This window comes from Gorilla gorilla, chromosome 5 (genome assembly GCF_029281585.2).
Source record: "Gorilla gorilla gorilla isolate KB3781 chromosome 5, NHGRI_mGorGor1-v2.1_pri, whole genome shotgun sequence".
Lineage (NCBI taxonomy): Eukaryota > Metazoa > Chordata > Mammalia > Primates > Hominidae > Gorilla > Gorilla gorilla.
Genome location: NC_073229.2, coordinates 192,503,877 through 192,564,824, shown reverse-complemented (window position 1 = coordinate 192,564,824; position 60,948 = coordinate 192,503,877). Strand labels below are relative to the sequence as shown.

Genomic DNA, 60,948 nt, shown 5'->3' with positions numbered 1-60,948 from the left:
GGGCAGGGCGGGGCTGGGACCTGTTCTTGTGCCAGGATGGGGGGCTCTTTGATCCACCCCTGGGCATTGTAAAGGGTGGGAGGGGAGTCTCTGGGCTTGGGTAAGAATGCTCCCGTGCGGGATCTGTGCCGGGTTTTCAGGAGACTGGTGACAGCTCAGTGGAGACTGGGGCGCTGTGCGCTGTGAAGGGAACCCGGCCCACCCCCCGCACCCAGCGGCTGTAAGTGTGGTTCCTCCCGTGGTGCTGGGCTGGGTGGAGCCAAGACGGCCAAAGCTGTGGAGAGAAGGGAGTGGCTCCCTCAGCAAGCCCTCTTTCTCCTTCCATTAGGCTCTCAGGGGGAACTAGGACAGTTGACGTTGAAACAAAATGCCAGGGTGAGTCTCCCCAGGCAGTCTGGAGGCTGCCTGCTCTTCCCAGGGTGGCAACTTCTGCTGAGTCCCGTGTCCCACCCCACACCCCCAACCAGGGCCCTGGCTGGGGGACATAGCCAGCGTGGACAGCGACGTGGGTGGGGACCCTGCATGCTGGCCTAGTTACCTCTCATTCTGATGTGGCATAAAAGAAAACTCTTGTTCCTGCTTTTGGATGGGAGAAGCAAAAGCAATTGCCTCTGTCCCCACAAAACATGAACATGAAACGTGAAGCAATCGGCACCATCCCCATGAAATGTGAACATGAAACACGAAGCAATCGGCACCGTCCCCATGAAACAGGAACTTGACTCTGAGCTGCAGGAGAGCTCTCGGTGGGGATCTTCCTCCTCCCGGAAGCCAGGGGACCCCACGGCCCAGGCCTAGCTCCTCAGGCATCAGCCCAAGGGCGGCTGTGGGGGTGGCTCCCCACACAGAAGTCCAGGCCCCCCCTTCTGTGGGCTGCAGAAATCTTTAAAGAACCCGTCCCAGTGTAGGACTCATTCACACAGAGGGCCAGGGGCGTTGGCTCTGGCGTTTTGGTGAAAGGAGAACCGGAGCAAACACCTTGCAAATCACACCACAGTTTATCACTTACAGGAAAATCCCTGAAGAAGAAAAGATGTCATCGCAGGAATGTCAAAACTGTTGTTATATAAATAAGAGATTTAGTGGAAATACCTTCTCCCTCTTAAGCCTCTGCACAGACTTGCTAATTTGACAGACAAGCCAAGCGTGAAGCCTTCTTGGATGCTTAGTAGAGGGTCACAGCTCTCATGGAAATGGAACAGGAACCTCCTCGGCACCATATTCTATTTTGACGTGTAATATGCCACTTAAATCTCCCGTGCAGTACTGTGAGACGAATTTCTGTAAGCTTTTTGTGTAAGGAGGGTTTCACACCTCACTTTAGTTTTTAAAAACACATTTACTATAAATGTGAGATTTTGGTTCTAAAAAAAACAGGATTTACTGTGCTTTGTCCATTCCCAAACTAATTTTGTGTGTTTGCTCCAGCAGCCAAGCAGTTAAGTTGTCCCATGAAAGGGGGCGAGATGCGCCTGCTGGAGTTTATCTCTTATCAGCTTCAACAGGGCGGCACGGACATGAATAAGCTGGTTTCTGCAGCTTTTAAACTTAGACGACTATGAAAAATTCTCTAGAATGGCAAAGAGTTGCAGGAGACAATCGGCTGGACTTTCAGCGAAAGGTTTTCCAGCCTCTAAAAGAAAGCAGGGACTAGTTTTCAGCTTGTAGAATAGTGCCTTTGCAGGGCTACTCCTAGTCAAACCGCATCACACGCGTTCCCGGCACTTCCTGTCAATCAGGGACCGCCTCCAGCAGGAGTGTTGGGTCCCCACAGGCAGAAAGCCAGGAGCAGCTCTGGGAGCATCTCTCAGGGATTTCCTCTAGGGCTTTACCTGTGGTTGTGTGTTTTGTTTTAGGGCTGAAACATTTAAATGTTTAAGGATGTTTGGGGAGGGCAGTGCACAGGCTGGAGTTGGAGTGTGAGGTAGACAAGCGAATGCAGACCTCATGTGTGTGAAGTCCAGTATTTTATTCCATTCAGCAAACAATAAAGTAAGAGACCTACTCTGTCTCCTGGAGCCACTGCTGATGCCTCCATTGAGAGGCATCGACATGAACAGATATCAATATCATGTCAATAAAAGGGGCAGAGCCACGTCCTTTCACTGCCTTCGCCTTCAGCCCACCCGAGCCAGCCCAGGCCTGCCTGCATTTGCCACACGCCTGTGGAGCTGGGTCGCCACCGCTGGGGCTGTCCCTGTGCCGCTTCCGTGTTGCTGCTGTGCGTGTCTAGACACTGTGGGATTCTGAGCGCTGGCGTTGGGCTCTGCTGGGCCTGTGAATGCGATTTCTCCAGAGCCAGCTGGGACCCCGTCCCGGGGTGCAGACAGTTCCAAGCTTTGTTTAGATGGGTGATAGGACAGCATTTCCACATTACGTGGATATGCTCGGATTGTCTCTCACTTCTGCTGTCCCGGGGCGAGGTACCTGGAGGGAGGGAGGATCCCTCGGCAAGACACCATCCTCCGGGTCCCTGCAGCCTGCACAGGAAGCGTGTGGCCGCCCAGGCAGATTTCAGCAGGAATGAGGATTCCAGCGTGTGTGCGTGGCCCTGTGTGCGTACCTGGTTGGGAAGTGGGTGGCTGCCCAGGGATTTCAGAGGGGAACGAGGATTCCAACATGTGTGTATGGCCCTGGCCCTCCAGCACCTGAGTCTCACCTGCCTTGTCTGGCTGCTTGGTCAGCCCAAGCAGAGCACAGGTCCTCTCAGTGGAAGGAATGGGAAGGTGAAATGGCCGGGCGCAGTGGCTCACGCCCGTAATCCCAGCACTTTGGGAGGCTGAGGCGGGCGGATCACCTGAGGTCAGGAGTTCGAGAGCAGCCTGACCAACATGGAGAAACCTGGTGTCTACTAAAACTACAAAATTAGCCGGCCATGGTGGCGCATGCCTGTAACCCCAGCTACTCTGGAGGCTGAGGCAGGAGAATCACTTGAACCTGAGAGGCGAGGTTGCAGTGAGCTGAGATCGCACCATTACACTCCAGCCTGGGCAACAAGAGTGAAACTCTGTCTCAAAAAAAAAAAAAAGAAGGAAGGTGAAGGCAGATGTGGACAAAGCGTCTTGCACCCTCCCAGAGGGTGGCCACCTCCCTTTATGAAGTACAGAGAAAATGTCAGCTTTCTACCTAGTGAAGCCCAGCTCGATGGGGACAGGCGACTCTGAATCCCCTCACCCTAGAATCAAGGACAAGCCCCATGCACTTGGCAGGAGGGAGCAGCCTCGTTGATCTGGGTTCTGTATCCCATAGCGAGAGCAGTCCCTCGGGCACGTGGACTGGGTGCGTGGGAGCCTGAGATCTGGATGAGAGGTTTGTTTTTTCCTGGAGGGTCAATGGTAGGAACCTCTATTGACCAGACCTGTGATGCCGGCTTGCGTTTTGTGTCGTTTGGCAGGGTTCCCACCTGTAGCTTGTCAGGCAGGGCTGGCCTGTGTGGGCTTTTGTGACCGCAGCTGATGGGAGTTGTGGGGCGCCCACTCAGAGGAGCCGGGGGCAGGAGGCACCTCCATCCCTGGCACGGAGCCTCCAGAGACAGAACAGCTTCCCCTCCTAGGACAGCTAGCACCCACTCGGGACGCTGTGAGATGGGTGGCCACTCGCTGGTCCCCCACAGCGGCCATGCCCTGCGACGATGCATGTGTGTGAGACAACACGGGGTGTACAGTGTGTGTGCATTATGTGTATCTGTGGTGTGTGCATATGGTGTGTACTATGTGTGTGTGTTGTGTGTGTATGTTGTGTCGAGTATGTGTGTTCTGTGTAATATGCGTGTGTATGGTCTGAGTTTTGTGTGTGTGTGTGTGTGGTGTGGTATACATGCTGTGTGTGGGGTATGTAGTGTCTGTGTGTGGTGTGCATATTATGCGTATCTACAGTGTGGTGTATATGGTGTGTGTAGTGTGTGTGGTGTAGCTTATATGTTGTGTGAGAGGAGTGTGGCGTGTGTGTGGAGTGTGTATTATGTATGCGTGGTGTGATGTATATGATGTGTATGGGGTGTATATGTGTGGTTTGGTGTATGTGATGTGTGTGAGGAGTGTGACGTGTGGGGTTGTGTATTATGTTTGTGGTGTATGGTGTGTATGGTGTGATGTGTATGCTGTGTGTGGTGTGTGTATATGATGTGTGGGGTGTGGTGTATTATGTGTATATGGTGTGTGTATGGTGTGGTGTGTGTAGTGTGGTGTGTATGTGTGTAGTGTGTGTATATGGTGTGTGGGGTGTGGCATATTATGTATATATGGTGTGTGTGGTGTGGGTGTGTGTGTGTGGTGTGTGTGGTGTGGCGTATTATGTATATGGTGTGTGTGTGGTGTGTGTGTGTGTGTGTGGTCTGAGTATATGGTATGTGGGGTGTGGTGTATTATGTATATATGGTGTGTGTGTGGTGTGTGTATATGGTGTGTGCGTGGTGTGCAGGGTGTGTGCACATGGTGTGTGCGCGTGATCCTGTGGTGTGCTGAACAGAGAGGCTGCTTAAAAGGGGGGGTGGGGAGTGAGGACTGCAGGGTCACTATGTTCACTGACGCTCACATGCTTAAGGCACAAAACAGATGGCCTGAGGAGTTGGCCCCTGAGTTCTTAAATAAGAGAACCAGGGAAGAGGTAGGGCAATTTATTAGGACAGTGTTTTTCCTAGGGAGGGAAAATAGGACCCAAGGAAAAAGAATCACAGACCGTCACACATGCTGCCATACGGCTGGCGAGGCTCCCTCCAGGAGGCACAGCACGGGTGTCAGCATGGACAAGGCTCCCGCTTCTCAGGACCGCAGCCTGCTGCCCGCAGCCTGCCAGGGAAAAGTGGGAACCAGGGAGGCCGGGCATAAAACACCTCGCCCGTGTCCCTGGATCTGGGGTCATGGCATGTTGTGTGGGTCCTTCCCTACTCTAATGTTAGCTGTAATTGGCTCTGAACTTCCACTTTCCTGCCCCAAATCAGCAATTCCTCATGTCCCCCATAATCCTCCTGTCCCTCCTAACACTTATGTCCCCCCTAACCCTCATGTCCCCCCAACCCTCATGTCCCCCGTAACCCTCATGTCCCCCCAACCCTCATGTCCCCCCAACCCTCATGTCTCCCCAACCCTCATGTGCCCCGTAACCCTAATGTGCCCCGAACCCTCATGTGCCCCCTAACCCTCATGTCCCCCCAACCCTCATGTCCCCCCAACCCTCATGTCCCCCTAACCCATCACTCTAGAATTTGGCCACATGCTTGACAGACCTCTCCTCCCAGAACATCCCAGGGACCCTCACCCAAGGCCTCCTGGGAGACCCAGCTCTCCTTTCCTGCATCACAGTCACCAGAGGGGCTGGGGGCTCCCTCACCCTCCTGGAGCTTGGGTCCCTCTCACTGTCCCTGGGGCTGGGGTCTCTGTCACCATCTTCAGGGCTGGGGTCTCTCTCACCATACTCAGGGCTGGGATCTCCCTCACTGTCCTTGAAACCTTCTGCATCAGCTCTGCCTCCCCCTGGTCTCTCTTCTGTCCCCAGGCAAACTCCTTGAAAATTGTGTCATTTTCACAGCCCACGTTTCCTCCCTCCCATTCACTGTTTGGTTTTGCTTTTCTTTAATGAGTTTTAACCAAATAAGCTATGCATAAACATCGTGACTCCACCACTACAAATGGCTTCAAGTGTGGCAGAAGACCAGGAATCCAGCACCTTGTCATCCCACATAAGAAGTGCTAGGCCCTGTAGGTCCTTCTGGAGGGACTCCCCTCTCTCCCCACCCCCAGTCCTGGCTGCTGCCCTCAACTATCCATCGATCTTCCCCAGCCTAAGCCCTGCCCTTCTAGGCCAAGGACTGGACACTCTCATTGGCCATGCACAGTTCTGTTGATCAGCATTTCCCACACTTGTAAATTTGGTCTTTTGATGTTGGACATTCTGCTGTCTCATTTTGGTTTTAACTTGCGTTTCCCTAATGACTGCTGACGTTGAGCTCCTTTTCATGTATTTGCAGGCCGTGTGGACAGCCTCTCTCACGCTGTTTCTGCTCAAGTTCTCTGCTGAGATTTTCTTTTGGTTTGTCTTACCAGTTTGTGGGAAATCTTGTTACATTCTTGGTGTGTGGGTATTTACTGAATGCATGGACTGCAAGTTGCCTTCACTATGCGGAGCTTGCCTCTTCCTCTCCTAACGGTGTATTTTGATGAACACAAATTATTAATTTTTCATAAAGTTCCATTTTTTTAAACTTATTTATGATTAGTGCTGTCTTTGTCCCATTTAAAAAATCTTTGCCGAATACTTTCACACTGTTGGTGGGAGTGTAAATTAGTTCAACCATTGTGGAAGACAGTGTGGCAATTCTTCAGAGACCTAGAACCAGAAATACCATTTGACCCAGCAATCCCATTACTAGGTATACACCCAAAGGAATATAATCATTCTATTATAAAGATACATGCAAATATATGTTCATTGCAGCACTATTCACAATAGCAAAGACATGGAACCAACCCAAATGCCCATCAATGATAGACTGGATAAAGAACATGTGGTACATATACACCATGGAATACTATGCAGCCATAAAAAGGAACTAGATCATGTCCTTTGCAGGGACATGGATGGAGCTGGAAGCCACTATCCTCAGCAAACTAACACAGGAACAGAAAACCAAACACCTCATGTTCTCATTTATTAAGTAGGAGCCGAACGACGAGAACATGTGGACACAGGAAGGGGAACAACACACACTGAGGCCTGTCAGAGGGGACAGAGGGAGGGAGAGCATCAGGAAAAATAGATAATGGATGCTGGGCTTAATATCTAGGTGATGGGCTGAGAGGTGCGTGAAACCACCATGGCACATGTTTACCTATGTAACAAACGTGCACCTTCAGCACTTGTACCCAGAACTTAAAATAAAAAATAATGTTTAAAAATCTTTGTCTGCCCATCTTCTTGAAGACAGGCCTGTGTTTTCTTCCTGATTCTTTAGTGTTTTACCCTCCACATTTACACCTTCAATCTACATGAAATCAACTTTCGGAATGGTAGTTTGAGGCAAAAGAAAATATTTATTTTTCCCCTAAAAATACGCAATTGATCCAGCCCTGGTGTTTTTGAAACTGTCTTTTCCTCAATCTGTTGCAGTGATCACTTTGTCATATATTAGGGGACGTGGGGGGTCTGTTTCTGGAGCTCTGGTTCCCTGCCTCGGATCTGTTTGTCTGTCTTCTAGCCTGCATCACGGAAGAGTCTGACTTCCAACCTTGTGATCTAAGGTCATTTATTGTCTGTAACTGGCCCTGTACATTTCAACATGCATCTTAAAATACTGGAGTCACCATGTCAATTTTAAAATGTGTGTCCCTCTCCCTGTCCCCTCCAAAAAATATCACTTGTGGATTCTTTGGAGGGATTCCACTGAATCTGAAGGTCTGTTTCTGGAGAATTGGCATTGTCAAGTGGTTGAGGGTCCCGCAGCAGCAGCAGCTGCTAGGCTGGGTGCACACACTTCCAGAGATGTGCCTGGCCTGGACACGAGAGCACCTGTGGTTTTAACATTTATTGCACACCCCGCGCACAAGCAAGATGGCATGCTGCAAGCTCTGTGTCTCTGGTCCCACAAGACAACACGGAACCAGAGCGCCCCCCTCACTGTAACCAAAAACCAGGTGAGTTGCTCGCCGCATGCAGAGTTCCATCAACAAGAGTGAGTTCTGATACAAAAACAGTGAATTTACTCTGAAGCTATAATTTGGGGAAGGGGCACAAGACATCCTGCCTTTAAATGTGCTGCTTCACCTTTGCAGCAGAAAGTGAACTCTTTTTTAAGCTAAGGGCAGGGGCCCTCTGCTAGCCTGGTGCCTTATCTACCAGACATCTGAGGTGGCACCTTCTTGGTGACTTGGACAGAAATAAGTTGTAAAAGTGGCCAGAGGGCCTTGCTTTCGCGATGCGCTCCTGGTGGAGGAAAATCCGGGGCAGCTCGCTGGAGGGTATGCTTTCCTCTGCAAATCCGGAGAGAACTGTCTGGGCACACAGGGTTAGAAGAACTTGCCCGCGGGGAATGTCTGGTGAGGAGGAGGTGAAAGGCTAGATTTGCATTTCTGAAGGTCTTAATAGGAAGTGAGCAACCAAGGAAAAGAAGAGAGAGAGGGAAAAACTAATAAACCACCTCTTAGAAAAAGGGGGGTACTCAGTTACCCCATGACTGCATGAGCAGCCATAGGCTCTGCTGTCGGGAAGTCCCCCCATTCTCCAGCAGCAGATTGGAAGCCTGCAGCTGTCTCCTGTGGGGTGAGGTGGAGACTCCCACCCTCATTAAAAGCAGGAGGCTACTCCTCCCACAATGTCCAAGGGTCACAGGCCACTTGCTAAGACCAGCCAGGAAACGGCAAGCCTGACCTGTGGCCGGTGTGGGTTCCTGCAAGGGTGTCAGGTGCCATGGCAGAGCCAATCCCCTACAGAGACCCTTCTGCACTGGTGAAGCTTCCATCCCCTCCGTCTCACCTGTCCCCCACTCACAGTGACCTTCCAAAGTTTGCTGACAGCGGGTCAGTCTCCAGACACAAAACATCTTTAATGTGCAACTCCTAACCCCATCAGGTCTCCTCCAACGAACCATCACTTCTGATCCATGGAGAATGTTAAATCCTAGTACAGATTTGAATCCACTTAGGTCGCGTCTATTCCACGACAATGGAAAGAACGGTGGGAAGGAGAGTGACGAATGAATTCCAGATGTAGCCATCCCATTGTCGGGTTTTCACGCATCCACAACTACCAGCCTGCACGCTTTTGCCTTTAGATTTGGGGCATTTGGGAAAGAGCCTTGGTCTTCAGATCTCCGTCTCCTCTCAAGCCACAGAGAGCAGGTGGGAGCGGAGTGCCGGGATGCACCAACCAGGGGTCCCACAGAGGCTCCGGTGTGTGATGGGGCGGGGGGGCCGCAGCGTTTCCTGATGTGCCCACATGTTCCTCACCATGTCCAGCATTGTCTCGGGTCAACATCCTTCATGATCCACATGGGACAGTCGCAACCAGAGCCCCTCCCATAACACAGAGCCTGAAGCTACTATCCCTGAGTCGAGATGGCCACATAGTGACGTCTCTAGCCCTGGTCTGCTGATGCCCAGGGGGTCTTCGTCTTAGGAAGGGAGGATTCTTCCAGAATCACAGTTCTCTGCCTTCAGGAAAAAGGGGCTGAGAAGGTAACAAAGCATAAAATGCAGTGTAAAGGTGCAGGAAAGCTTTGGGATTTAAAACAGAGGGAGAATTGGAGGAAGGATGTGAGCCAGGGTGTCAGTCCAGCGCCTCCCAGGAGGAGAGCCACTTGGCCTGGGGGGTGGGCCGGGCACCTCGAGCTCCTTATCTGGCTCAGGTGGGCGCATCCCTAATCCCCTAATCAATCAGTGTTTGAAGAGACAGTTTTCCTGCATGCTGTCTTCCCAAATGCCTTCAATTCCACAGCACTTTGGTAAATATGTTTAGCAATCCTCTCATCCAACCAGCATGTCAGGGCTTGGCACACAGGGGCAGGGACTGCCCAGAGTACGAGGAGCCTTTTTACATGGCCTGTCATGTAGATTTTAAAAAATCACTTGAGGTGGAAAGTGCTATATGGTTTCCAAAGACAAGTCCCAACACCTGACCCTTTCAGGAGCTGGAGGCGGATCTGTCAGGGCACCGGTGGTTAGGAGGCGAGGAAGGAACGGAGGCCTCTTCTCCGACCGTCTGCGTGTGCCCAGAACAGCTGTGAGTAAGTCAAAATAGACAACACGCAGGAAAACAAAGTCAGCCCCACAGTTTTGCGACCGCTATGGGGAGAGTCACGTGGCCAGAAGCCAGAGGTGTACTTTGGACAGCGTTATGCGTTCTGGGGCCTGTTTCATCACTTTTTTTTCAGTTATCCCTCACGTTTTTAGGATTTTTCCCCCTCCTTTACAGTATTCTAAGTGAGGAGAAACATTTGTGTTTTCTCTTGGTGGTGAATGCACACATTTCAAGTAATTTACAACTTAAAATCCTGGAGACTGGGGAGGGAAAGAGCTGAGGACAGGTGGGCTGCGGGTGAGGGGCACTGGTTCACGTGGGCGCCTTTAGGAGAATCCCAACGGCACTAACCTAAAGTGTCCGCATAATTAAATTAATGACTTTTAAAATGTTGGGGAATATATTGCTTATTACAGTTTTTTTCTCACTTTAACAGTTGTAGGGGACCCAACACCTCTTCTTAAGAAAGTTAGTTCGGCTTCTCTGTATTAATATTTAATATCCAAGCCAGATAAATATAGTTTATAAATTTAACAGAAAATTTAACAACTTTATAATGATAAACCTAAGGAACTTAAAGAATCACAAAGTAAAAAACACTTGGATAATAAAAATGGAGTACAACAAATTTACATTTAATTATGTTCACATCTAAAGAGAAATATTAGAAGGGAATAGGTAGGAAAAATACGTTTTTATATGTATTTTGGTATTTTTAAAAAATACACGTGCGTATTTAATTACAGCACTGTTCTCAAAGTGTGGCTCAGCAGACAGCCTGGTCTTAGACCCGGGGAGGATGTTCAGGTCCCACAGATTGTTTCCAACAGGGAGATGGGGGGTGGGGGGCGGAGGAGGAGGTTCAGCTATTCTGAAGCTAAATATACATCCGTTTGGGAATAAGAGATGCAGAAAAACCAGAGCTGGTCTTGGGCTTTCTTTTCCACCTGGCAGTGATCGTCTGCAGCAGCCCACAGAAAGGCATCAGGCCGCAGACAGGCTTGCGGCTGTATCCCGCCCGTCCCAGTCCCCAGCACCGGCGTCTGTGCCGTTCCACGCCGGCTCCTGCTGCCAGCGGAGCCCTGAGGTGGGGCGCGGCCTCTGAAGGCACCGGGCTAAGGGGCTGGAAACCAGTGTCCAGTGCCCACTCTCCGCGCGTCTTCAGCTTTTCAGGGGAGTCTGTGCCCACAGCTCCACCTCGTTGGAAGCATTAGGCAGTTAGAAATCAGCCTTCGGGAAGGCTTCGTCAATTTCCTTCACGGAGAGAACCCACGAGCCTGGTGCGCCTCCCCTCTGAGGCTGCGGGGAGCTTTGCGTCTGAATTCCTTCTCCAGCGTGAGACAAACCGCCCGCTCTGTGCTGCTTGAAGGATACTTTTCAAAGTGAAGAACCCGAGGCCACGCGTCATGGTGTCATAATCCACCAAACACATTTGTCGGACGGTTTTCCTTTTCATCTTAATCTCAAGGAACGCATATTTACAGCTCAAGGGCAGAGCTGAGCCTGAAATGCAGGCATCACCCACCTGAGGCTCAGGCCTATTAAAATATTGACACTGCTTTGCGCTTTGTTCGTTGTAAGGAGTCTCTTTCTAGAAAATAATAAGCTTGTATTTGCAAATACAGATAAAAGGGCACTTTGGGCTTTAAGATGCTGGTAAGTTTCAGTGGCAGAAGGTGGATTTGCCCCAGTCTGGTGATTCCAGACTGTGGGATCCGGAATCAGGAGGCCCTCCCTTCCTGCAAGGTGAGTCCCTCTGGGCCTGGGGGCCAGGACTCCGCAAAGTGTCAGCCCGTGTGACCAAGGACTCTGAGGAAAGCCCAGTGGAGCCCAAGGCTGGTGTGAGCCCAGGCTATTTTTTGTTTTTTTTTTTTTTTAGACACAGTCTCACTCTGTCACCCAGGCTGGAGTGCAGTGGCGTGATCTTGGCTCACCACAATCTCTGCCTCCTGAGTTCAAGCAATTCTCCTGCCTCAGCCTCCTCAGTAGCTGGGATTACAGGTGCCTGCCACCACACCCAGCTAATTTTTTATACGTTTAGTAGAGACGTGGTTTCACCATGTTGGCCAGGCTGGTCTTGAACTCCTGACCTCAGGTGATCAGCCTGCCTCAGCCTCCCAAAGTGCTGGGATTACAGGCATGAGCCACCATGCTTGGTCTCTTTTTTCTTTTTCTTAATTTTTTTTTTTTTTTTGAGACAGAGTCTCACTCTGTCACCCAGGCTGGAGTACGGTGGCACGACCTCGGTTCACTGCAACCTCTGCCTCCCGGGTTCAAGTGATTCTCCTGCCTCAGCCTACTGAGTAGCTGGGACTACAGGCACCCATCACTACACCCGACTCATTTTTGTAGTTTTAGTAGAGATGGGGTTTCTCCATGTTGGCCAAGCTGGTCTTGAACTCCTGACCTCAGGTGACCCGCCTGTGCCTTGGCCTCCCAGAGTGCTGGGATTACAGGCATGAGCCACCGCGCCTGGCCCCAGGTTAATTTTTAACATGACTGTGAACTCTCAGAGACTCCTGAAGAATAAACAAAAGCCTCTCCCGCCTCATTGTCCCCGAGGGAGAGAGCCCGGTGCCCTACCCTGCGAGGGAGAGGCTGAGGGTCCAGAGGAAACGGGAGGCTTTCCACAGCCACTGCAAGTGTTTGCTTTAAACAAATATTTCAAAAGTCAAGATCCTGAGAGCAGCCATATGCCTCCTTCTGAGGACCCATGAGTCTCTTTCATCTGCAGTTTATTCAGTGGGACTTTGGCCTTCTCCGACTTCTGAAGGTCAACCAGCCGAAGCCAACACACCCTCTTCACATTGACTCACAGCGCAGGCCAAGTCCGCTTGAGTGGAACGTGCTCCTGAGAGCGAATTTCCTGGAAGGACGTGGGAAAAGGGAATTTAAAGAGGAAATTCTCATTTTCTTTTCAGTGTTTGAGCCCAAGTAAATAGCCACAATTATAGGATAATTTAAGTTTATCCTTACCTTTTCTTACATAAAAATCCACTTTTATAACATAAAAGTTATAACAAATTAACTTCTTGTTTGAATGCACTTTGTGTTTTGAGAGCTAGTAGTTTTTCAAAAAGGCTTCAAAGCTTGTTCATCCTCAGCCTCACTCGCTGTCCCACAGAGACTCTGGTTATTGAGATATCTGGGGTATCGTAGGATACACATGGCTCAGCCCATGGGGCATTTGTATGTCCAGAAGGGACACGGCCCAAGGCAGCCTCTGTGGTCAGGGGATCCCACTCTTCTCTGTCTGTGGACGTCCCCCTTTCGGGGCGCATGGGAGCAGCTTCAACACAGCAGCCCTTCCTGGCACTCTCCCCTCCCACCCTGGTGGTCTCCCCAGAGCTCCGTATCACCTGCCTCCTCGGGACATCACCTGCCTCCGCGGGGCGTCACCTCCTTACCTGCCCTGGCAGAATCAGGTGCTCCTGCACAGAGTTTGCTCCCAGTGATGGAGGTGTCACATGCTGTCCTGAGAGCTGAGATGGTCGATACAGTGTTCGAACTTCACAGAGCACATCAGGCCCACGGGAGTAAAAGGAAGAACTTTATTTTCCAAAGCGTCCCCTTGCCTCCCTCCTGGAGCTTGACCCTCTGTAAATGAGAACCATTGGCTCTTTCCAGTGTAAATCAAAGTGTGTGCTTACAGATGTCCCTGTGAAAATGAAACTACCTGGGCCCTGCCTTTTATAAGCAGAAAAAACAAAACGAAGTGTCTGGTGAAGGCCATTCCTTGGGCTTCATTCAGCACCCACGAGGCTCTGGGAAGAGCCCATCCATGCGGGAGATATTATTACCAATGGACCCAAAGAACAACTGGTGGATGACAGCGTGGACAACATGAAATAGACAAACCAGCACTGGAAGAGCGCCCGGGCTGTGCCCCCTGCCCCGCATCCCCCACCTACCGCCCTACAAGGTCAGCCTGTGCAACGTCGGCCCCACGCAGGCGGCCTCTCCAGGTCGAGGGGTTTCCGTCAGTGCTCAGAGCCATGCAACTGCCCTTCCGGAAGTGGACAGGCTCCAGGGGTGCCGGTCAGCCCTGTGCAGTCCCGAGAGGGCTGTGGAGGCAGGTTTCAATGAGTGTTTTGTTTGGGGCTCTTTAACCTGTGGAAGGAAACGCCCAGCGGTTTAAGCCAAGTGAGGGGAGGGCTGGGGCTTTACAGGCAGTACCGGGGTTCCCGCGGAAACCCAGAGGGAGAACTGGAGGACCCATCCCCCCAGGACCTAAGCCTGAAGCCTCCACCACGGCCGACAGCTTTCCTGTGTTTCCCGGACTGCAGCTCCTGAGAGCATGCCGAGGGTCCTGCTGCACACGCGGTCAGCTGCGGTGTACACAGGATCAAACGACCTCCCTGATCTGATCTGAGTTGGTCAGGGAGCTGCACAGGGCACGACAGGCTCTGGGAAAAAGTACCACACGAACGTTAAGATATCAGCCAAGGCCAGGCGCAGTGGCTCACACCTGTAATTCCAGCACTTTGGGAGGCCAAGGTGGGCGGATCACCTGAGGTCAGGAGTTCCAGACCAGCCTGGTAACATGGTGAAATCCCATCTCTACTATAATCACAAAAATTAGATGGGCGTGGTGGCGAGTGCCTGTAATCTCTGTTACTCGGGAGGCTGAGGCAGGAAAATCTCTTGAACCTGGGAGGCGGAGGCTGCAGTGAGCCGAGATCATGACACCGCACTCCAGCCTGGCAACAGAGTGAGACTCTGTCTCAAAAAAAAAAAAAAAAAAAAAAAAATGCACCTAAAATGAGATGCACAAGGTGCTAGTCGCTGATCTCATGGAGGGTAGAGGAGGAATCTGAAGATGTCAGGTTGTTATTTAATAGAGTCCTAACCTGAAGCTGAACAGGAACTTAAGGAGCTGAGCCAAGTCCTCACTTTCTCACAGGGAAGCCAGGCCCACAGGGGACAGTGTAAAGGAACACAGCAAACTTTCACTGGCGCTGGGATGGCATTTGAGGCCTGGTGACCCACAGACCGGGCTGCACTCTGCCTCCCTGGCTGGTCTGTAGGGTGGAAATGCTCCTGACAGGCAGGCTTGATGGACTGTGAGTATTTCTTCCATGACGATAATATTTGAGGTTTAAAGAAAAATCACAAGTACTGGAAAAAAAAAAAAAGAAAGAAAACTCCATGAAGTAGAAAAAGAGAGAGAAAGAGCTCCGTGTTTCCATAAATACTTTATTTTTTTAAACTTAATTTTAAGTCCCGGGATACATGTGCAGGAGGTACAGGTTTGTTACACAGGTAAACGTATGCCATGGTGGTTTGCTGCACAGATCAACCCATCACCTGGGTATTAAGCCTCACATGCATTAGCTCTTTATCCTGATGCTCTCCCTCCCACCATGTCCCTGAAAATACTTATAAAATTAAACAAATAAGTTACCGTATGTTAGGACGTTAGGAGTGCTTTTGGGGCAGGCATATTATAATTAAGTGGTTATGTAAAACTTTTAAAAAAGTGATTACTTTCCACTGTTTCTGTTCTTGTTTTCATCTCTAGCAGAAAAGCAATTCAGAGTCAGTCTCAGGGAGCAGAGAGAAGGCTGGGAATCTCAGCTTTGCTGAAGGTAATTGCGGGGCCCTGAGGAAATCATTTAATTTCTTGACATGCCGTTTGTGCACGGGACTGACCCAATGGCTTCCTTGTATGGCTGTCCTGGGTAGCAAAGGCATCCGCACGCATGAGCTGTGGTGGGTATGGTGATGCCTGGAGAGGCACATGCTCCATGCACCACGGATGCTGTCTTCTTTAGGTATGTCCTGAAAGACTTGACTTCTCGGCCGGGCACGGTGGCTCACACCTGTAATCCCAGCTTGGGAGGCCGAGGCGGGCGGATCACAAGGTCAGGAGATCAAGACCATCCTGGATAATACGGTGAAACCCCGTCTCTACTAAAAAATACAAAAGAAAAAAAATTAGCCGGGCATGGTGGCGGGCGCCTGTTGTCCCAGCTGCTTGGGAGGCTGAGGCAGGAGAATGGCGTGAACCCGGGAGGCAGAGCCTGCAGTGAGCCAAGATTATGCCACTGTACTCCAGCCTGGGTGACAGAGTGAGACTCCGTCTCAAAAAAAAAAAAAAAAAAAGACTTGACTTCTCTACATTTTAGGATACGCTCACTTTTTATTTGAAGGATGGTCAATTGAACGCACTCCAATTTTGGGCACCTATTTGCACAAAAATGATCTCATAGAGCCATAAAGCACACACAGTGAGGCCAGAAGTATTTTAAGTTAAAGACATTCATTTCATTTATTTGTGTTTGCTGCCTTTCCCCTGCAGCTTTTGCATTTAGTAATTTTTATCTTTCCATATTGGTTGTTTCCCACAAGCTTTGGGTGACTTGATGGGGGCTGGGTCACTGTGGACGTTCTCTCCTTTGTACAGTGTCATGGAGAAGAGGCTCACATGGACAGGGAGGGGCCGGGGTCACCATGCACATCTCTTGTCCAGGGAGGGGTCTGGGCAGCTGAAAGTCTCTGATTGTCCTACTGCCTGGGCCACCCTGAGAACCATCATCTGATGTCTTAACTACCAAGTGATTTGCCCTGCTATGAGCTCATACCCTTATAAAATGAAAATGCCCCATAGGAAAAGGTCATTTGTTTACCTAAACAGAACTTAAATTGTGACTGATGTTCTGCGCTGAAGGGATGGTCAGAGAACACCAATTCCCTCCATGGGTCAGCGTCCATGTGCATGCCTGCAGGTGCTCACCATGATTCTGAGTGACACAAACTTGCTGTGTTGAATGGACTCTTTTCCTTACCATTTCTGTCCCCCCCTCAACAAGCACAGCCCCCTAAAACCACCGCCATGTTTAGACCTTGGTCTACCATGGAACAGTCCTCCACAACTGTATAGATCACCCCGACAGGTAAACTTGTGATCCTGGCAGAATTAAGGATTCTTTAAACAGACGTTTTCTAGATTAAAAAAGAATCGTCTTTCCCTGGGGTTACTAACCAGAGAGCATGCTAATCTGCGTGGGTCATCCAGGGATGTGGAAATTGTCTGAAGAATGAAGCCAAGAAGAAAATGACAACATAAGAGACAAATGGGGAATGGGGAGAGGAGAAAGGGAGAGAGACAGAGAGAGAGGGAGACAGATAGAGACAGGGAGAGGGAGAGAGACAGAGACAGAGAGAGATAGAGACAGAGAGAGAGAGACAGAGACAGGGAGAGAGATAGAGACAGAGAGAGATAGAGACAGAGAGAGAGACAGAGACAGGGAGAGAGACAGAGACAGAAGGAGAGAGATAGAGAGAGGCAGAGGGAGAGAGACAGAGATGGAGAGAGAGAGAAGCAGAGGGAGAGAGAGTGAGGCAGAGGGAGAGAGACACAAAGAGAGGCAGAGGGAGAGAGAAAGATAGGGAAGAGACTGAGACAAAGGGAGAGAAACAGAGAGAGACAGAGGGAGAAAGACAGAGAGGGGGCAGAGGGAGAGAGAGATGGGGGAGAGATTGAGACAGAGGGAGAGAGACAGAGGAAGAAAGATAGAAAGAGGCAGAGGGAGAGAGAGAGGCAGAGGGAGAGAGACAGAGACAGGGAGAGAGACACACAGAGAGAGACAGAGAGAGAGAGAGGGAGAGAGACACAGAGAGAGAGGAAGAGAAAGAGAGAGAGGCAGAGGGAGAGAGACAGAGAGGGAGAGAGACAGAGAGAGGCAGAGGGAGAGAGAGAGATGCGGTAGAAATTGAGACAGGGAGAGAGAAACAGAGGGAGAAAGAGAGAGAGGCAGAGATGGGGAGAAACAAAGATAGAGGGAGAGATTGATACAGGGGGAGAGAGACAGAGATAGATGGGGGAGAGATTGAGACAGAGGGAGACAGAGACAGAGAGATGCAGAGAGAGAGAGACAGAGAGGGAGACAGAGAGAGGGAACCTGACTCTTCACCATTAGTGGCGCTGGCTCAAGACCCTGATTCTGTGCCCCTTCCTCTGATTCTGTGATGCACCTATGACCCTGCTCAGCTGTGAGCCCATAACACCCCTGGGTTCTAACCTGGAAGCTGAACATGTTAGCCTGTTTCAGGATGAGTTCCCATCACTTTGAACTGAGAGATTCTGTCCACTGAACGATGACCACATTCATACGTTTGGAAAGGAAAGCTTTATTTCTCATAAAGGGCTGCAGCCTGCAGGTGGCCATTCTGACCACCTGGGAAGGGTACCCTCCAGTCAGAAGCTAGAAACAGATATGTAGAAGGTGGGAAGAATAAGACAGGGATTGATTGAGCAAGGTGGCCAAATATACATATTCAATAAGCTATGGGGGGAGTCATGAATATTCATGAAAGGAGAAATACATGCATGTGCAATTGAGTTTCATGCCCCTTTATGGGTCCCATGTTCAAAAATGGCCACATTAGCATAATCCCAGGGTGGAGTTTTTGTCCCTGTGATATCAAAAAGTAAAGTAGAGGACACGAAAACTCACTGTGCATCCTCAGTAGACTGGCCAGAGCCACTCTGAGGTCAGTGGTCTCTGTCAGGAAGGAATAGCAGTCAGTGGTTTTGTCAAAACTGCGAAGGGAGGGGCAGTGGCAGGCAGTTGATTGATATCAATGGCAGAGCCTTTTGAAAGGGCTGGTTTCTACCCAGTCCTTAGGGAAGGAAGCCTAATGGCGGTGAGGCATGTCTGATCTCCTGTCCTATCATGGCCAGGAACTCAGTTTCAAGGTTTCTCTGGGGTCCTCTTGAACAAGAGATGATCTATTCAGTTAGTTGGGGGCTTAAGATTTTATTTTTATTTCTCAATCCTGACTGATACATGGCCCTTGACTTGCACTACAGCCATGCCTCTATTTCTATGTAGAGGGCTGTGTCTGAGCTGTCTGACTGCTCAGGAGAAGCGAGATGGGGGTGCAGTGCCTGGACAGCAGCTCCAGGGGTCTTTGCATGCACATGGAGCAGGTCAGTGAGAGCTTGAACAACAGCTTTCCTCAGGTCTAAGGAATAATAAGTAGGAAACAAGCCAGATGCCAGAAAAGCACATGAATTAAGAGTGTGAGAGCAAAGAACCCAAAGTCATCCTTCCGAAGAGGATGGAGCTCATTGTCCTTGGTCACTTAATGCATGAGGATGGGTCAGCTGGCTTGGGTAGACACCAGTGTTCCCCAGAAAAACAGAAACAGTAAGATGCATACATAATGTAAACAGAGAGGATTGGGTCATTCATTACAAGGATTATGGGGGCTGGCAAGTCCAAAACCTGCAGTGTGTGCTGCAGGCTGGGGACCTGGGAGAGCCCACGGTACAGCTCAGCCTGAAGGCCATCCACTGGAAAATCCCCTTTTGCCTGGGGAGGCCGTCCTCTTGTTCTGTTCAGGCCTTCAGGTGACTGAAGGAGGCCCACCCAGATTATGGAGGGCAACCTGATTTACCCAAAGTTCACAATGTAACATCAATCTCACCAAAATCACCCTCCAAGTTAACACATAAAATTAACTGTCACAAGTCCATCCCATGTCAACTTGGCACCAGACACATTTCCTTACACCATGCCCAATCTCCAGGTAAAAACAATAACAAGGCTACACTTTTGCCTAAAATGGTACAACCATCCTACATGCAACCAAGTATGCACAAACTCCCTCCCCAGAAGAGGAGGCAAAGTCCTTTAGTGGCGTTTAATCATCTCCCTGATATCCTGTGACTTACATGCTATTATAAAAAGGGGACAACAGAAGGAAGGAAACAAAGATATTTGATACACCCACATATTCATGGCAAAATAGAGAGGAAACACTCAAGACAGTGGCAGCCCTTGATTCTGTAACTAGTCCGATGGGCAGAGCTGGTACTCACAATGACCTTCTTCTGTGTTTCATTTGCCTGCAGCAAGACCTCAGCTGGTCACAGTTCTGTATTTGCCGGGGTGACCCAAATCTTCATATGTGAAGGGTCTGGGCCATTCATATTCTGCCTGGATTGGGTTGAGGTGGTTTTCCATTGACAGTAATCACAGGCATGGTAATACCAAGAGACACCCTAAGGGCTCTCCTGTATTCCAGACGCAACCTTCCTTGCCTTTACTCTAAAGTAGCAGCTCAGTTTCCCCCTGGTAGTCAGGGTCAGGCACCCAGCCAGCACTATTACTCTCTTCTTACTTAGCCTGTTGACTCAGAGGCATGAGAATCCCTAAGTGGCAGGGTAGCATCTTAATTTCCAGTTCAGTGGATCATCACTGTGTCTCCTGGTGGAAGCGTGCCTCCCTCTGGAACTCAGTCCTTTTGTAACTAAGCAGTCCTCCCCTTGGCACCTATGCTCTAGGCCAGCAGATAATAAGTTTGCAGGACAGGAAGCAAACGTGGTGCTCCTGGGTCTCCAGTGGGTGACAGTGAGTGGTGCCACTCCCACTTCCACCCAGGATCAAGCCTTCTGGTAGACAAACCCTCCCTCCATCAAACACGCTCTGAAAATAAAGGCTGAGCATCTAAGACAGAGATGTCATCCTTCATTCCCCTCCCACTGGGGAAATGAAGGGAACATCTCAGAGCACTGGGGAAATTAACTTTGAGCTTTGATATGGTTTGGCTGTGTCCCCACCCAAATCTCATCTTGAATTGTAGTCATGGGAAGGACCCAGTGGGAGAACATTTAATCATGTGGGAGGTTATCCTCATGCTGTTCTCGTGATTGTGAGTGAGTTCTTGGGAGACCTGATGGTTTTATAAGGGCCTTTCTCTTCACTCAGCCCTCACTCTCTCCTGCCACCCTGTGAAGAAATGCCTTCTGCCATGATTGTAAGTTTCCTGAGGGCTCCCCAGCCCTTGGAACCGTGAGTCAATTAAACCTTCTTCCTTTATAAATTACCCAGTCTCAAAAAGTTATTTATAGCATCATGAGAACAGACTAATACAAGCTTCTTCCGAGGAAAATGAGAAGACTTCACTTTTCTAAATTATGTCTGGATTTGGCTGGGCATGGCAGCTCATGCTTGTAATTCCAGAACTTTGGAAGGCTGAGATGGGAGGATCACTTGAGAAAAACAAGTAGGACAATGATTTCCCACTGACTCCAGGCCAGGGTCATGGGTGGCTGGAGCCTCTTCCGGCAGCCCAGCCCATCCCACAAGGCAGACCCTGTCCTGGGCAGGTCTCACTATGTTGAGCCTGGTCAACATAGTGAGACCCCATCTCATAAAAAAAACAAAACAAAAAACTAAAACTTTTTAAAAAGTCTGTTTTAATTTTATAAACCAAGACCATAAACCTGTCCTTAAACACTTCAGATTGAGAGAAGCAACTGGTCCTATTACCTTGGTTTACAGGTGGAGAAACCAGAGAGAACCATCTAGTTGAGCATCACATTGAATTAATATTGATTCCAGCACTTGAACTCAATTTTTCTCATTCCTGGTGAAGTGCCCTTTGCATCACACACAGTGAAAAGCATCCAATCACATTCATCATGCTTGATACTCCTTATTAGTAAGGTTCAAAAGCCCACGAGAAAGAGAGACATGGCTTTGATTTCCAATTTGTTTGTTGAGGAGACGTATCAGGTTCATCGTTCAGAGGTGACAGTGGTTGTGAGACCTGGGGGCCCTGAACACACCCTAACTTGTATTATCACAACAGGGGCACACTGCTCCTGATTGGTGCTTTTCAGCTTGGCCGTTCATGTCCTTCACAGCCCCTGGGGGAGAGAGGGAAACACAGCTTTTCCTTATGTTTGGAAACTCGTGCTTCCTGACGCGATGTTAGGAATTGGTCATCATGCTGCTTGTGGGAACAGAGCTGGACAAGGGAGACCCAGAAGGCCCATCCATGGCCTGCAGTGTAGATGCAGCAGGTCCTCAGATGATGTCATTTTGTTCAATGTCATTTTGGTATAACGTTGATGTGAAAAAAATCGAATTGCCACCGGGGCCACTCTCTGGGTGGAGCTCAGGGCCCTCCGGGTTCCTCCCACATCCCACAGATGTGCACAGGCTCCAGCCACCCATCACCCTGGCCTGGAGTCAGTGGGAAATCATTGTCCTACTTGTTTTTCTCAATCTTTCTTAAATGTCTGTATAGCTCGCATTTATTTCCATGTTTCATATGAGGAGTGTTTTGGTCTTTGTTTCGAGGTATGGTGATAATGTTTTTTGGCCAGAAATACGTTGTAGGAATGTAACTCTTGTTTCTATCAATTAACCGATGGCAAATTGGTTTTGTTTTATGTCATTTCACCTCAAGTTGCCATTTCTGAGTGTCAGAGCAGGAGAAGCACCATCATCTCGGACAAGCCCTGCCCCTTTTAGTTCTAGTTCCCTTTCCAGCCTCCTGCATTTCAAGGAAATCACTTCTCTTCTAACTACAGACAGCCTTCTCTTCTAACTTCTGCAGCCAGAAAGAGCAGACAGCAAGACACAGATAAGACAGCTCTGGCACCAAGGGAGGTGGGGGAAAGTCTCTTGGGTAACGGCCAAACTTCACCCTCGTACGATGGGCCCCAGTAAAACAGTGGGCCTTAATAAGCACGTTGCTTTCCCTTCCGGTGCACTAAGATAGGGAAGCTAAAGGCAGACTCAGGGGTGGGGTGGGGGGTTGTATGCCTGCAGCTGCAGAAAGGCACAACTCTCCCTCCCAAAGAAGCACAACAAAGAAGCACAGAAGCAGCCCAAGCTTCTGATAAACTCTCCCTCCCTAAATCCTTAAAAACTCTGTCTGTAAGGGAGTGCAGCTTCTGACCTAACTTGGTCAGAGGTCCCTCCCAGGTTTGAAATGTTGACTGTTAAGACATGCTTCGTGTTTCTCTCCTCTTTCTATAATTCTTACATCGAAAGCCTATCCCCGATGTCCAGTGAGGACCTACTGTCCCAAAACTCTGTCTCTCCAGCACCTTCTCCAGCAGCATCCACACCTGCTGAAGGACCTGGAGCCAGCTGGTGAGGGGTTATCCTCTCTGAAAATGACCTCATGTGGCTCTGGAGCCTTGAGTGTGAGACCAGAGGAAGGGCCCAAGGTCATGGCTCCCAAGAGGAAGAAGCTCGTGTCCAGCAGCCTGTGGTGGTTCTCACTGGTACTGGGTGAGGGCGCCTTCCACGGCGGGCACTGTGCCAGCTGTGTGGGCATTGCCCCATCTCCACTTCTCTACCCTGCACGTCAGCAAGAGCAACTCTGGAAGAAATCAAGACACAGAGGTGAAGGGCTGTCCAAGCTTTCCCACAAGCTCGCATTCAAATCCAGTTCTCAATTTAAAACTAGAAACCTTAATGATCACCCCCTCATACAGCCTCTAAGGTGTGGGTCAGTGAATGACAGCATACACATATTGCAGGTTTCCTTTATATGATTCTAGGCTTTCCACTAAAACAAAGACATTCTAGGCCTTCTAGAGAAGGAATTTTCATGGAAAGATGCCCACCTCTAATCTCTGGACTCTTGTTAGAGCAATGCGTGGTCCACTGGCCAGCATCACCCAGGACCTTGTTAGAATGCAGAATCCCAGGCCCACCCCAGACCTTCCAAATCAGAGCCTGCATCTTAGCAAGAGCCCAGGTGGCTCAGACGCACATGAGAGTTTGGGAAGTCTTATGTCAGGTCATAAAGGGCAAAAACTTTGGTGATATTGAAAGATCGAATGCCTACTATAAAGTGTTTGATCAGAAGGCAATGCTCCAGAACCCTGAGTGTCCATTTAATGTGCTCTCTCAATTTTGTCCACAAAAGATTGAAAGAGAATTCAAAGAATTTAGGTCATGCTTTGTCACTTGAGGTGCAATCTAGTTTTGTAAGTTTGCTAAGAGACTGAACAATTAAATAGTTATAACTACAAAACATTAAGATGATGATGATCAACAGAAAGAATGAGAAAAGGTACATGATTAAAAGAAAAACGCCACTTCCTTAAAGTCCCGGATATTTTGATTCTCTTTTTCTATTTTTCAATTCAGCGTAAACATTCTCTTCAGTCTGATTTTTTATTATTACAGAAGAATATGTAATCATTGTAGAAGATTTAGAAAGTACAGGTAAGCAAAGAAGGAGGGGGAAAAGGAGAAGGAGGAGAAGAGAATGGAAAGGGAGAGAAGGAAGGGAAAGGAAAACCTCTGTGGTCTCACTAGCCAGAGAAGACACAGCAGCTCCCATTTTGCTCTAGGTACTAATACTCAAACACTGAAGCATGTGCATATTTACAAATGAGGAACTGGATGATGAAACTATTGTAAAGTAAGTTTTTCACTTAATAAATGCATCAAGGACTTCTTCCCAAAGAACATTTGCTTTTGATCTGATGATAAATAACAGAACTACTGATATAATAGTAATAAAACTATAGCTATTTTTCAGGTATTAAGAGTAGAGAAAAAATTAAGGTCAGAAAGGGAAAGGCATTTTTTTGAAACTTGTCAAAATACACAGTCATTCTGGGAAGCCATGTTCAAAACTACTTATTGACAGCAATTAAAATTCTTTATGATGATTTAGAGCAGTGAGGTATTGAGGGAAAACTAAAAAACACATTTGTCAGCAAAATGCCTTTTCCAAGGGAAGGCATAGTGAAGCCACCTTCTTTTTGGGGTGATTTTGTTATTGCTCAGGATGGGAATTCCTGGATTCCAGAGTCTGTGTTCTGGCGGGAGCTCCCATCTGGGTGAGGGGTCCAGGAGGGGCTGATCCACGAGATGAGCGAAGGTTGGCCTGGCCTTTGGTGGAGAGCTCTGGACCCGTGAGATTTTGAGGTGGATGGGACATGCATCCATGTCCTCATGTCTGGGATCTCCAGGCTACCTCTGAGACAACAAAAGGTTAGGGCAAGTGATGGCCTGTTGACTGCCCTTCTTTTCTAAATCTGAAAGAAAAAAAAACCTCAAAGCTGTGTTATGTTCTGGCCATAAAAGTCACAAGCCTTTGTCTCCTGGCTGGTGTGTCCGTCCCCTTTAGCAGCGAGTCTGTGCCTTCGTCCTGTGGAAGAGCCAACGTGGATTCTCAGACTGTGAGCAAAGCCCTCTGTGCAGACAGAGCTCCAGCCGTGGCAGGCGGCTTCTCATCACCGCGCACCGGTTCCTCTTGGGCCTTGCCCAGCCCAGGTGCTGGGAGATCCTCAGACAGTGCTTGCTGAGTGAAGCTGAGACCTGGGGTGGTTTCAGCAGTGGCCGCCTCCAGGCTGCCCAGGCTTCTTGCCCTCACCTCCCAGACCACGAACCAACCCACAGTCCTTGCTAACCGACAGTCCTTCCTAACCCACAGTCCTCCCTAACTGCCGCCTCAGGTGCTTCTCATCTGTCACCTTTGTGTTTGGTCTGGAAAAATTCCTGAGCTGCATGGAGCTCCCTGCAGCCTTCACAGGTAGGTAGAGCAGGTCCTGGGAGGGAAAGAAGCCCAGGAGATGTAAGCGACCCAGACAGTGGCTTGCACTGATCCAGGGCCCCCCACACCTGTCCCTCCCTGGGCGAGAGTCCTCGAGACGGGAAAGGCTCCCAGACGGGAAAGGCGCTGGCTTCTCCTGTCTTCCTGAAGTGTAGGCGTCGCCCACAGGGCTGAGCTGTACCAGCGGAACTGCACTGTGGAAAAGTGGGTTCCCATCACACTGTCACAGCCAACGCCAGCTCCCCTGGATTTCTGTGGGAGCAACTTCCCATCCCTGAACTAAGACAGCACAGGCCTCATGATGTTTGGATACTGCTCCTGTTCACTACAAATATACCTCATGGACAGGTGCACTTTGGCACCATACGGCACCCACATTTTATTCACTCATTCATTCATGAGAATAGTTTCCCACCTACCAAGCACTGTGCACTGCACCAGCCTCACACAGTTGGGAGAGGACGTCCTGCCCAGGAGCAGCTCAGAGCAGAGATGGCACTGTGAGTCTAGGGCCATTAAAATGGACAGGGGCAGAAACCCAACTGTGCGTGGAGGATTAGTTACAATGGAGACTGTGACCTGGACTCAGGCCCTGCCCCACTGGGACAGGAGAGCCCTCATTGTGTGTTGAGCAAATGACTTAATAAAATCATGAAATCATATATAAATATTTACAATAATTCAGTAAGTCATTAGATTGATAGGTTTAGATCCTGTGTGGCCATGAACCAGCTTTATTTTTCAAAGCAATTATCCGTGTATTCTAATCTTGTCTTCATGCTTTATTTCATTAAGTTGATCTTCAATCTCTGATATCCTTTCTTCTGCTTGATCGATTCGGCTGTTGAGACTTGTGTGTGCTTCATGAAGTTCTTGTGCTGTGTTTTTCAGCTCCATCAGGTCATTTGTGTTCTTCTCTAAGCTGGTTATTCCAGTTAGCAATTCCTCTAACCTTTTTTCAAGGTTCTTAGCCTCCTTGCATTGGGTTAGAACATGCTCCTTTAGCTTGGAGGAGTTTGCTATTACCCACCTTCTGAAGCCTACTTCTGTCAATTCATCACACTCATTCTCCGTCCAGTTTTGTTCCCTTGTGGCGAGGAGGTGTGATCCTTTGGAGGACAAGAGGTATTCTGGTTTTTGAAGTTTTCAGCCTTTTTGCGCTGGTTTCTCCCCATCTTCATGGATTTATCTACCTTTGGTCTTTGATGTTGGTGGCCTTTGGATGAGTTTCTGAGTGGACGTCCTTTTTGTTGATGTTGATGCTCTTCCTTTCTGTTTATTAGTTCTCCTTCTAACAGTCAGGCCCCTCTGCTGCAGGTTTGTTGGAGTTTGCTGGCAGTCCACTCCAGATCCTGTTTGCCTAGGTATCACCAGCGGGGGCTGCAGAACAGCAAAGATTGCTGTATATTCTTTTTCTCATAAAAATTTAGTCCAAGGAGAAAAATAATCCTCCAACCAGTCAGTAACCATCCTTCTAAAAGCCACCGCAAAGCCCCAGGAAAAGCCGCCAGTCATCAAAGAGGCCAGTTCCAATCAACGGCCTTTGGGGGCCGGGGGAGGCATAGGGCTCTTCGGCATCAGACCTCCAGATGGTGTCAGTAAGAACACAGTCACCCCCCACCCAGGCACCAAGGCAGCCGGTTTCACCACCGCCCAGGACGCACAGGCACCCCAGGAAACACAGCCAGCGGGTCAAAGCCCACCTCAAGGACCTACTTAGCTCTAGGCTGGTGGGATTTCTAAGTATGTTTTTCTTTGTTTGTTGGTCTAATGCGGCAATTATTTCTAGCCTAAAACCACAAACTACGTGAGGTTTGCTTATTCTAACTTAACAATTTGAGGTTTCCAGTTTAAACATTGTTATCTAGAAGTGTATGATCTAAGCACTGCAATATAAATTTTTATTTCTATTTGTTACCTTATTGATTTCATTACCCAATGGCATTTTCCAAACTTGACATATTTGACACCAAGGATACTCTGTGGACTTTGTGATATGGATCTACATAGCAATGGAAATGATAGGTGCAAGCCCACATCTGCAAGGAGCAGGGGTTGCTTGGCAGACAGTTTTCTCCAGGATGAGGGCTGTCCACAGCGACGTGACATGGTGGGGTGGGGGGACTCCTGAATTCCCTCTTCCTTGGCATCAGGTGGCTCTGCCGAAGCCGAAGCCGGCAGCGAGGGTTGAAAAGCTCCCTTTCCACAATTATGCCTCAGGCCTTTATTGCCCTGACAGAGCAGCCATCTCTCTGGCATTATCAAAGCCTCACAACCTCCCTTTGCAAGGCAACAGTGGCGTGAGGGCGGTGCCCAGAGAGCTGATGTCGATCCCTGGATGCAGTCCAGCCCTGGAACTAATTTCCTGAGCTTGCAGAGAAATGGCAGCGCGAGAGCCGCTGACCTCCCTGGCCCTCACCCTCCATCTGTCCCATGGACACCAGGATTTTGCTCTCCTCTGAGAGCCATTAAGGTGGCTAAAAATAATTACAGAGCTCGTCATAAAAGCGCAGTGTTATGTAAACAGTGCAGGAAATCCCCCATTGAGCAAATAACACTAAGATAGTCTTTATGAGCCAGTGATGGGTGAGAAACAGAGCTCAGGTTTTCTAGCATCAGCCCTTTACTTCAAAACTAAGTTGTAATAGCGACAACTCTAATAAGTTATTCTTGTTTCGATCATTCTCACCTCATTCATCAGTGAAAAAATAGAGAATTGGCACAATTCGGTGTATATAACTGGAAGTGTGCTTTTCAGAACAGCACTGCATTTCACAAATTAATAACTTTCCCAAAGACTGTTAAATTCCATAGAATGTTCAGCTCTTAAGCAACATCTCTCCAGTCCGTGAATTATAGAATCTTAATATAAAGTAACAGGACTTTCTGTATGGAATGTCTTACTCTGAATACCTTATCAAAAATATTTTACAGCATCAATTACACCTCACACACTGCCCAGGGCTCAGGACACAATTGTGTGCATATTTTACAGGAGCCTTTTTTGCAGTTAGAGTGGAGTCCAAATTTACACACACCCAATGTATATGCACTGCTTTCCCTGTGCATCTCTTAGGTGTGTCACTGTAACAATGAAACATGAACAACTCTGATGCTGGGACATGAGAATTACCAACTCCCTAGAAGTAATTCTGATTTAATTGGGAAGCAACATGGTCTATTAAAAATTAACACAGACTTTGGAGACATCCAGCAGTGGATTCAGTTTTCTGTCACCCTTTGAGCCTACATTTTCTCCTCTATGAAATGGGGCTCACCCTCCTCCACCTCCGTGTTTCTGGCTGAAAGTTGGATTCGAGGCTGTATTTGAGGTGCAGGCTTGGGGAGCCTGGGAGTGTAAGCCCATGATGTGCAGGTTGCATTTCTGCTTTTATGGTTTACAGATAACAGTGGAAACATTAGGGGCGGTGCTTGTGCTGTGCACATCTGAAGCGGTCGCAGCTGCCACACGAATAAGGAGGAATCAGGTGGTGTGTCCTGTGATTCTGGGCATCTGAGAGCTGAGGTGTGATGCCCTCAATCCACACAGCTTCTCAGATTCAAAAGAAATCCACCTTCTTGCCCCAACCCTCCCACACTGCGTTGGTTGTAGGAAAATCACTCAGTGGTCATTCAAGGCTACAAGTTGTATTCAGCTGCGTAAGTGAATATTGGATTACATCTTTGATAAACTGTTTTTCCTACCTCTCAAATATACAGTATGCTTTAAATAGAAGAACGGTTTGTAGCAGATTAGATTCAGTTCATGAAAGGAGTAATAAATATTCAGTTCACTCCCAGCTTTGTATCTTTTTAAAATCATTCGATAACGGCCACTTTGGGGGTTGCTTCTGATGATTGAAAATTCCTGAAAGTTGCTTTGAACATCTCGAAGAAGGCTGCTCTATCCAGAAATTTCGGGTGCAGATTAGAACATCCCAAAGATGGCTACTCTATCCAGAAATTTCGGGTGCAGGTTGGAACATCCCAAAAACGGCTGCTCTATCCAGAAATTTCGGGTGCAGGTTAGTCTGACAGCCGGCTGCCCCGGGGCTTTCACATTTTTGTGTGAATTGGATTCAGGGTTTCTTTTTTTCTGAGCCATGTACTTTTGCTGAAAGCCTTGCACCTTTGAAGGGCTCTGAGTTTACTCAGCGCTGGAGCCAGTATTGTCTGAACTTGGTGTGTACATGTTAACAGACAAGGTTTTGTTTCCAAGCTTGACTGAATTTTTCAAGTAGTGTAAACCAACTTCAGTCCGTAAGCTGTTATTTCCATTTCAGTAACAGCACACACAGCCAGGCCTGTGGAGAGCATCCTGTGTACTAAGGCCAAAGCTCATCTGTGAAATTGTGAACTGGGTCCACGCTAAGGGGCCTTAGACAGTGAGCAGTGGTACAGTGGCAAGAGTGGGGATGGGGCCGCAAGATTGGATCCGCCCGCTTTTGGGGATGGCCCAGAGGGGAGGGGGTAGATAACTGAGGAACCACGAAATATTGGTACTGCCTGGTTTCTATATGGAGGGGATCGTCCCCCATAACTCAGGTGCTGTCCTGATGGGGCGGGCACCCCTGGCCCTGTCCGTGAGAGCCTCTGCAGCGTTGGCTGCTGCACTTGGCATCCCTGAGCCGGAAGCAGTCTCCTCGAGAATCTTCGCAGAGCTACGCGGGGAAATGGAGTTTATGTTGAAGGGGTAAAGCGTTTCTACTGACTTGCCGGGGGGGCGTGTGTATAAAGCTGTAGCATCTCAACCTCTTCAATATAAAAATAACACCTCTTCATTTAAGAACTAATCTTTTCTTCAAAATCAGAAAAATAATAGGCAAATCTGTCTCACTGTGCAGAAAGTTGTAGAATCTATTAAGACCACGCCCACTTACTTCTTTTTTCATAAATTCATCGAACCCTGGGATTAACTAAGTCTTTCTCACCATCTTACAAAGCCGGGAAATGTCAGCTTTTGCCCAAAGTGAAGCTCAGCTGAGACAGGACCATCCCAGTAATGGAAGCGTTTGCATGTATGTTCGGAATAGAAAGGACCATCCCAGTAATGGAAGCGTTTGCATGTACGTTCGGAATAGACAGGACCATCCCAGTAATGGAAGCGTTTGCATGTACGTTTGGAATAGATGGGACCATCCCAGTAATGGAAGCGTTTGCACGTATGGTTGGAATAGACAGGACCATCCCAGTAATGGAAGCGTTCACATGTATGTTTGGAATAGACTGGACCATCCCAGTAACAGAAGCGTTCGCATGTATGGTCGGAATAGAAAGGGTAGTTTACAAACACTGAAAAGGTGCCTGTGTTGTATTCATATGAGTGAGAATGAAAAAGAAAACCTCCGATGGTGCAGCAGGTGCCCCCCCCCTCTTCCCCACGAGAGCCTTGTGCTTCCAGGAATCCCGCTTCCCACTGAGGGTGAAACGACAAGGGCCCTGTGCTTCCGGGAACCCCCATTCCCACTGAGGGTGAAACGAGGGCCTCATGCTTCCAGGAATGCCCCTTCCCACTGAGGGTGAAACAAGGGCCCTGTGCTTCCAGGAACCTCACCTTCAGCTACAGAAAAGGGGCCCTCTCCATGACAGTGGTTACACGTTCATCTTCATTTCCAAAGGCTCAGGTCAAGGGCTCAGATTCAGAAGATTAAAAATCTACCCAAAGCATTAATTATTCACAGCAAAACTGGTATAGGAGGTGGGGTGGGGGACAGAGTGAGTATTTTGTAGAATCTTTAAAGAGTTTGATTCCTTTCCTTAGTGCCATTGTTTGCTGCTGTGCACTGTTTCTGGTTGGGATGGAGAGGAAGGCTAGGCAGAGAGAGGGAGAGAGAGAGAATGGAGAGGAAGGCTGGGCAGAGAGAGAGAGAGAGGATGGAGAGGAAGGCTGGGCAGAGAGAGGGAGAGAGAGGATGGAAGGGAATGCTGGGCAGAGAGAGGGAGAGAGAGAGGAAGGAGAGGAAGGCTGGGCAGAGAGAGAGAGAGAGGATGGAGAAGAAGGCTGGGCAGAGAGAGGGAGAGAGAGAGGATGAAAAGGAAGGCTGGGCAGAGAGAGGGAGAGAGAGAGGATGGAGAGGAAGGCTGGGCAGAGAGAGGGAGAGAGGAAGGAGAGGAAGGCTGGGCAGAGAGAGGGAGAGAGGAAGGAGAGGAAGGCTGGGCAGAGAGAGGGAGAGAGAGAGGATGGAAGGGAATGCTGGGCAGAGAGAGGGAGAGAGGAAGGAGAGGAAGGCTGGGCAGAGAGACGGAGAGAGAGAGAATTGTTTCTTGATGAGAACTGATGCACAGGCAGGCAAAGGGGAAAAAGGTGCCTGTGTTGCACATTCTCAGAGGAGCCTGCATGTTTGATCATAAATAAAAGATTTTTTCCTTCGTCTCCTTACCTAAGCCGAACTTGCTCCTCTTCTCCTTTTTATTTTTGTTTATGTATTTGTTTCTTGAGAGCGCAGCTTTCTTTGTGATCCTCAGGGTTTCTTTTATGTTTCTTGGGATTTGCATTTTCCAGACCTGGTGCTGCTGGGAGACCTCAGGTTGGGGCAGTGGCTGGGCCACCCGGGTTGCCTCTACCCTCTACCCTCTGCCCTCTGCCCTCTGCTCTGCCCTGGGCAGCCTCACGGAGCTGGATCCTGGGACCCAGCTGTGAGCGCTCGGTGCAGTGCTCAACTCTCACTGGGCCAAGGTAGCCGGGAAGGCATGAGTGATAGGCACAAGCCGACCCTTGCAGGCCTTGTCGGGGTGGTGGCCCTGAGCTCCACATGGAGGGTGTCCTCCAAGCCACTCACCATGTCAGAGCCCTGAGGGTGGGACGGCCGTGGCCTCCTGCTTGCTGGTCACAGAGCCAACCACACACTCCAAGGCAGGGTTCCTGGAAGCCGAGGCCTGCACAGGAACCCAGGGGGGTGCTAGGGTTGAAAAGGAATGACCAGAGCTTGGTGGGTGAATGGCAAAGGCCCGAGAGGAGAGGAAGGTCTCACCATAATTAGAATAATTAGAATGCTGACTCCACAATTAGAATGCTGACTCCAGAGCCCGAGGAAGTGAACTCAGCCCCGGCCCTGTTTTTGAGCAGGCTCTGTGGAATATCACCCAAAGGCCACGGTTCTTCAGCAGAACATGTTTGGGACCTACTTGTTGAAGAAACATGGAATCCGAGGAATGGAAAGCTGGCCTGGGAACTGATGTATCGATGCTGTAACCCCACGTGTATATGGTGGATTTGTGTTTGGTTTTTGTCTTCCACAAAACCTCACATACTCCTCAGGAAGTTACCTTGGGGACAAGTGGCCATGGCTGTTGGGGGAGAGCCAGGCTTCCTGCAGAACTGCCCCCTTTTAATGTGTGTATACACTGGAGTTCCACACAGGGTCTCCTTGGCAGAAGCCAAGCAATGACAGCCGCCTGCCCAGGCCTCATTTCACAGTGGGAGACCCGGGACCCGGTACAAGCAGGGACTTGGTGACCTCCTGAAACCCCCATGGTTGCATCACCACACTGAGGGCCTGGCCTGGGTGCTGCACTGTGGGGGCCCAGCCTGGAGCCCTCTGGCTGCTGCCCTCTCCATGGGACACAGGCTCCACAGGGCAGAGGGACTGACCACCCACCCAGCCCCATGCCCACTCTCTAGGCCAAGCCAATGCCCAGACCTGGAATTCCTGCCCCATGTCTTGGGCTGGCAGGGTCTGTGCCAGCCTACCCCTGCTCAGACAGCTAAGGCCCACCCGTGCTGCCAGTGTGCACCCCAAGTCTCAACAGGAGGCTCTGGTGGAGGGGTGCTTGGAAGTGAGAGTGGGGGTGTTGACGTGCACGCATGCATTCGAGACCCCCTGCAGCATCACTGGAGGGAGGGGGAAACTGAACCCAGAAACGGACAACAGCGCCATGTGCAAAGACGGAACTCTGACCCACAGCCCAAGATGCCAAGCGGGAACCCCTGTGACGACTGACCCAAGACGGCCGGGACTTGATGAATAGCTGACAGCTGCCTAGGTTTTGTCCCTGCTTCCAACTCAGGACCAACGAGAGAAAGCCAAGTGTGCACCCCACCCTGCAGGGTGCCCTGATTCCAGTTCCCTGCCTCCATCTTCCCCAGCCAGCTGCCTCCATAGGGTGCACCTGGCACCTTCCGCTTTTGCACCATGAGGCTCCCCTCCTCTGGCTGCCTTTGAGGCTGTCAAACATGGGTGATGGTGGCCGATGCCCCTGCTAGTTCAATGCAGACACTTTGCATGCCCCCATTTCTACAGGAGGAAAGGGGCAGGCTGCAAGCTGAGGGACTGCTGTTTGTAATCTGGGTCTGCAGATATTGGGGAAACCCTGAGAGGCGGCAAGACCCCTTGGTTTTCTCACTGGGATACTTCTCATTTAAATTAGGCCCAATTCCTGAGAAATTAAAAAGATACTTACTGATTTTCCAAATATCTCCTTTTCAGACCACCAACTGAGATGAGGAATGACTGTGCTCTTTCTAATTAGATGAGGGACACTTCCCTAGGCCCGCTGACCTGATCCCTGCCCATCTCCTCCACCAGCACCTGCCCTACTCCGGACGCCACGGGAAGCTTCTCTGGGTGACCCTCCCCAGGCCCAAGGGCTCCCCTTGCTGGTGTCATGTTTCCAGTTCATCAGCCACACAGACTCCGGAGGAAGGTGCCAGGTATGGGAAAGTGAACAGGTCAGGCCCTGTTTAAAACTCTCCAAGATGTCCCTGACAAAGCCCAACCCCTCAGGTGGCTCAGGCCCTGTGACCTGAGTGGATGTGATTCAGCTCACCAAGTCCATCTCACATTCATTCCCCTGCTTTAGCTGACCTTGTTTCCATCTCTTGGACGCTCCTCTCTCCTATTGCAGGTTTGTGTAGACATCGGGACATCCTTCCCCACACACCCTCTTTATCCAGCTGATTCTGGTCATTCTCAGGTCTCAGTCAAAATCAGATTTCCTCCTGACCCTTCCCTGATCACAGGAGGCTCAGATGGACACGGCACTGCTGCACCTTCCCCGTTAACACCTGCATACTTATTGGAAGGACTGCTTTAACCTGTGTCTCCCCCACTGAACAGCAGGCTCTGTAGATCACAGACAAGACCTATCCATATCCAGCACCCAGCTCAGTGCCTGGCACAAAATCCACAAATGCTGTGGGTAGGCCTTGTTGAGAGTAGCTGGGATCTCATGATTTTACTGTATTCATATTTGAATTGTGCTTGAATGTGACCCTGTGGGAACAGGGAGCTCCACTGAGTTTCACATTGCCGGTGATGGTTGAGGGAAAATTCACCATCAGCTCCTCTAATGCCAGGAAACCCCCAGACGCAGCCCCCAGGGCTGGAACTCTGTGATCCTCCTTTGCTTTGTCAAAAGAGCTCTTCTTTTCCTGTTCCAAAGGTTTTCTTTCTGTGTCTGTCCTTGTGAAAGCAAACAGAGAAAGTGAACTTGGATCTTCCTTTCTAAAAATAAGCTCAGTACTGGAAAATCTCTGGCTTAAGCTTATCATTTCTCCCAGAGCCACGTGCAGACACATCGCACCAGGGAGAAACCACTCACAGTTCACAAAAGACACTTCCAAGCCCTCACTCAGTAAAGGTCTCCCATAGTTACTTTGTACACAGCTAATTCATAGCCTCGATAATCTCTAGAAAGTCAACAGTTCGCTCTCATGCAGCGATCTCGCCGGGGTCCACATAAACCCCCCTAGACAAGGATGGAGCAGGAGGGCACAGCACCATGGAAACACTCACCCTACAAGCAAATCTCATCTCCCCCTGGGATAAAGTTTGAAAACAGGTTCTGCTCACACAGATGGGCCATGATTCGGCTCTGATCCAAATTGCATCCTGAACAATTCCATCTCCTCAAAAATGGAGATGTGTATCAGTTAGGATTCAACTGTCAGCGACAGAAAACCCAAAATGCCAGTGACTTACTCAAGATAGACATTGATCTCTCTCTCTCTCATGGTATGAAGTCTGGGAGTCGGCAGTTCTGCACCTGGCCAGCAGCACCATGGGCACCTGGGGCCAGCTCCTTCCATACAGCTCCACCATTTTGAAGAAGTGGTCCATCTGCCCATCCATCCATCTGCCCATCCATGTGTCCATCTGTCTGCCCATCCATCTATCCATCCACCTGCTCATCCACCTATCCATCCACTGCCCATCCATCTTTCCATCTCTCTGTCCATCTGTCTGCCCATCCATCTGCCCATCCATCTATCCATCTATCTATCCATCCACCTACCCATCCACTGCCCATCCACCTGCCCATCTGTTAGTCCATCTGTCTGCCCATCTCTCTCCCCATCCATCTATCCATTCACCTATCCATCCATTTGCCCATCCATCTTTCCATCCATCTGTCCATCCATCTTTGCATTAGTCTGTTCATTCGTCTATCCATTTTCCATCCATCTTTGCATTAGTCTGTTCATCCATCTGTCCATCTGTCTGTCCATCATGCATGTTGATGCATTTATCATTGGTTGAGTGCCCACGATGTGCTGGCACTTGCCAGGAGCTGGGTTATATCCCAGTCATGCAACCAGGAATGGAATAGTAAGGAACGGCCCACCTCTCCCCTTAGGGACACTCTGTGGCATCATCAACATATCTCCCACATCATCACATCCCGCCATCATCATGTCACCATGCGTAACTGCACGGGAGTCTGGGGAATGGGATCTTTGCTCCTGGGGATCATATAACCAACTAAAATTTAGGGTAATCATCTAGGGCATGAGCTCCTCTTCCCCTACCTGCTAGCAGGGGAAGCCACGGGTGCTATGAAGGGAGCCACTCCTGCTCTAAACTCAAACCCCTGCCTGGGTTGGGGCTCTTGCTTCAAGAGCAGAGGCAAGTATGAAGCAGAAGGCCCCTGCCTCGGCGCCTCGCCTCTCCTCTCCTCTCCTCTCCTCTCCTCTCCTCTCCTCTCCTCTGTGTTGTGATGCTGCTGTGTGCCGCTGCAGCACGATGCTGTTTTTACCCGCTAGGCAATTCTCCATAGGATAACAAGGGCCCCATTTGGCCTGGAAACACCTCTAAGAGCCTCCTGGGGTTGTGTCATGGTTACAGGTTACGTGTGTACGTGGCTGTGCCGCAGTGCCCAGTTGTTTGATCAAACCCCAGTGTAGATGTTGCTGACAGGTATATTTTAGATGAGATTAACATTTAAATCAGTTGACTTTCAGTAAAGCAGGTGACCCTCCACAATGTGGCGGGCCTCATTCAATCAGCTGAGGGTCTCCAAGACAGAGGCATCCCAAAGAGGAAAGCATTCTGCCTCAAAATTGCAGCATAGAAACCTGCCTGGGCCTCTAGCCTGCTGGCCTGCCCCATAGTTCTCAGGTGTGTAGGCCCCACAATCGCATAAGCCAGCTCCTTAAAGGGAAAGTCTTAACATACATATATCCTGTGAATTTTGCTTCTTTGGGAATCTGACTGATACAGCCCTTCTCTTTAACGGCACTAACTCTCCATTTTCTAAGTTTTTACTTAAGAAAGACAAAGTTTTGGAGGGCCTAGGGATGTCAATTTAAAATAAAAGGATGCTGAGGCCGGGCGCAGGGGCTCACGCCTGTAATCCCAGCACTTTGGGAGGCCAAGGCGGGCAGATCGAGACTATCCTGGCCAACACGGTGAAACCCCATCTCTACTAAAAATACAAAACAATAGGCGGGCATGGTGGTGTGCCTGTAGGTGGGACCTGTGGTCCCAGCTACTCAGGTGGCTGAGGCAGGAGAATCTGTTGAACCTGGGAGGCGGAGGTTGCAGTGAGCAGAGATCGCGCCACTGCACTCCAGCCTGGGCAACAGAGCAAGACTTCATCTCAAAAAAAGAAAAAATAATAAAAAATAAAAATAAATAAAAGGATGCTAAAGTATAGTCGGTCCTCTGGCATTGATTTGGGGCCCAGAGCCCTGAGTACAGATATTTATTACTTTTAGTCCGTGAAGGGGAAAGGCATGGCTTCACTACTTATCCTAGTTTTAACGTAAGCTTTGAGTTGGAGGAGAGGAAAAGAACAAGTTGCCTCATTTATTCACACCCCCGGCTTAGAGCTCAGAAAAAACACTGGAACTATCAGGAAAATATCCAAGCACCAAAAAGATGCTGTTTTCTTTAACCCAGCTATCTTCTGAATCTAACACACATGAAAAGAAGAGATTTAAAAATGCATTATATACTTCAGGTCCTGGGTCAGATTTTATGTGTAATGTTCTTAAGCTCAGTTACAAAAGTGGGGACCGACTAGCTGAGAGAGCTTTAGAAATTTCAATGGACACATTTCCTACAGAAAAAGCAAAATAAGCAATTTGAAGAGAAGCTGGGAGTTGATTGAGGAAGCTATTGAAACACAGCTGACCCTTATGCAATGTGGACTTGGACCGCATGGGTTCACTTATTCACAGCACTTTTTTCAACCAAACACCAATGAATATACAGTGTTCATGTTCAGGTTCCTCAGGGCTGATTTTGGGATGCGTGTGCAGATTCGGTTCTATGAAGGGGTCCTGGCACCAATGCCCCCCCCCAACTCCAGGAGACGACTGTCCTTCAAACTGAGCTACACCGTGCCCAGCACCTGCAGCTGCAGAGGAACCTTCACGACGCCTCTACGGAATCCCTGTGCTTCCTGCACGGCCGTCCTGCGATGGTGCCGTCCACTGGTTGCCACCTGAATGTGCAGCTGGGGCTAGAACCATGTTTGTCCTCAGACACCGTGTGCAGCCTGACACAGGCGTATCCTCTGTGTAAATGCCTTATTATCCAGATTCTGAAAAGAACGCATCATGTTACCTATTTTAGAGACAATTGCACCACACACATATCAGTGACATTATTAAGGGCTTTGATAATTTTTTCAAAAATCCGACCAAAGCTGCAAACCTTTGTCAGTGGCCCTGCAGACTTGGTCTTGTTTTTCCTTGGTGACGATGGTTTGACGTATATTTGCTGTGTGAAAAACAGGCCAGGCTCCCGAGGCGTCTGGATGGAGTTGAGGGAGCCACACCCATGCATTGGCCTCAACACCAACCCTGGCAAGAGGGTCCCCAGAGGCAGCTGGCGCACCCCCCGAGAAGCGTGCCCTCCACAGCCCTCCGCCTCCTACTCAGAAGCAAGGCCTCAGGCTACGTTCCCTGTTGAGCCCCCTTTGTGGTGAGGACTTTTCCACGTCAAACTCTGCTTCCAGCCATTCCTTCATCGCTTTGCACCTGGGAAGTCCTTCAAGGTAATGCTTCAGCTGAAGAAGCACCAGGAGGACCGGCTTCCTGAGTGTGGGCTCCAGGATGGAGTCCAGGGCCAGCTGGGTGCAAACCCAGCTTTCCTGAGATCTGTCCCAGCACCGATCACAGGAGACGCTGTCCTGACCCCCACCACTGTCATTCTGTCCCAAACCCACCTCCCCACCTTGCCCTCTGCAGTCCCCAGCCACAAGGCATCTGTTCTATTCCTGAACCAAGGTTGTTGGAGAAGCACCTGTTTCCCAATAGACGCAATGCAAGGTGGAGGGTGCGGGCCCCACCTCACCCATCCTTCAACCCGGATGTCCAAGGAGACGTGTCTTTATTTCGACTGAACTGACGTGGGAGGAGGGGTTACTGGCTGATTGTTAGTCCATGGCAATTTAAAAACCAGTCGACCAGCCATGCAGTCCTCCATTTGGTGGTGTTCAGCCCTTGGGTGAGCTGACCGCAGGGCCCTCCACTGACCACAGATCCTCGGTTTTTATCACAGACCCTCCCCAGTCCATGGGCCCCTCTGCTGACCACAGGCCCCTGGCTCTTCAGGACCCTGCCTCAGGCCAGTAACTTAGTGCTCTCCTTTCCCCGCCACACAGGCCGAGGGCAGGATGACTCACTCTCCCCTCGGCCTGCAGGCCGCTGAGGCCTGGAGAAGGTGGCTGGGAGCCCACGCTGACCCTTTCAAGTCTGCCCAGACTTCACAGCCTGCTGCCAGCCAGGCCTGCAGGTGGGAGCAGGGCTGCCCTGACCAGCCTTCCCCTCAGCCCCTTCCCCAATGATTTCCTCTCACTGGGGCAGCCCGGCCCCGCCTTCTCCCCTGTGTCTCTGTCCCTTCCTTTCCCAGTGACTCCCTGGAATGTGAAGCGTGGGCTTCCCTGCCCAGCCTCTCTCTCCTTACTGCCAGCAGCTCCATGACAGGGACCTCACAGCCTTTCCACCGAGCTGGCATTGATGCTGACACAGATGGTGAAATCATCGTGTGTTCTCTCTCTCAGGCTTCCCTGCCTAGCATTGTTGCATTTACCTGGCTTGCGTGTCGGAAGGGACTGTCCACTCTGTCTCTTTGCATTTACCTGGCTAGCGTGTCGGAAGGGACTGTCCACTCTGTCTCTTTGCATTTACCTGGCTAACATGTCTGAAGGGACTGTCCACGCTGTCTCTTTGCATTTACCTGACTTGCGTGTCAGAAGGGACTGTCCACTCTGTCTCTTTGCATTCTTTTGTAATGATCTTCATCCCACCAAGGCTGCTATTTGCTAAGCAGGTTGTATATAGAAAATGCAAAATAGAAATGCTCATTAATATTTCTAAAAAATTTCAGCCTCGTCATAAAAAGTAGAGAAGAAATAGGACCTGTGCCCGAGTCTCAAGGCTCCCTATGCAGTAGGTGGAGAGGGTTGTGGGGGTGACCCCTGGGGCCTTGGAAGGGACTTCGCTCTCACTCCCTCATCTCAACAGCGCACCCCACATTTCTTTATATGGAACAAAGTTTTATTCCAGTAAGAGATAAAACACAAATGCCCGAGGGAGACACAATGCAACATTTAAATACATCCTAAAATGCTTCTTTCTATCAACTGCAAGATGTAGTTTTGACTCATTCTGGGAAATACTCACACTTGGCATTTCAGAGAGTTTCCCAGAAGACGCTGCGTGTGTATAAAAGATACAATTCCCTTTATATACCCTTTGCCTCCCGCCAGTGCTTCTGTTTCTAATGCTAAGTACACCTTTGTTGTTCAGATTTTAAAGCCTAATTCAGCCGACGGACTTTATGAAAGCAATGTTGTTTATATGATTCAGTCCTTCAAGCATGGAAATGGTTCCACGTTGGTAGGAATTCACTAAAATTTCCATAAAAAATCTCCACCCCATGCCATGCCAAGTTATTAGACACTGATGGTAAATTCTGAGTAAGTCAGGCCTGTTGGCATCAGCCACAGGGTGTCAGGTTGTGACTTGTCCTAGTAAACACACTTGTGTTTCAAAGATTATGTTTGCTGGATTTTAGTGAAATTAACATGCAAGTAAAGCTCATTATTTTGGCACAGATGATTCCATAGGTTCAACCCCCAAACAGGTCAAAGGGAAAAAATAAACCAAAGGAGAAAATGAGACTTCAACACTCTCCATACAGAGAATCGGTTGTATAAACTCACTCAGGTCCTCAACTATCCTGATACTGGAAACAAATACACATTTTGTCGAAAAGATGACAGAAATATGGAAAAATTAAGTCATTCATCTAGATGCTGTTTGTAAAATCTCCAAGTCCTGGAATCATTGCTCCTCCTCCCCTAGTTATGACATGTGCTCCTCCTTCCCTAGTTATCACACCGTGCTCCTCCTCCCCTCGTTCTCACACGGTGCTCCTCCTCCCCTAGTTATCACATGTGCTCCTCCTCCCCTAGTTATCACATGTGCTCCTCCTCCCCTAGTTATCACATGTGCTCCTCCTCCCCTAGTTATCACATGTGCTCCTCCTCTCGTAGTTATCACACCGTGCTCCTCCTCCCCTAGTTATCACACCGTGCTCCTCCTCCCCTCGTTATCACACCGTGCTCCTCCTCCCCTACTTATCACACTGTGCTCCTCCTCCCCTAGTTATCACACGGTGCTCCTCCTCCCCGAGTTATCACATGTGCTCCTCCTCCCCTAGTTATCACATGTGCTCCTCCTCCCCTAGTTATCACACCATGCTCCTCCTCCCCTCGTTATCACACCATGCCCTTCCTTCCCTCGTTATGACACCGTGCTCCTCCTCCCCTACTTATCACACTGTGCTCCTCCTCCCCTAGTTATCACATGTGCTCCTCCTTCCCTAGTTATCACATGTGCTCCTCCTCCCCTAGTTATCACACGGTGCTCCTCCTCCCCTAGTTATCACACCGTGCTCCTCCTCCCCTAGCCTCCCCTAGTTATCACACCGTGCTCCTCCTCCCCTAGTTATCACACGGTGCTCCTCCTCCCTTAGTTATCACACCGTGCTCCTCCTCCCCTAGTTATCACACCGTGCTCCTCCTCCCCGAGTTATCACACCGTGCTCCTCCTCCCCGAGTTATCACACGGTGCTCCTCCTCCCCTAGTTATCACACTGTGCTCCTCCTCCCCTAGTTATCACACCGTGCTCCTCCTCCCCTAGTTATCACATGTGCTCCTCCTCCCCTCGTTATCACACCGTGCTCCTCCTCCCCTAGTTATCACACGGTGCTCCTCCTCCCCGAGTTATCACACGGTGCTCCTCCTCCCCTAGTTATCACACTGTGCTCCTCCTCCCCTAGTTATCACACCGTGCTCCTCCTCCCCTAGTTATCACATGTGCTCCTCCTCCCCTAGTTATCACATGTGCTCCTCCTCCCCTAGTTATCACACTGTGCTCCTCCTCCCCTAGTTATCACACGGTGCTCCTCCTCCCCTAGTTATCACATGTGCTCCTCCCCTAGTTATCACACGGTGCTCCTCCTCCCCTAGTTATCACATGTGCCCCTCCTCCCCTAGTTATCACATGTGCTCCTCCTCCCCGAGTTATCACATGTGCTCCTCCTCCCCTAGTTATCACATGTGCTCCTCCTCCCCTAGTTATCACACCATGCTCCTCCTCCCCTCGTTATCACACCATGCCCTTCCTTCCCTCGTTATCACACCGTGCTCCTCCTCCCCTACTTATCACACTGTGCTCCTCCTCCCCTAGTTATCACATGTGCTCCTCCTTCCCTAGTTATCACATGTGCTCCTCCTCCCCTAGTTATCACACGGTGCTCCTCCTCCCCTAGTTATCACACCGTGCTCCTCCTCCCCTAGCCTCCCCTAGTTATCACACCGTGCTCCTCCTCCCCTAGTTATCACACGGTGCTCCTCCTCCCTTAGTTATCACACCGTGCTCCTCCTCCCCTAGTTATCACACCGTGCTCCTCCTCCCCGAGTTATCACACCGTGCTCCTCCTCCCCGAGTTATCACACGGTGCTCCTCCTCCCCTAGTTATCACACTGTGCTCCTCCTCCCCTAGTTATCACACCGTGCTCCTCCTCCCCTAGTTATCACATGTGCTCCTCCTCCCCTCGTTATCACACCGTGCTCCTCCTCCCCTAGTTATCACACGGTGCTCCTCCTCCCCGAGTTATCACACGGTGCTCCTCCTCCCCTAGTTATCACACTGTGCTCCTCCTCCCCTAGTTATCACACCGTGCTCCTCCTCCCCTAGTTATCACATGTGCTCCTCCTCCCCTAGTTATCACATGTGCTCCTCCTCCCCTAGTTATCACACTGTGCTCCTCCTCCCCTAGTTATCACACGGTGCTCCTCCTCCCCTAGTTATCACATGTGCTCCTCCCCTAGTTATCACACGGTGCTCCTCCTCCCCTAGTTATCACATGTGCCCCTCCTCCCCTAGTTATCACATGTGCTCCTCCTCCCCTAGTTATCACACAGTGCTCCTCCTCCCCTAGTTATCACACGGTGCTCCTCCTCCCCTAGTTATCACATGTGCTCCTCCTCCCCTAGTTATCACACTGTGCTCCTCCTCCCCTAGTTATCACACTGTGCTCCTCCTCCCCTAGTTATCACATGTGCTCCTCCTTCCCTAGCCTCCCCTAGTTATCACACCGTGCTCCTCCTCCCCTAGTTATCACACCGTGCTCCTCCTCCCCTAGTTATCACACGGTGCTCCTCCTCCCCTAGCCATCACACCGTGCTCCTCCTCCCCTAGCCTCCCCTAGTTATCACACCGTGCTCCTCCTCCCCTAGTTATCACACAGTGCTCCTCCTCCCCTAGTTATCACATGTGCTCCTCCTCCCCTAGTTATCACATGTGCTCCTCCTCCCCTAGTTATCACATGTGCTCCTCCTCCCCTAGTTATCACATGTGCTCCTCCTCCCCTAGTTATCACATGTGCTCCTCCTCCCCTAGTTATCACATGTGCTCCTCCTCCCCTAGTTATCACATGTGCTCCTCCTCCCCTAGTTATCACATGTGCTCCTCCTCCCCTAGTTATCACATGTGCTCCTCCTCCCCTAGTTATCACATGTGCTCCTCCTCCCCTAGTTATCACACCGTGCCCCTCCTCCCCTCGTTCTCACACCATGCTCCTCCTCCCCTAGTTATCACACCGTGCTCCTCCTCCCCTAGTTATCACACCGTGCTCCTCCTCCCCTAGTTATCACACGGTGCTCCTCCTCCCCTAGCCATCACACCGTGCTCCTCCTCCCCTAGCCTCCCCTAGTTATCACACCGTGCTCCTCCTCCCCTAGTTATCACACAGTGCTCCTCCTCCCCTAGTTATCACATGTGCTGCTCCTCCCCTAGTTATCACACCATGCTCCTCCTCCCCTAGTTATCACATGTGCTCCTCCTCCCCTAGTTATCACATGTGCTCCTCCTCCCCTAGTTATCACATGTGCTCCTCCTCCCCTAGTTATCACATGTGCTCCTCCTCCCCTAGTTGCCACGGTGAAAGCTGGTGTTGGCCATCAGAGGCCCTCGCATGGGAGCACGTGGAGGTGGCTGTTCTCAGTGCAAAAGAGGAGGAACTGAACGATTTTTCCTCAGGGTACAATTGGAGACAACTAAGGGGGTGGGTGTCCATGCTGTAAGTCCCCCAGGGGAGCCCCCCAGGGCCCCCAGGTCTGGCCCATGTGAGAAGGCACTTCTTCCCAAGGGTCCTGCCCCAAGAAGACCTCAGCTGGCTTAGAGAGACACCTGTCATTGGAACTGAGGACTGAACTGGTTTCCACACTGAGCTTGCATGGGTGTTTTCTTATTCCTTACATCTGCCTGCAGTGACAGTGATGTTTTTTATGTGCCTGGAAGCTTGGTGAGGGTGAAGCGTCAGTGAGAAATACCTTTATCACAACAGGGCTCTCTGCGTGAATTTAACATCTTGAAAAGCAGTTGTTTCTCTGCTTACAATAACCTGTGTCTCAAGAGGAGACTTGAAAGGTGGGGATTTCCACAGAGCTGTGATAATACAATGATACTTATTTCAGGTATGGAGCCGCGAGGAAATTCATAGCGAGGATTGTCACTGCACTTGTGCTTGGGTGACAGCGACAGCCTGTGGCACCGTGCGGTTGCCGCCTGAAAGACAAAACGAAGATGATCGTGCCGCAGCCCGTGACAGACGCAGCCGGTGTCAGGGGAGGCAGGGGCAGCCCCGGGGAGCCGGTTCTTGTTCTGCCACTTTCTGATGTGTGTCACATGCTCGCCACATCTCATCCAGCCTCTCCGTTCCATTGTTAACAAATAATGGAGTTATTATTGCTATTTTAAAATATTTAAAATTTTTCTGTTTTAATTCCTAATATGGTAAAACTTGACATACATAATTTACATACATACATTTTTCTTGGAGAAATCTTTCAAAACCAAACAATTAAATGGGGGTTGGAGCTGAGAGAAGGCTGAGTGCGCTCGCCTCGCTTTGTGCCCTGAAGTTCGGGCTGGACGGCTGATTCTTGGCTGAGGAAGTGGCTCTGACAGCATCAGGAGCCGAGGATTTGGGGCCTTGGTTTGTCTCCTGGAGCTGCCTTTGCGGCTGGAAGGGGACAGCCTCTCCTAAGCAACGCTCCTGCAGGAGCTCCCTCAGGATGTTTTCCCTGCAGGACTTCTGAGCTCAAGGACAAAAACCGAATTTAAGTAGCAACACCTAATTTACCCATTTATAGGTTTTATTAGAATGCCAGATGAGCTAAGAATCTCCTCTTGTAACTCAACACATTAATGTTAAACCCCTGTATGTTCTGAAATCCGAGATGGCCCGTGAGTATTCCCAAGTAATTCAGAAATTGCAGTTTAAATGCGGACTCTCAAGAGCACTAGAAATTCCTCTCTTGAAGGTACTAAATGCAGATGAACTGGCCTTATGTTTGGGTTGCCTGGGAAAGGAGGAGACAAGGAGAGGAAGGTAGGGCATGGGACCTCCAGAAAGTGCTGGTTGGCCAGAATTTCACTGCAGCTGTTGCTAGTGGCGGACTTTGGAGCTGGTCAGTGCCATTCACACAACAACTGCCACCCTTTAGTATTTCCGACGCTGTCCCCTAAACTGATGACTCTTCACTTCTGTTTCTCTTTCATTGATCACAGTTCTCAGATGTCTCACAGAAGTTTTAGTCATTTTGCCTTATAGACCAAAATACCCCACAAACTAAAACTTGAAGAAATGTATTTAAAGCTTAAAACTGCATGAGGGCTTTGGGACCCCTTCACATCACACCCAGGCTGCAACAGAAGGTTAACCAAACCCTCTTGCCAGGCCCCCGCGTCCGCTATCCACACTGCTGGGGTCCCGAGACCCCTTCAGGGGGCCCACAGAGGGAAAACTATTTTTATCATAATGCTAAGCCTTTTTTTTTTAACTGTGTAGATATCCTATTGCTGGTGTATAAAGGCAATAGTGCGTAAAACTACTCAGTCCCTAACCTGAAGCAAGCTGAATGCCAACCACACAAATAGCTGTGGTCTTCTTCACCACCACCCACCTGCAGGAAAAAGAAAAGCCGTTTTCACCTAACAGTGTCCAGAATCAAGCAGTGAGGCTCATTATTAACTACTTAGCCTCAATCCGTGCAGGCTTGTCTTTTTAATATTCTGCACCGCGAAGTGGGAACTGGATGAAGCATTTCTCCACATCGGGGTCACGTGATCCCTGTTGCGGGAAAAGCACAGAGGCCATCGTTCCAGTTGCCTGCTGAACTCGCTGTTTTGGTTATGTTTTTTCCTTTACGTGGAGCACAGAGGCCATCGTTCCAGTTGCCTGCTGAACTCGCTGTTTCGGTTATGTTTTTTTCTTTACGTGGAGCACAGAGGCCATCGTTCCAGTTACCTGCTGAACTCGCTGTTTTGGTTATGTTTTTTTCTTTACGTGGAACACAGCTTTTACTTGAAAGAACAACTGATAGACAAACTATGGTATTCAGACCTAGCTAATTAACAGCCTGTTCCTCCAAGGGAAAGAACTAGTAGTATTTGTGGCTCATGATAAAATCTGAGCGTTTGAGAAACGTTAGAATTTTGGGTCACTTTTATTCATCACCTTGAGCTTGACAGTTTTACAATATATAGAGGCTTTTTTGGTGAGATGGGTGGCAATATTAACAACTGTAGTTTTTTTTATAGTGTATGATTTAAGTGTGAAAATAAACAAAGACCAACTCAGTGGGAACACACAGAGGCTGTGTATTCGGGGCTTGCTGTGGTGGGGGCGTCGGTCACCACTGCGAGTGTTCAGCACAGGCTCAACGGCAGGGGTCCGGGGTGTGTGTCCAGCAGAGGCTCAAAGGCAGGGCTCCAGGGTGTGTGTCCAGCAGAGACTGAAAGGCAGGGCTCCGGGGTGTGTGTCCAGCACAGGCTCAAAGGCAGGGCTCCAGGGTGTGTGTCCAGCAGAGACTGAAAGGCAGGGCTCCGGGGTGTGTGTCCAGCACAGGCTCAAAGGCAGAGCTCCAGGGTGTGTGTCCAGCAGAGACTGAAAGGCAGGGCTCCAGGGTGTGTGTCCAGCAGAGACTGAAAGGCAGGGCTCCAGGGTGTGTGTCCAGCAGAGACTCAAAGGCAGGGATCCGGGGATTTATGATGAGAAAACTGAAGGTCCCAGGTGAGCCCTGCCGGAGGCTGCTGTCTGGGGACACTGGAGGCGAGTAGCTGGAATCGGAGCATCCTATGGAGCTGGCCAGGGAGTGTATTCAGCTTTCTCTGGTTGGTGCTAAGTGGGAAGCAGGGAAACAGTGAAGAAATCTGTTAGTTACTGATCAAGCCCTGCCATCTTGGGTCAGCTGTGGTGGGGTCCTTTTCCCACCTCCTGCAGTCCTGACTCCTGGACAGCAGGCTGGCCTCTGGGGCTGGCGTTTGCAGATGCTATGTTAGGGTCAGTTTTCCTGGGCAGGCTGATGCAGATGTGGGTCAGAGTTCTGGCTTTTCTGTGGTCTACCCAGCGTCCCTTCGTATATTCAGTCTCTGGGAGACGTCTGCATTTGGAATTTCTGCACGTCTCAGTAAACCGATATTTTCCAAACGGTGAACACATGAAGTTACAAAGTTAGGCCTGGGTAAAAGGCCCATTCAAAGGGCAAGATAGACAAATGAATATTAGTGTAGGAGAGAAGGAAACGTTCACCAATGTGGCTTCGGATTCTACGTGGCCATTAATCACTTTAAAAACTATCACTTTTCAGGTTTTTGTAACGATTAAAATAAGAATATCCATAATAATCCAAAAAAGTTCTAAAAATATCCCTTTCTCCCCCTACATATATGTATGTACACACACACACACACACACACGTCTGGATTTTCCTCATATATTCCCCAAAACACACCATAACAGGTGGAAGGCAGAGGCAGCTGGGTGAGTCCAGCTGTCTTCCATTAAAGCCAGACAGAGATTGACACACATGTAGATTAATGCCACTCTTCTCACTGATTTCTTTTCTCTTTTGAAAAATATAGTTGGTTTTAATAAAAATATGTTAACACATAATGGATTTATTATTGTTATTTTAAAATGAATTAGAATATTTAAAACATTTTCTGTTTTAATTCCTAATATGGTAAATATTGACATATAATTTACGTAAATAATTTGGGGTCCTTAATGACTGTTAGACCGTAGAGGGCACTGAAACCAAAGTCTGGACCCACTGTGGGTTCCACACAGCCTGAGGTTCTAACCCAGTCATTTTATTTTTCATCTTAGACCAGCATTGCTGAACTTTGGCTGAAAAATCGAGTCATTTAGAAAGATTTTTAGGAAAATGCAAGTACCTAGAGTCTCCTTCCGAAGTTCTTATTCAATTTTCAATTAACCTGTGTTGTGTCCTAGGCACTGATACTTTTTAAAAGCTCCTTGAGTAAATTTTTAGTGGTTAGCCAGGGTTGAGAATCAGTGCCCGAGGCCAGTGTTACTTGAGGTGGGCGCCATGAGCTCACTGACACCGGAGTCTCTGGAGGGTCCCAGGAGCCTGCGTTGTGAGCAGCGCCCCCAGCGAGTCTCATGCGCAGCGGTTTGGGAACTGGTGAGTTTCAGGCGCAGGTGGTTTGGGAGCCGGTGAGTCTCAGGCCCAGGCGGTTTGGGAACCCCTGAGTCTCAAGTGCAGGCGGTTTGGGAACCGGTGAGTCTCAAGTGCAGGCGGTTTGGGAACCGGTGAGTCTCAGGAGCAGGCGGTTTGGGAACTCTTGGTTCCACGTGAATCCACTCATCCTCTCTGTGCCTCTCACCTGTCAAACAAGTTCCTCATCAGACACAAGCAGCCCAGACGCCTTTTCCATCCTGGGAAGAAGCGGGTGGGCCTCCAGGATCCTGCCCAAGATAGGACCCTAGTGCGGAGGCCAGTTGAAGAGGAGCCCTGAGGGAGGGCCTCTGACTTTGATCCAGGTGCCCGGGACAGACCGAAATTACCGGACAGCAGCAACCGCAGAGATGCTCGGATGCAGAGATGTCGGCCAGTGAGGCTCGCGCAGGTGGCCACTCATGATTTTCCCACTTCACAATCATTGCATCTAAGAGCACTTCATGGAAACACTGAAGCCAGGGTGATTACTGTTAGTGTGGTTCCTTGACTTGCCCTCCGCTGTCCACCGCCCCCAGGCCCATGTGACAACCGCAACTGCCGGCGCCCGGGCACACAGCCGACTTAGCGCTGTGCGGAAGCAGAGCACTTGCTTCGTAAAAAATGAAATGACTCTCTGCACTCTGAAATCTTTGAACATGTGCACCTCCTGAGGCTTGGCTGTGGTTTTAACTTCTATATGCCTTAAATTTCCCAACAAACGAATAAAATTATGAATATAAAAATAAATGGAAAAGCGCTAGAAGTGCAGATATTGGTCTTCCTGTCTATGTTGTCACAGAAGGGTTTTGAGAATTAAGGTTTGCAAGAGATTTTTAAAGTGAAATGTTGGCAATTAGAGGTCTCTGGGGCAAAAGCAAAGCAAGGGACACGTTCATTGCTTTAACCAAGATCCTAGACAGAATGCAGGACCTTGTGATCGGAGCTCTGGTGCTCCTGGATTTAAAACTAGTCAAGGCTCATAAGATTAGAAGCATCGCGTTAGGGACCAGAGCTACATTAAGAGGGTGGGGCTGGGCTCCCCTCTGCTCATTGCTGGGGCATTTAGGATGCAGCCACGGCCTCGGGACCTTCATGCACTAATTCTGGCGGTAAATTTGTTTTTAAAAAATCATTAAACAGACAGGCAGTCTTCATATTGAAATATTTAACAGGAAATTGTGTCTTGGATGAAGGTAGTATAAACAAAAGTACTTCCTCATCAATTACATTATCATGAAGCCATCAAGTCAGACTTTTACTCAGTTGGAAGCAGACAGGTGGAGGTCACTGAGAAAGATTGAAGAGAGCCAGTGCCTGCCCTCCTCCGGCTTCTGTAATTAAATCCACACCCTGAAGCTAGTTCGGGGTTGTTACTGCTGCTGCCACAATTCAGCTAAGCCAGCTGCTTGGGTCCCGCGCCGTCCTGCACTGTGTGTGATGCCGGAGAAGGTCTGTACAGTTGCCCAGTTGTCGGCCCCTGTCTGCCAAGTCAGACGGGCAGACCCGACTTCACCTGTGATTCATTTAAATGTGTGTTTTAAAACATCCCTGTTACTAATTGTACTGGCCAATACAGTAGTCACCACCCGCACGCGGCTATTTAAATGTTAATTAAAATTACATGGAATTCAACATTCAGCTCCTCGGTGTCACTCCCTTCATCTCCAGAGCTCCGTAGCCACGTGGGAACAGCAGCTGTGGCATGGGACGGCGCCACGAAGGAACGCGGCCTTCAGTGTGGGCTTCTCTTAGCCTCACTTCCGCAGTGACTCACACAGATTGGGGTTTAGTGAATGACTCCCACGATGTAAGGTTGGGGTAGTGACGGCATACTACATATGTGAAGGTGAAAGGTAGAAAAAAATAATAAAATATCATCTAGAATCTGCCACCTCCCCCACCTGGTGATCTTTCTATTAATATATGTGTATTTCCTTTATGGAGACTTTCTTTTTACAAAAAAAAAAAAAATGAGACCACACACACAATCCTGCCTTTTTCCACTTCACAATATTAGATAATGTCTTGCATTTATTAATATCTTGAACTTATCTCCAGAGGCAAGAATCAAGACGTTGTTTCTAAAACTCAGGTGGGAGTGGGTGTGGGGCGTTGTATGGACTGAGAATGAAACAAGAAACTCTGAGGCAGACAGACCTGCGTTCGAATCCCTCCCCTGCAGCTACCAGCAGTGAGCCCCTGGCCAAATCACTTTGTATCTCCAAGTGCCACATTGTGAATGGCAACAGTAAATTTAATTGATATCACGTAGATGAAGTGGTCCCTCAAAACTCAACAGTTAACATTGTTGGGCAAAGTTGAAAAGGAAAATTAGTGTCTTCAGTTTGGCAGGGAGGATACAATTTCACACTGGGTGGAGAGGCTCTGAATTCCTGCTCCCAAACAATGTGTGCTTTGATGGATTTCTGCGGTGTGTTTTGATGCATTTCTGTGGCATGTTTTCTTGCTTTCCTTTTAACTGTGCAGGTTGAAACCTGGGTTTCCCAATTGACTCAACTGCTTACAGTGTCTTATCTATGAACGTCTATTAAGTTATTCATCTGAACCAAAAAAAGATTGTGTGAACAACAGCAGGTCCTTGCTGGGCAGATAAATATAAATAAAAACATATAAAGACAAGCAAATGGCTTTTGTGACTAAGGAGCTCACAGGTTCCTAGAACGAGGTACTCGGGACCTCCCTGAGCCATCAGAATAACTCGGATGCTTCAGGCAGGGAAAGTGTTGGCCAAACTTTTAATAACCTTTGTTCAGCTTAACTGGGAGAGCTGCCATGGGGCTTCTCCCTCCCTCCCCAGTGCAAGGGGCCATATTCAAGCCCACGCTGGATAATATGGTGCTAGCACACAGAGAAACCAAACCGGGCTCTGGACACGTTACTGTGACATCAGCCTGCGCATCCCCAGGAGCCAGACCGGGGCACAGCCTCAGAGCTCCCCTCCAAGGCTGAACCCTGCACCTGCTCCATCGCCTGCACCATCTCCCTCCTCTCTTCTGGACCTCATAATTTCTTACTTTCCTATGCCTGTAAATGGTTTGCTGTGACCAGGGAAGAAGAAGGAAACACGTTGAAGTCCTTGTCCTGGAAGGCCTGAGTCTGGAAAACTGTCTCAGCAAAGCAAGAGCCAGTGGTGAGATCACTTGGCATTTTCCTAGTTCTCCTCACCGACGTCAGAGTGAATGCAGGTGGTCTGAAGCCCCTTGCACATTCTGTGTGTGTGTATGTATGTGTGATGCTCTACATGTTCAATTGAAAATAACAAAAAAGTACAGTATTTTGTTTGTTTTATATGTAAGGAGTTGAGAACTTCGGAATTTAGAATTCAAACATAAGCCAAAATATGATGGAAAGAAATGCTCTGGGCCAAAAGTCTTACAAGAGGAGGGTAGGAGGAGGTGGAGGAAGAGGAGAAGGAGAAGGAGGGGGAGGAGGAGAAGGAGGAGGAGAGGGAGGAGGAGGAGAAGGAGAAGGAAATTCTTTGCTAAGGCTGCTCAGGGCGGAGTGGGAGGGGTGGATGAGGTAAGAAGCCGTGAGCAGTATAACATCTAATGCTCATAGCATTTAGCCGTCCAGCCCATTCTGCAGGACAGAGGCTGACAGCTGTTGCACCTGGGTCAGAGTAAGTGCATGCAGATGCTGTGATGGGAACGGCAAGCCTTGCTCCCCTTCCTGAGAGAGGTCACATCCCAGTCCCAGCACCTTCAACAACAGAAGTGGGGCCTGGTGCTGATGCAATGAAAGGGTGTCACGCTGGGCGGAGGTGTCTATTTGGTAGTTGTGAGTTGCTATAGCAATAACAAACATGTCTGTCTTATTTTGAACAGAAGGGACACATTGCGAAGAGCAGGAATTCTTCTGTCATGATCCACAGTCTCTATTGGGTTGCAGTAGTCATCGTGATGCTCATAAACTGAGAAAAAAAATATATATGTCTTTTTCACTTTATTGGCAAATATTACATAAGTATATAAATTTCACTTTTTACAGCTAAAGGCTGCATAGCCATAACTTCTGAGCAATTTATTAAGGTTGAATAAAACTGATATAAGGAATCATTTTATAAAATAAAATCTTGTGCAAATGTGTATGTTTTTATTTTATAAAGTGCATAGCTAGTAAATCTGTGTCTGCCTCACACATCGCTTTCTCATTCCTTGTTATTCCGGCATTCAAGCACACACACGCACCAACATGCACGTGCACACATGTGCCCAAACACATACACATATTTATGCATGTTCACACATACACGGACGAGTGCACAGCACACCGTGCCTCACTACCGGACAATGAGGTTAGGTAGGTCGACCGCACAGGAGTTTCTGTACCATCTTATGTGTCAGCCCAAAGACCTAGAGGCCACTGAAACAGAGCAAAGTGGCATTGCTTTTATTTCACGTGAGAGTCTGTTTTTCCGAATACGAAGCCTGTCCCCCTTTGATTGGATTATCGTGTTTATCACTCAGCTTTGGCCACATTTGGGCAGCCTATCACCCTTTTTAAGTTGTATTCTTGATGTAGATATTTGAAAAGATGGAGTCTATGATGATAGGTTTTAGTGAATCAGATGAAAAAAGTTTGATATATCATTAAATAAGAACACAATTCAGGAAACCTAACTTCAGATACACCAATTGCTGAGACCCACGGAGAGTGGTTACTATGCTGGCCTCAAAGTTGCAGGATGAAGATTGGTCAGGTTAAAATGAAAGGAAACGTCTCAGGAGTTGGAGACAAACAGAATGGTTAGAAAAACAATTTTTGCATTGTGTCCAGTGACCTGGCTGCCTGCTGGGTCACTGTGTACTTTTCATTCAGGTGGGTCGCATCAAACCATGGTGCCACTTATGGAGCTGGACCCAGCCGCCCTCCCCAGACCTCGGGGGACTCGGGGTGAGGAAGCTTCGTTGGCGCATGGCATCTGGGCTTGCTGAGGGGCTCCCACATGCTTGCTCTGCCTCGGTCCTCATATCTGTGGGTGACCGTACCCTTATTTCTGCTCCATGCCACTCCAAGCACACCCTGGGGGCCTATTTCGGCTATAATCAGAGCCTTTGTGGACCAGCCTGCTCCATTCTGCATGATTCTAGTGGGGCTGCCCACCAATCCCACTGTCCCTGGGCACAGCCAGGCTGTCCAGAGAACGCTGCACCCCTGAACACAGCAACTGGGCCAAAAGGCAGTGCATGTCTCAAGCAAGCCAACTTCCTTTTTCTAGAATTGATACAAACACTGGAACAAATAGAAACCTTCTGCTTCTGAGATTATCAGTTGTACACATTACATCTGCCTGGAGTGGTAAGTGGGACATAGAAACAGCCTTCTAAAAAATGAAGCTAATGCAAAGAAGAACAAAGGCAAGAGATAAAAGCAGGAATAAGCCTGGGTTATTCTTGCACTTTTCCTTAATCCCCAGACATCACTTGCAGGGGGTATTATTTACAGGAGAGTTTTACTCCAAGTTCAAGGGCTTATCACACAGCATCAGAACTAAGAGCTTAAATTTTAGGAAGACTTATCTTACCAAACTCTTTGGCTATTTCTATTCCTCCAGCCAGCTCCTCTCTGTCCCCTTTCCATGTCCCCAGAATAGCCAGGCCATAGCCATTCCCATTTTTAATGTGACAACCTCTTGAACAGAGATTGAAAGCTAAAGTCACATCTCCCACATGACTCGGCAGCTGTGATTGCAGGTAGCATTTAGGTTCTCTCCATCAGAGGCACCTGTGCCAGACTCGCAAGGTGGGATGGGATACAGGCTGCTGCAAGAACAGTCCCCAAGGACACAGAGGAGGTTCTGGGGCCCAGGCATTGGCTGCATGAGGCTGTGTAATTCCAAAGTTGTAAGCTGCAGCAACAGCCTCCTGGGGACCCAGTTCTGGGGTGACAGCCCCTAATGCACCAGGCTCCTGAGTGAGGAAGAGGCAGCTGCTTCCTTGGGACCCAGTTCTGGGGCAAGGCTGTGGGAACTGTTTCTAAAAGCTCAATGTGAATTCTACTTCTTTAACTCCTCCAGTGCCTCTGTAAGCCGTTGAGTGCCCCCAAAATAAATACTCTTCTGCTTAGAAGTGCGGATTCTGATTCTGTCTTCTGAGCCTCAACCCCCAACCAGCAATTCCCACAACTTAGGTGGCTCAGGACCCTCTCCTCACTTCAATGTCCTCCATTCCCCCATAGCTCCCGCACTGGTCCCTGCTTATTCCTTGTGTGGGTTATTTAACCCTCTCTGCCTACCTCGATGAGGCCCTGGCGGTCACCCTCACAAAGCCAGTTTTGGCCCTGGAGAAGTTTTGCTGAATCAAGCGCCTGGAGTCCCAAAAGCTGTGCCGCCAGTCCGGAGCTACCCACACTGGCTTCCCGCCCCACAGCAGAGGCCTCTGGCATCAGTGAGGAAGACCAGATGGAAGACGTGAGGCCCTTCCCCACCACCACCCTCTCCCCTTTCCCACCCCTTCCTGCCACCACTCACCAACTCTACCCTTTGCTAAGCACTGAGTGGGCATTATTTTCCTTATCCATCAGCACGAAGAGGCAAATATTCTGTCAGTGTTCCAACAGATGGTGTCTATTCAGGGTCACCCGAAAGAGTTCCTACTGTCACCTCCATGCCTTCTGCCCTCTGTGGCTGCCCAGTGGCAGGAGCCTCTCACCCCACACTCAGAAGCTGGAGCTCTGGGGTAAACCCCAGCCTGAGGGGGAATGATGTGAGGAGCCCGGAGAGCACCGGGGAGATGCTGGGCCCAGAGAGGCATCAAAGAAAAAGCTGGGTGAGCACAGGGCCAGGGAGGGCACCATTCGCTGATGGCAGGAGGAGCAGGTGCAGCCACCACGGCCACACCTGAACCTGACTCCGGCCGCCTCCCCCTAACAGGAGGATGCTAAACCAGGGCATCTCTGGCTTCCATGTTGGCCGGACACTGAATAGTGGTAGGGCTGAACAATTTCAAAGGAAAATAAAGAACTAAGCCCAGTCATATGCTTTGTGTTACTTAATTTTCAGAAGGGATGCATTGACAAACAGAGGTACAGAACCCTAAAAGAAAGGAAAAGACTGGTTTAAGGCAATAGATATTGGCAGCAGGAGGAAACTTGCCAAGAGTGAGCCAGTGAGCAAAACACTGAACAAAACCTGAAGCCGCCAAGTCCAACATTCATCAAGTGCAGGCCCTAGAGGGGCAGCATCGGGTTCCTGACCGAATGTGCTCTGTGGGCCTCTGGATAGCACTTCCTTTCTCTTCCCACCCTTCTGGAAACTTCCCATCTCCCACCCATCCCTGGCATCCATGGCCTGTGGCGATGCCAGCTGGGCCCCCTGCCCAGACACATGTGTGCACTGCAGGGCCCTTCGGCCTCCAGGTCCATGCTCTTTCCACGGCTCCTGCCAGCTGCCCTCATTGACCTGGGGCTCACACCACAGTGCACTCTACCCTCAGAAGGAAGATCCACTGAGGGGCTTATGCAGACCCTCAAGGGGCTCAGGGCTTGGTGAGTAGGGAATTCCTGGGCCCAAGATGCCTGGCCAAATCTACAGAGTGAAGCAGGCTCCAGGGCTCCCAGGGACACACCGTGGGGTGGGGCTTGGTGGCCAAGCAAGGCCAGGGTGAGGTCCTCCCAAAAGCAGGCCCAGAGCATGGCCCTCTTGGTTAGAGCTGAGGGCAGAACTAAGAGGCATGTCCTGATGGGGACGTTCTTTGGCAGCCTGTGAATACTGGAGGAGAAATCAGGTTTAAATATAAGGAGCTAGAAACAATCTATAAAGAATTCTTCCGGTCATCGAGAGTGTGAAACTGTACACAGTGGACTCAGGTCGCATTGCCTACCCAAAATAAAAACGCAGTCCTCCAGGATTGCTACTGATAACACAGCATCTACAATGAACAGCACATCAGGCTTTGCTTTTCTTTACTGACATGAACCGTGCCAAATAGAGTTTATCAGAATTCCTGTGTGTGTGGTGCAAAACTATAGCTGGGTTACACACAGCAGGTGACTCTGTGTGTGTGGTTTATGTTCTATGCATCCCTGCAAATTAGACCATGTCTCAGGATGTGTTACATCTTGTCCTCAGAAAGTCTCATACACACTCAGACTATACATACAAAAGAATGCATAAAAGAAAGAGGAATTGCCAGTAGAAGAAAACCATGGGCTCCTCAGCTAGTTGGTACAGAAGAGTTACTCATGGGAACACAATGGACAGTGTTGACATCGAGTTTCATACATAATAAAAATGAGGGCACTAAAAGCAAATTCACTAATGGATATGGCCAACTTAAAAGGGGTCGGAGCAGAGGAAGACTTAAACAGCTCTGAAATCACATCGTTACGGACAAAAGCAACTTGGTAGAGGTTTTCCCAAAGGAAACGAAAAAATTATAAAAAGTTGCATGCTATTACAACGAAGTTTTCTATATAAAATATTTCCTAAACTCAGTAATAAAAATCAATTTTGGTCATGCATGTTGGATTGCTGAATTAACTTTTAATTTTCTCTGTACAAGATTTGGCACATGAAGAGTCAACCAAAGGATACACAGACAACAATTACAGGGGAATAGTACTTTAGAGGTGTGTCAGCAGCTAATTAGTCAAAATATGTTTTTTCTGGAAGTTTAATATGATTAACTTTTCATTAATTGGATTATCAAATAGTCCATGAGCCCATTTATTTCTTCTACTTGTAATTATAGGAAGGAGATGGGCTGGAAACATGGCACCACTACCTGTCCTGGGGGTCCAGGCTGTGCACCTGCCTCCAGGGAGCCCCAGGAGCTTCAGATGCTTCCTAGTAGGAGAAGCTGGGAGGAGGAGGTAGCAAAGCTCTTGAGAGTGATTGACAGTGGGGGCAACCCATCTCTACACCAAGTCACATTGATTCCACAAAGGCCTTAACATAAATTAAAAGTCAGAAAACACTAGAATGCGGAGATCCTATATATTGAATATTATATTTCTTAGGATCTTGGATCATTTGTATTTTTTTATCACACAGTGGACCATAACAACTATTTCCCCAGATGTGATATTGTTGATTTTTCTAATCTAAAAGCATTAGATCATAAATAATTGGTATGACTTTCCACAGAACGCCAGCTGTGCTGCTCCTGATATCTGGGTGTCTCTGAAAATCCAGGGTCCATGGGAACAAATGTCTTTACATTGGCTCAAAAACCCACAATGAAAAGCCAGAGCGCTTCAGCCCTCTGCGTTCATCCGATAACACGCCCAATGGGAACGGATGCAGAGACTGGGGAGAGGCAAAGGGGACTCCGCCTGTTTCTGAAGGTCCCACCGGGCACACTCTGTGTTTTCTGTGGGCACCATGGCTCATGCTGTGGTCAAGGTACATTTTCTGAAATGTGTATGATGCACCCAGCATAGCGCTGGGCTCTGTGCAGAAGCTGTTTCATTTACTCTTCACAAATGAGCGGCTGAGATGCAGAGGCCAGAGGACCCACCAGGTTCACAGTTCGGGTGACTTCTGGTCTTGCCCACTGGAAGCGGAGGTGGCTCACAGCATTCCTTGTACATAGACTTTCTCCCTGGCAGGCACACAGCTCTGTTCCATGTCACCTGGGTCCCTCTTGCCGTTGTCTTTCAAAGGGTAGTTGAGATGGGAAATTCTGGCTCTGAGCCCACCAGTCATGGCCCCACCAAAATGAACATTTCAGGTTCCAGAAGCAGGAGGCCTCTGGGAAAGGGCGTGGGGTGAAGGGGGGACCCAATGGAGGGCCAAGCCCAGCAGTGGAAGGCTGCAATCCAAGGCTGTTTCCAGATTCCACCTCCAGGACTGACCAGGCAGAAAGACTCCAGGTCCCCAGACTGTATTTGGTGAAATTCCTAAAACCCAGGGGGAATTGTGTGAAGCAACTCTCACATTCACTTGTTTTCTTAAGCATTATATCAGAAGACATTCTTACAAGATGAATATGCTGAAATCATTTCCAGAAAAGTTTGATTTCCTTCTGCTAACCACTCCTCATCCCTAGAGAAAGTGAATATTTCTCTTAGTATGACGAGCAAGCATGTTAATGCTGCCTCAGATAGGAGCTGGTTCAGGCCTCCCAATGCTTAGCATTGAAAAACTCAGGAGTTGAGTTTGGCATTGGAGTAAATCCTTGCCTATGCAAGATACTTCATGAATGTTATACTTACCAGTCCTTTTCCCAGGGGTAGGGTAAGAGAGATTAAAAAGTCTGCAGTAACGGTGTCTTATGAGCAAGCTAGTTGATTTATAAGCAGTAAGCTGCACACGCTGTTGTGCACCACCTGTGCAACCTGGGCAGTGAGCTGGTGAAATCTGATGAATCAAGCTAGGGCAGGTGAGCGTTGTGCTACCATCGTGGTGCTTGGAAAACCCCCCAAAATAGAAACAGAAATTTCCGCAGTTTCTAAAACAATATCACATTGCATAGATTCCAGACTCATGCTTTTGTTTTTCTAGTGAGAAAGAGAAGCATGAAGGTTGCTTTCTTCGTTCTCTCTACAGGTGATGAACAAGGCACGTCTTCGCCGTGGATTCTGCCTGCACAGAAGACCTGAGATGCGCGATGTCAGGCCCGTCCCTAACAGGAGGAAATCTCTCCATGTCGCCTTCATTTAGGATTTTTTTAAATTATAGTAAGTATAATAAAAAGAAAAACAGCTGATTTGACTCCATCCTCTTCCAAATGAACTATTTCTGTATATCTTTTGCTTTGGTGCTTAATTGGAAGTGAAACTGTTCATGGCATTGAAAGGAAAACTAAACTACCCCCCAGGGAAGGTGCCCTCCAGCGGGCACTTGCTGGTCACAGGGTGGGTCAATTCCACTTTCCCTGAAGAAGGTGGTACTTTTGTTCAGAATCATAAGAGACAAAGAACTCTCAACTGGATTTGCATGACGTCTCATGGCAGGGTTCCCAGACTTTCTAAGGAGCTGTTTGATGTCAGAATACATTGTGCTGGCTGCTCACGGGTAGCACAGGTGTTCTTACTGTCCACTAATTGAAATGAACAACCAAAAAAAATGACAAAAAGCCACTGTGAAATCAAGAGGACTCTGAAAACACATCTCTACTTTGCCAATCTCATGTGTATCTACAGATATTGACATCACAGGGTTAAGTGTCTGAATGAGGTGTTGTTTCTTCTGCAGGTTGTGATGTGCACTTGGGTCCTGGGACTCTTGGGAACCCTGGCTCCAGGCACCACTAGCTCAGGGAGAGGCCTGTATTGTAAATATCTTACATCAGATGTTTTGCACGACTTACTTAGTTGTGTATTTTATAAAAGTAAATCTTTCCGAGGCTGAGAATATTTAGAGGTATTATACTGTACTTCCTAAATAGGCTAATTTCAGAAGAATAAAAATTAAAAAGAGAAGATACGAAGGTCACTAAAACAGGTGATAGGAAAGGCAGCCTGAGGTCCTCAAAGACCCCATCCCTAGGAGACATTTGTAGGTGCCTGGAGCCACTCCGGACCCTCTTCCCCTTACCTCGGGGCCACAGCAGTTCTCTGCCTTGCTCCATTGTGGCTTGGGGATGTATGAATGAAGAAGGCCACGCGAAGCTGCTGACAAAGGGGTCTGGGGAGCCCGGGCATCCCACACCCCACAGTTACCCCAGCAGCCTGGCATTTTAAAGCTCTTCCAGCCCACTCCCAGGCACCCCTTTTTCATCAGGACTTCCCCCCAGTTTCCCAAACAAGCGCGAGTGACAGCCTTTATCCACCGAGCTTCCCGGGCACATGCGCTCCTGTTCCCACCAGCAGGAGACCTGGGAGGGAAGCGGCCGTGTCCTGCCCGTGACGTGCGGCCTGGCTCGCCCTGTGCCCTCCCTCACCCTCCTCTTCTGCTGAACCTATGAAGAGTCCCCTGCCCCCATCACCCATCCAAATCCCAGGCTCCACATGAACTCTGTCCACCCTCGACAGGGCAGGTGTGATTTCTGTCCTGTGCCACCTCTGGAAAGCGAGGGTCATCCAGTGAGGGTTCCTGACCCTTCCCATCCAAAGGCCGATCCACATGCAACCAAACGACTCACTTCGGAGACTAAGCGGAGACGCAGACACGCTGGGAGGAGGCCGGGTGGGCACTCCATGCTGCCCTGAGTTCATCTTCAATTCTATCGAGAAGAGATTCAGTGCAGACATGTTAGAAAATTGTCCTAGTCGATCATGATAAGCCTCCACCAAAGTGAGCACAGTGACGAGGAAGGGGCATTCAGTGCCTCTCCACCTCATCACACAGGCCAGCTTGCAGCAGGGTGCTTCTTGCTGCTAATTGTTCTACCCATTGTCTACAGGAAAAACAGCGGCCTCTTGGAATGAAAACCACATTCTCCCGCCCATCGCAGTAAGTGCGGCCATGTGTGTAATTTCTGGACAAAGGATGGGAAAGAAATGGGGGCACGGCTCCGGGAGCCCTGCCCGAGGCTGCGTCCCGGCCCACAAATTCCCAGAGCAGTCTGGGCTCTGTGACCAGCCCCGAAGTCTCTGCACCTGACCTTCAAGAGAGACAGAAATAAACTTCTGCCCTGTTTAAACTCCTGACATTTTGAATATCTGTAAAGAGAGCCAAACCTAATTTTTAACGAATGCAAACTCCATCTGATGGTGAGAT

General features: G+C 49.2%; 1 long non-coding RNA gene across 1 annotated transcript; it reads right to left on the bottom strand.

Moving 5' to 3' along the window:
* Window positions 1-11,923: 11,923 nt before the first annotated feature.
* LOC109027246 (uncharacterized) lies at window positions 11,924-31,969 on the bottom strand. The gene is made up of 5 exons (XR_002006368.3): window positions 31,833-31,969; window positions 15,134-15,642; window positions 14,623-14,847; window positions 13,137-13,839; window positions 11,924-12,595 (listed from the first exon to the last, which is right to left on the bottom strand). It is a non-coding gene; the product is annotated as an uncharacterized lncRNA (long non-coding RNA).
* Window positions 31,970-60,948: the final 28,979 nt, after the last annotated feature.